Below are 72089 nucleotides of genomic sequence, written 5' to 3' on the forward strand. Positions count from 1 at the left end.
TTGTTAAGTAGGTTGTATAAAATTATTCAATATCATTTCGCATATTATTATTGTTATGTTCGCTAGAATGTTTGCCGAGCTATAGCGATTCCTTCCGAGTAAGGTACTGCCTGGTCTGGAGAGCTATACGTTGGCTTGGCTTGAACATCGCGTCAGAAATACCTGCAAAAGATACTCTGACGCTTAAGTTAGTAGGAAACCTAGAAGTGTTTAACAAATATTCAAAAATAAGCTTAGAGTGGAACCTGTCTTTGCAAAGGTTAAATCCTCATTTATATAGATGAATATTTTACCAGTCTACGAGTCTGGTTTGGTCTGAGATTCTTGGTTAGGTGATGAGTGCCATTTTTTGAGGAGAACGGCACAGTGATGAGTGTTGATTGGTTTGTGCTTCGTAACCGATCTTTCTGTTTGTTCCGAGTTATGAGGGCTATTGTTATTTGCTTGTTGGGCCGAGGTATAGGGTACGTATCATAGCCCTCAAGCTTGCCTTGTTAAAGAGAAATAAAGGCGAGCTTAAATTTCGCATATACCTCGGTTATAGATTTTGTGTTGCTTTAGTATGTCTCAGCCCCTAAGCTCGGCTTGTAACACCCTACCATACAGAGTCTTATGCTTAAGTCATAATTCAGAGATGGCAAGGTATTACGACCTCTAAAATAAAATTTAGTACGTATAGTAGTATGAATGATTGATTATAACTAGGAGCCTTTGTAGAAAAAGGGGTAAACAAAAATCGCAACTCAAAGCGCAACACTCCGATCGATAACGTAACGAACAAGGATAGCCAACGCGTGATTATATATATACAAAGGAGTGTCAAAAACAGGAATATCAAGACTCAAGTTCCGGCTGTGAAGATAACCAGTCCGAGCATAGCAATATATACATATGATAAAAATAAGGAAAACCCCAAAGGAAACCCAAAGGGACACAAATACATAAAACCTATTCTCCAAAATCTCCCATAAAAGGAGTCATCACAGTTTGTATTATTTAATGGAGATAAAAGTATCTAAGCAAAACATATAAACCAAAACATAGCCCTGAGAACAAAGGATCTTCACAAATATGTAAGTCTCCAGCATGCCTCAGCGGGAAACCTCACGTCCTGCATCTGAAAACCACAAAATCTGCATGGGTGAGAACCAGAGGTCCCCAGCATGGTAACAGCTTCCATATATATAATACATAATAATAGAGGAAAGCCAAAGGCAATCCTAGAACTTCCTCCAAATAATATCAAAGCTTATAAACAAGCTAAACCATATAAGGGTATCTGACTAAAGATACTTCAGTCTAACTAATACTTCCCTTTCCAATTCCTTCAGACCTCCCAACCACCAGCAGGAGTATAATGTAGCAAACACAGTTATATCAAACAAGAAATATACAAGTAGGAACAATTAAGGCATTTAGACAATTAGCAAATAATATGCAGTCAAGTAGGCAATCTCAAACAATTCATATAGTATGCATATGATGAATGCCTGTCCCTAGTGGCTGATGATATCATCTTGTCGGTTATAGAGCCAACCCGACAAGTCCTGGTCGCTAACCATTGGACTGTCCCTCTGTCACGCATCCCCAACTCGAGTTATACTCATTATAAACTTGATCATAATCATGATCTATATCCATCACCCTCACTGGTGAATATTTACGGGGGCGAGCTCATCCGGGTCTTTCACAGTGCCCGGCCACACTTACGACATAGGGTCAACAGAGTATCAAGTCTCAACCTGGAGTACGTGGTGGCTAGCCACTGCTACTACCCAGGAAAACTCGTATCTCAGATAGTGGAAGTGCAAATCACAATTATCAATAATTCAGCATAAACATGCATGAATTCTCATCCATGGATCAACATCCATATTAGCCATCCGGCTCACGGTTCAGTCCAGAACCAGCCAATATTCATATCATACACAGTCATTCCGGCTCACGGTTAAATCCATAACCAGCCAATATTCATAGCATACACAGCTATTCCGGCTCACGGTTCAATCAAGAACCAGCCAATTATATCAACAAATACGGCCCTTCGGCCAATGGCATAACAAGCACTTCTACCACCATCATCCGCATCTCACATAATCATCTTTGATCCTCATTGATCATTCATTTTTCCCTTGCTTCACTCGCAAGTTACCTCATTCACTAGCCCCGTTTTAATAGCTAGGCATGTCATAATGATTTAAGACATAAATGGTGAGATCGGAGGCTTAGAAGTATGAGATTTGGCTTTTAAAACTCAAAAATCAACTTTGGGATGAAAACAGGGCCACGCGTACGCGAACTTCACGCGCACGCGTGGATGGCCTCAAAAACTCATCGACGCGTAAGCGTCATGCACGCTAACGCGTGGGTTAAAAATTTGCCAATCGACGCGTACGCGTCAACTACGTGTACGCGTGGGTGTTCTCGTGCCCCAGGCACAACACTGGCACAGTTCTGGCATAACTCTCTGGAAAATGGCTGGGCATTGGGTGCAGCACCATCGGCGTGTCCGCGCACATCACGCGCACGCGTGGATGGCACTTTCTGGAAGAACGGCGCGTACGCGCCAAGTGCGCCTACGCGCCAAGTGCGCCTACGCGCGAGGGGTCGTTCTGCTAAAAATTTTCTAAAATGGCTGGGCATTGGGTGCAGCACCATCGGCGCGTCCGCGCACATCACACGCACGCGTGGATGGCGCTTTCTGGAAGAACGGCGCGTACGCGCCAAGTGCGCCTACGCGCGAGGGGTCGTTCTGCTAAAAATTTTCTAAGTTAAAAGCTGCAGAATTCACAAATTTAAACCCCAATCTTCCAACGGACATAACTTCCTCATTTTAAATCGTTTTTCACCCGTTCTTCGAACGGCATGGACTTCCTGGATCCAATTTCATTTCTAAACAGATTTGGCACAAAACAGAGATCCGTAGTCCAAGTTATGTCCCGTCAAAGTATGCCCAAAAACCATGTTTTTCATAAAAACCACAAAGTGCCATTTTCAAACATGCAATTTTCAACTCTTTTCAAAACCAATCAAAACATGCCAATTTCATCCCTTTTCTTTGAAATCAATCAATATATATCAAATTCAACATCAAGCCTCCTCAACTCATACATTGACACATTACCACAATTTACAAAATCACTATCTCATCATTTTAACCCACTTTACCCAAGTGGCTCAAACTCAAATATATTGACATATCATATACTCTTCCTCATGCCAATTCTCAACAACATCAATTCCACTAAATCATCATTGTACACAATCAATATCATACTCACCATCAACATGGTTCAACCCACAATTCAACCATAACCAATCATCAAGCATATATCACAACATGCATATTTCTCATACATCATACCACCAAGGCATCAATAGTCATCATCACATATATGACCACATCATATATATCAACAATTCAACAACATCAACAATTCAATGCCTATCTTAGGGCCTCTAGCCTAAGTATTTCCTACCACATTACATATTAGATACGGGAAACCGAAACCATACCTTAGCCAATTTCCCAAGCTCAACCGGAGCACTTCCAAATCACTTATCCACAAGCTCTCAAGGCCTCAAAACCTCCAAGAACAGATTTTTCACCACCAAACCCTTTCCAAGCTTTTCAAAATCACCACTCAAGCTCCAATATTCACATATACACAACCTAAGCCACAATCATCATACCCATACACAACATCTCAATACCCAAACATCATAGAACAAAAAAATTACACTAGGGTTGAGAATCTTACCACACCCAAGGTCCAAGGAGACAAGATTAACCTTCTCCTTCAAGAGAGTTGGGTCCTATAACATCAAAGAGCCCGAAGTCTCAACATTTTTGCTCATAAAACTCGAAAACAAGGCTGGAATTTCGAAGAGCAAAACGTGGCTTACCTCAAGATTAATTGTATGGGTTTTGTAGAGCTCTCCGTGGTGAACGCGTGGCCGCAAACGGAGCGGCAATCAGAGCTCTAGATCAAAAGTTATGGTGGTTTGAAGATCAAGTGAGAGATAGAAGTTTGAGAGAGTGTTCTTCCCCCATTCCCTCTACTTTCAGCGTATTTTTGAGTGTTGTGAGGAGAGAGAGAGTGCTGAAAACTAGGGTTTTGGTCTAGTTATGTTGGGCCAAGTGCCCACTTTGGGTCCGGTTGGCCCGGTTTGGCCCGTTTGGTCCAATCTTGGTCCGAATTCTATAAACTTGGTACCAAAATTCTCGTCTCAATCTCCTCTATCATATTTAGCCACAAAAATCACATTTTGGGCTTTCTAGAATAAATTCTCATTTATGGGTTAATTAGCCGTTAATTAACTGGGTTTTACACGGCTTGGTTTTGTAAGGAATTTGAAATGATCTGCAATTAATGTGTGTCTTGCTTTTCGTGCCTAGTGAACTGATTGAAGTGAAAACGTGGTTGGTGCACGGAATTACACTTCGCACAACTGAACCAGCAAGTGCACTGGGTTGTCCAAGTAATACTTGAGCGAGTCAGGGTCGATCTCATGAGGATTGTGATTTGAAGCAAGCTATGGTTATCTTGTAGATCTTAGTCAGGCGGATAGAGAAGTTGTTTGTTTATTTAAAGCGCATAAAAGGAAAATAAAGAAAACATTACTCAATTGATGGTGAAAGCAATGATTAGAAGATGGTTAAGACTTCAGAGATGTTTTGCTCTTCTGAATCAATTCGGTCTTACTGTGTACTCCAACTGCGAATGACTTCTTCTATGGCAGGCTGTATGTGATCAATGCCTTTCTTGAGAGGTCGCCAATGCTCCTCTAAATTTGAACCCCAGGGTTAGTGCGGATCCAGTCTGATTGAGGGTGAAGCTCCTGCAGTCCATTCTCCTTAGTGATCCTACTCAAAACGCCACAGACAAGGTCGAATCTTTCAAATCAGAGAATGATGTGCCTTTGGTTCTAGCCTCTATCACAAAGACTCTAATCTCCCCATACCTCGGCTGAACTGGTGTCTCGAGAAGTCCCAAACGAAGTCGTGGATTAGCTGTCTAAGAGATGTATAATCAAGCTAGTGGTTCATCATTTTCCGATGAAAGACTCACTCTGAACCCATGTAGAATGATATAACATTGTGCCGGTTCAACGCATTCATATTGATGAAGAACGAAGATACATTTTAGAATAGAGAATCAAACACGGATTGAAGATAGAACAGTAATACTTTATTAATTCATAAAACTCAACAGAGTTCCTCCCCTCAACTTAGGAGGTTTAGAGACTCATACTGATAGAAAATACAATGTGTAATTAGAAAATATGCTGCGTTTCTCCTTAGAATGTAAAAGTTCTCAAATAAATACTAAACTAATGACTAAAGATTACATAGGAAGGATAAAATAGTCTTTTAGTGCTAAAATCCACTTCTGGGGCATACTTGGTGCGTGTTTAGGCTAAGCTTGATTGAGATCCACGTGCTAGGAGGCTTCTAGGGTATTGAACGTTGGCTAGGGGGTCCTTTTTAGACGTTGGACGCTGGTCTCTTCTCCTTTGGGCATTGGACACCAAAATAGTGCAGGAAGCTGGCGTTGAACGCCAGTTTTGGGCTTTTAATTCTGAATTATCCATTGCTGGAAAGCTCTAGATGTTAGCTTTCTATAGTCATTGAGAACGCTCCATTTGGATGTCTGTAGCTCCAGGAAAGCTCTTTCGAGTGCAATGAGGTCAGATCCTAACAGCATCTGCAGTGCTTTCTCTGCCTCTAAATCAGACTTTTGTTCCAACTCCTTAATTTCAGCTAGAAAATACCTGAAATTGCATAAAAATGCACAAACTCAAAGTAGAATCCAAAATGTGAATTTTGCACTAAAACCTATGAAAATATAATAAAACTTAAACAAAACATACTAAAAACTATATAAAATGATGGCGTTCAGCGACAGTTCCCTTGCCAAGATGGGCGTTGAACGCTCAGGAGGGATCTCCTTCCTGGCGTTAAACGCCAGCTTAAGTGCCATTTTGGGCATTGAATGCCCAGCGAGGGCTTTCTCACTGGCGTTCAACGCCAGCTTTGATGCCTGTTTGGACGTTAAACGCCCAGTGAGGTGTTCCTCACTAGCGTTCAACACCAGCTTTTGTGCCAGCTTAGGCGTTGAACGCCTAGTGAGGTCTTCCTCACTGGCGTTCAATACCCTCTGTCCAGATTCGTCCTCATCCTTAGTAGTGATGGCCTTGCACTCTTCTCTTGGGTTTACTTCAGTGTTACTAGGAAGAGTGTCAGGAGGAGTCTCAGGGATTCTCTTGCTCAGTTAACCAACTTGTACCTCCAAATTTCTGATGGAGGACCTTGTTTCAGTAATGAAACTGTAAGTGGTCTTAGAGAGGCTGTAGACTATATTGACTAAGTTAGAAAGGTTCTGCTTAGGGGTCTCCACATGTTCTTGAGAAGATGGAAATGGTGGTCTGTTGTTGAACCTATTCTAGGTTCTTCCACCGTGATTATTGTTGAAGCCTTGTTGAGGCTTCTGTTGATCCTTCCACGAAAGGTTAGGATGATTCCTCCATGAGAGATTGTAGGTGTTTTCATAGGGTTCTCCCATGTAATTCACCTCCTACATGGTTGGTGGATCAGGACCATAAGCTTCTACTTCAAAGGAAGCTTCTTGAGTGTTGCCAGCTGCAGCTTGCATTCCAGTCAAATACTGAGAGATCATATTGACCTGTTGGTCAAGATCTTGTTCTGAGCCAATATGACATTCAGAGTGTCAACTTTAAGAACTCCTTTCTTCTGAGGGATCCTGTTGTTCACAGGATTTCTCTCAGAGGTGTACATGAATTGGTTGTTTGCATTCATCTCAATGAGCTCTCTTGCTTCTACAGGAGTTTTCTTCAAGTGGAGTGATCCACCTGCAGAGCTGTCCAATGATATTTTGGACATCTCAGACAGACCATCATAGAAGATACCTAGGATAGACCATTCTGAGAGCATGTCAGGAGGACACCTCCTGATCAGTTGCTTGTATCTTTTCCAAACTTCATAGAGGGATTCACCTTTTCTTTGTCTGAAGGTTTGAACTTCTACTATGATTTTGCTCATCCTTTGATGAGGAAAGAATGTGGCCAAGAAAGCATTGATCAGTTTCTCCCATGAGTCTATGCTTTTTTTTAGGTTGAGAGTCCAATCATATCTTAGCTCTGTCTCTAACAGCAAAGGAAAAAATATAAGTCTGTAAACCTCATGATTCACTCCATTAGTCTTAACAGTGTCACAGATCTACAAGAATTTCGACAAGAATTAGTGTGGATCTTCCAATGGAAGTCCATGGAACTTCAATTCTGTTGCAGAAGAGAAACTAACTGAGGTTTAAGCTCAAATTTGTTAGCTCCAATGGTAGGTACGGAGATACTTCTTGCATAGAAATCAGAAATTCGTATGGTGTAGTCACCAAGTATCTTTCTTGCATCTCCTCCATTATTAGCATTATCTGCCATGTCTTCAGCTTCTTGTTCAAAATTTTCTAAGAGGTTTCTTCCGGAGTATTGTGGTTTAGCTTGTTGCAACCGCTTCCTTAAAGTTTTCTCAGGTTCAAGATCAGGATTAAAGAGAGGCTCTTTGTCTTTGTTCCTGGTCATAAATAAGAAGAAAGAATGCAAGAAGAGAAGAAGAAAATGATTCTCTATGTCAGAGTATAGAGGTCCTTTGTTAGAAGGAGATAGCTCAAGAAGAGAAGAAAAGAATATATCCTTTAATAAAGGTAATTTCCGAAAATTAATAGAGAAAGAGGGTGAGATATTTTCCAAAATAGAGAAGGAAAAATAGAAGAAGTTTTCGAAAAAGAAGAGAGAGAAAGTAGTTAGGAGATTTTGAAAATGAAGGAAGAAAAGAGAAAATAGGAAGAGAATAAGATAAAACATGCAACTAATTAATAATAAAAGAGAGATGAGAATTAAAATATTTTTATCTTTGTTTTATTTATTAATTTTATTTTATTTATTAATTAAATTCAAAATTAAAAGAGGAGAGAGGAATTAGTTAGGAAATTTTAAAAAAAAGAGAGAAAAATAAGTAACTAATTAAGAAAGATTTGAAAATAAGATACGATAGAAGATTAGAAAATATTTGAATTTAAAAATTTGAATTTAGAAAAGATAAGATAGAAGTTGAAAAGATTTGAAAGAGATTTGATTTAAAATTTAAAATTAGAAAAGGTAAGATAAGAATTTGAAAAAGATTTGAAAGAGATAAGATTTGAAATTTGATTTTTGAAAAAGATTTGATTTTAAATTTTGAAATTTGAAATTAAAATTTTTGAATTTTGAAATTGAATTTTAAAATTTGAATTTGAAATAAGATAAGATAAGATTTTTGAATTTTAAAGAAAAATAAAAAGATAAGATAGTAATTTGAAAAAGAAATAATTTTTGAAATGATTTGATTTTGAAATGATTTGAATTTGAAATTTTAAACTAAGATAAGATAAGATAATGATTTTGAAATTAAAATTTGAAAATTTTTGTTATATTTTCGAAAATTAAAATAAAAAGATAGAAAAGATATGTTTTTTGATTTTTTGAATTTAATGAAAAAAGAGAAAAACAACAAAAAGACACCATACTACTTAAAATTTTTAGATTTAAAACACCTAGAATTCGAAAATTGTAAAAAAAAAATACAAAAGACACCAAACTTAAAAATTTTAAGATCAAAACAAGAAGAAAAACAAGAATATTTTGAAGATCAATAACAACACAAAGAATAAAACTCAAAGAATTCAAAGAAAATAAGAACACACAAAAGACACCAAACTTAAAAGTTTTGAAAATCAAAGATACAAATTTCGAAAATTTTAAAAGAAAAGACACAAGAAGACACAAAACTTATAAATACTATAATTTTTAAAATATCATCTTTTAAAAATTAACTTTTATAAACTATTTTTGAAAAGTAAAAAACTTTTATAAGATTTAGTTTTGTAAAGCTTTTACTTTTCAAAAAATAGCTTATAAAAGTTAACTTTTAAAAGAAGATGGCTTTTTAAAAGTTATAGCATTTATATTTAGTAAATCAAATTAAAAATAACTTTTAATAAACACAAATAACATTAATTGTATTTGGTGAAATACCTTTTAAAATTTAAAAATATTATAATAAATATAGATATAAGCATTAAATTTAAAAATTAGTTAATATATAAAGTTATATTAGACTTTTAAATTTTTAAAAGCATAAACCAACCTTAAAAAATTTTATTGTAGATAGTTTTAAAAGTACTCAATTTTTGAAAAGCTACAAATACGAGCTCATAATTTTTTTAAAAATTTTTATTGTAGATAGTTTTAAAAGTACTCAATTTTTCAAAAGCTACAAATACGAGCTCATAATTTTTTTAATTACTAAACACAAAATGAAGTTTGAGCTTTTTAAAAATACAAACCCCTCTTCCAACAATTTTACCAAACCAAAAACTTTGTCAAACCAAGCCTAAGCCGTACTCAAGCTAGCTTCGTTCTTCCACGCCAGACGTAAAAGCTAAAAGCCGTAATCCCAGTGTACACCTCTCGCTTTCTCTCAGACTCTCGGTCGCATGCTCACATCTGTTATTGAAACAGTTATTTTATTTCCCCTTAGTTTTGAATCTTTCTTCTTTTATACTCTCAGCTTGAGTTCGTTGTGCCTGCTAGCTACGCTTCCACAGGAAGCTACATTTCTCCATTGTTTTGTGGCTTTTCCAACTTCGATGGCTTCTGCAATGCGATTCATCTAGAATTCCTACGAGTACAATTTCGAATTCATTATAATTCATGCTCTTCTCTTCGCACTCATTTTTGTGTAGTTCTGTATTCGAATTTTATTGAAGGATGTGACAATTATGCAAAAAGGTTCTCGCAATGAAAATGTTTTATTTATTTATTTAGTGACTAAGAAAAAGAGAAAATAAAATAGAAGGTTGAATGTTCTTAATTCTGCATTCAGTTTCTGATCTTTCCGAAGTAAATTATTTGCTTCTTTTTTTGTCTTGTTTATGCAGCTGTCGAGTGATAGATACACTTTCTTAGTTGAACATAAGCATTTGATTAAGATTTTACCCACTCTTTGCATATTTAGGGTTTTGAAATCTTAGTAGACTCGTGGGGTTTTTCTCTGCCTGTTTTGATTGTGTAGTTTCGTTTTGTTCAGGCGTTAGCCCCTTTTTATACAAAAAGAGAAGCAGATATGGACAATTCCCAAGGCCAGCCGCTCCCTCCAGGGGTTCATTCTTGGCCTAACTATTCATCGAACGTGCCTCAAAAAGTTATTTCGCAACCTGTTCCAGGAACTCAGTACCATTCAAGCTATTCTGGACCACAGTATCAGTTTCCTCTCAATGTTCCAGTTACATCTGATAATAACTTCCAACAAGGATCCCTCCCCCAATATGGTGTTGTCACCGGTCAAGCCCTTACCTCAGAGGTCCCTCCTTTGGCCAAACAAAATAAGTTTTCAAACCCTGTTGCTGGAGGATATCAGATTGTTGAGATTGCTCCTTCATTAGCATCACAAGAATCTGGGTTTGCACAGAAAGTTAGTGACGTCATGGTAGATGTCTCTAATGTGTCTGCCACATGCTCCAATGTACAAATACAATTAAGCAGTGCCAGTGACATAGATGCTACTGCTCAGGATGCTATCTTACGGGAACAAGTATGTCTCTCGACTCTTGTATTCAATTTTTCTTGTATTCTTCACATTTTTATTTAGTTGTTCTGAGTATTTTGGATTTTATCTTTGCTGTTAGGAAATTGCAACCCAAAATATCATAAGGAGCCAAAGGTATGGACTGTTTTCTCTTGAGTGTTGAGTGATATACTTTCTTGATTCTGAAATATGTATTACCTGTTAAATACTCTGTTCTGTTCAAAATAAATGTTTTAAAACAAAAAACACACAGACTGACTAAGGAAAACAAACAAAAAAAATCTTGGTAATAATAGAAAATTATGTGACTATATGAAATTGCTCTTATAGAACAGAACAAACTTCAATCAATAGAGTTAATTGTTACTTGTCTCTTTATTAAAGTTACATTATTATTAGAGGTAAAAATGGGATGAATATTTTGATACAATAAAAACTGCAAATAGAATACTTATTCTAAAAGAGAGAAAGAGTATTTGAGGAATCTAGAATCACAAAGTTAAATATATTTATATGTTGATGTAGAGAGGGAAAAAATGAGACTTCACCTGCCAAAGATAATTTGGACATATTCTCAGAACGCCGTGATCCCAATGCTTTGAAGGTGCGTGATAAACACATGATTTGGAATAATTTTATCCGTTTCAATATAATGAAATGAGTTCCATTTTTCGATTCATTAATTTTGTACTTTCCTTTTTACTAAACAGGAACATCTACTGAAGATGGCCACAGAGCACAGGGCTGAAATAGCTGTTAAGCGTGGAAAAGCTTCACGTCCAGAAGAAGGTCTGTAGTTTAGTTACTTTAACCAAATATCATCTTATAACCTTTTCTTGTCTTGTATCATTTTCTCATGCTCAATGATATATGTTGTTACGTTAATGGTTGATGTCGTTGGTGGAGTGATTATATTACTCTATTCTTACCTTTTCCATTCTCTTTAACTTGCTTTCTTTGTATATTGCTGTCTATTGTTGATTTGTTTCAGCATTTGTGACTGATGATACTGAAGGTTATGAGACTTTTATTTTCTCTTGTGGTGATTTTTGGATATGTTTACTCGCTATGGATGCCTTTTCGTTTGCAGTTTATTTACTGACTCTGCCATTTTGAATAGTCATATGATTTTAATATACTTGTCTATCAAATAAAGATGACAGTAAGGCTTTCTTGATACATATGTTGCAAAATCCGAGAAGGCTGTTTGGAGCGCTTTCACTTGTATACTTCTGTATTATTGGTGTAGTTTGGAGACAATTATGTAGTTTATTGTTGCTTGTTGGCTTCGTCCTTGTGGTATTAGTTGTTTACTGTATGTAGAGTCTAGAGAGGTTTTGTTTCCGAGAAATACTGATTCTTGTGAACTTCTTACTTCAGGCAAAAGGAAAACAAAGATTGCTAGTTAATGGATAAAAAATATGTTCTGATGAGAGAAAAAGGGCAAACAAAAGCCCAATTGAAAGAACTTTATGAGAAAGTTGCTTGGGTACTTTACACCTAGTGGCGGTATATATACGGGGAATAAATACATGTCATATTCTCATAACAGTTTCTATTCCCTAATTGTCTAATGTTGCCAATGGCACACATATTTATCATATAACAGTTAGGCCTAGTTTGGGTAAACAACTTAATTAAGTTACTTTTGAAAAAATAGCTTAAACAATAAATTATTATATTAAAAGTAGCTGATAAATAAGTTATTTTGTATTTGGGATTTTAGTTCTAAAAGTATTTATTTTATAGAAATGTGATAAAAAGTAGTAGCATTATGAGAGAAGTCATTTTTTTAACTTATCTATAAGCTCCTAAATAGCTTCTTAGAAAGTTGCAATTTGGTTTTGAAAATTGCACCAGACATTAATATTACTACTTTCATAAGTCAAAAACTCAAAAAAGCTACTTTTGAAGCTTCCCAAACGGGCCCTTAGTTACTCAAATCGTATTTACCAGTTTCTCTCAAGATGAAGTTTACTAAGCGTTAAGCTTGTTATAAGCAAGCACTTAATAAGAAAAAGATGGAAAGAAATCTGCAAAAAAGATGGCTTGCAATAAAACTCATGGATGTTGGGCTGCGTTTGTTTCTGAGAACAAGACAGGACAATACACTGAGAACAAGACATAAGGGACAGGGACACAATTTTTTCTTGTATTCTGTTTGGTGATAAACTAGAACAAATTATGAAAATCTAATTTATTCTTATTTTTTTTCATTCAAAAAATTCGAGATGAAAGATATAATCATGAAAAAATATAATTATGAAAAATTAACAAGAATAATGAAAGAAAAAATGAAAAATAAGTTGTGTCATTTGTTAGTGTCCCCGTGTCCTTCCTGTCAGGATTGACACAAAATACACTAATTTAGTGTCTTTGGACACATTGTTTCTGTTCATGTCTCCTCCATCAAACACGATTTTGTCTCTGTGTCCTTGTCTCAGTGTCCTGTCTCTGTAAACAAACACAGCCTTGGAGATGTCAGATTGGATACATCATAGAATTGAATTGCTTAATAACAAGCACAAACTAGGTGAAGCAACTATGTATGACAGTGGCAGCATTGCTTGTATACTTGTATAGGCATCCAGTTGCACTAAATATATTTATTAGGTATTAGACACATGTTTTCAGGAAAAAGGTAATTAAGAACTAGCTGTTGATTCTAATGTTCACCATGCTACATGTACTAGTGGCATGGTAGTTATACAATAGTCACAGGCATTATTTCATAAATGGTCCGCAATGGGTTTGTCCGTTTGTCTAACCAATTAATCCGTCTGTCCTTGATCCTTGATTAGTCATGGGTTTGATTCTTTGATTTTCCTACTTATTTGTATGTGCTTGTTGATTCATGGGGCTTGCCCTGATCTTGGATTGGAGTGACTTTTTCTTGTCATCCTCTTTTTTATTAACATTTACCGATGATCCAAAATATCCTAACACTACACCGCAACTGTTCTAAAATTTTATTATATCTATGACGAACCCATATGCTTTTGTTGAAATCAATTTGGCTTTACTTTTATCAGGTAATTCAGAAATAGGTAATGGATATGGTGTACCTGGTGGAGGTGCCTATTATGATGCTGCCAAGCTTAATGCAACTGCAGGTATCATACATTTAATTTCAGAATTAGTTGAGTCATGCTGCATCACCCATTCACCCTTAGTTGGTTCTTGAATTCTGGAGCAGGTTATTCTGAATTAAAAGCTGATGGAGGTTCTGAGCAGAAACATGCAGCTAGAGAATTGCCTGAATACCTCAAGCAGAAGTTGAGAGCTAGGGGTATTCTTAAAGATGATACACATACTGAAGATAATGTAAGAATATTGATTTCATTTTATCTTTGTTACGATGAAACATTGCCCCTTCTCTTTTTTTAACTTGTTTCCATGGATTTCTGTTTTTGTTTTTTGTTTTGTTTCTTTTTGTTTCTCTCTTTTTTTTGTTTTTGTTTGGGGCCATTATAGTAAAGTTTATTCTGCTGCAATCGTAATTTAGAATTCAATTTTCACTAATGTTCTTGGGTATTTTATGGTACATTATTTTCTGTCTGTTACTCTGTTCTGACAGACTGCCTGTTCTCAAATTTCAGAAAGTTACATCAGCTAAACCCATGGAGAATGAAAAGTTGCCCCCTGGATGGGTATGTATCATGCATAATTTACTATAAATGTATACCTTTCATATAAATTTCTGCATATGATTTTTAACGTGGTTGCTTCAAATCTCCTTATTTTCATGGGACTTCCATAAATGAGATCCGGGATTTGATATTAGAAGAAAAAATTGGAATGATTCTTAGGTAATCATATCTAATGCATATTAGTAATCACTATAAGTTATATGTTTAGAAAATATTAGAAGAGTTAGCAATTCATAATGGCTGCAAAAATCCTGGTACTTAGTATATGAAAATGAATTACAGAACAATATAGCCAATATACCTATCTTATGTTTGAAAGATGGCTAGTTAGATGCCTTTCACTCTGATAATGTAATAACCTTTGTTTATAGATAGAGAAGTTCATGACTAGGTGTCTGGGTCTAAAGATATATAATTAATCACTTTCATTCTAAGCTCAAATGATTAGCAGACTTCCATCACTTATTTTCATTTAGGTATATATTTTCCATCGATTTCTAACTATTATTTAATACTACATTTTCCTTGTAGGCGGAGGCAAAAGATCCAGGAAGTGGCGCATGTTATTATTATAATGAAACCACTGGGAAGAGTCAATGGGAAAAACCCCATGAAGCAGCCTTAAGTTTGCAATCATCATCATCTTTATGTCTTCCAGAGAATTGGATAGAGGCATTGGATGAAACATCAGGTTCAGCAAAAGATCACTTATTTGTGTTTGATCTTTCTATGGTTTTTACTATTATGTATTTCTAACTTCAAAAGGAGTTTGTGCCATGTAGTTGTTGGCAAGGAAGAAGTCTGACAAATGTTATATTTTTTTAGTAGTTTTGTTAGAGTTCATGCCTCCAAGATTTGTCAAAGCTTTCGGTTGCTTTTTTATTTTTATTTTTATTTTTTATTTTATCAAATATAGGACATTCTACAATAGTTATCATTATAAATCTCTGCTCCAGATTTGAGTGCCAATGCATTAATGTTGCAATTGCCTATGCCACTGTGAGCTGTTTGGTGAAGGACACAACAACTGCAAATAAATACCATGCTTTAGCAACTTTTACTCCTTAGCACTTTAAAAACATCAAAAGTTAGTTAGGAAAAGATGCATGACAGATGTAGCATCCTTTCAATTCCTAATGCATTCTTGCTAGAATAGAATCTCATTCTTCCTTGATAGTTGATAAACCTTTTGGCAGTATATGTTCTGTCTAAGGTTAAGTGCTTTATTTGGACAGCGGTACTTGACAATATTAAGACCAATGATATATTTCCTAGCCACATAAGGCTTGATTTAGTTGTCTTATTCACCATTCATCATTAGAAGCCATTTAAAAAGTCATGTGTGTGTTATTTATGTTTGGTCCCATTTTATGAATATAAAAGTCATTACATTTAATTCCTCCTTTATGTTGAAGGCCATAGGTATTACTACAATACAAAAACTCATGTCTCACAATGGGAGCGTCCTAATTCAAAACTGGAAGCTATGTCATATCACTCAGACTTGCATGCTGATGGCGGGGATGGCCAATCATCTAATTTTCCAAAATGCATGGCATGCGGTGGTTGGGGAGTTGGCCTTGTGCAGTCATGGGGTTACTGCAAACACTGCACTAGGTATAGCAATTACTCTTGCTTGTTTACGGCTTTATTTTTGGGATTTCTTCAAAGAATGCTTTTGCTGTTGAAATGTATACCTTATTACCTTGTTATGGCTTAATGATTTCGTTTTTAACTTTGTTTATTCTGAATATACATAGATTTACATTAGCCATTGTATCTCAAACAAGTAGAATGTGATATCACACATTTATATCAATATTGTGACCCGGTTTTGTATGGGGTCTCAACTTCTTATCTTGCAACGGGGTTATTCAGTGATAGCAATAAATGATTTTTCTCTAATGCTTTCTTGTTTTGGCCTTTTCTTGAAATGAACAAATGCAGAGTTCTGAATCTTCCACAATGTCAATATCTGAATAATCAGCAAAGTAGTGCTGCGCACCCCAGTGAAACTTCTGATCATAAGGCTAGCAAACAGAGGTATATTTTATCTTTATAAACATCCATAGTGCTGCCTCTCACAACTGACTTTGTTGTTTCTGTACCTGTTACATGATCTCACTCAGATTATCTCTTTGTCGACGTTGTAGTCTCTATTGAAAATTTTATGTGCTTGGATTTTAATCTGGTGTGAGAAGTATACGTTTTATTCTATAGTTCTCTTATGTCTGGGAAAATAGTTGTAGAATAACAATTGTGGAATCTGCATTCCTGTTGAAAAGAGTTGGTGAAGATGAAGAAGCAGTTATCTTTTGAAGAGAAGCGCATAATGTCTGTTAAGTTCTCATCAGAGACAGAGGATAATGCAGATAACCAACTGCACTCTGTGAAATGAAAATTGGACTACAGTTACTCTGTATCTAAGTAATTTGAACTATTGGATGAACTGCTATGCCACAAAATGATGAAAATCGAGTTATTTATTATTTCTTTATTTTTGTTTTAAGATATGGCTTTGGATTTTATTATGGGTTTTCACAAAGCCATAATGGATATATCAATCTCAATTTCCCTCCAGGTCCAGTTGGAAACCTCCTTTTGATAAAGGAGGTAAAAAAGGGGGCAAGAAGCGTGCCTATGCAGAGGATGATGAGTTAGATCCCATGGATCCAAGCTCCTATTCGGATGCTCCTCGTGGTGGATGGTATGCTTTCCTTTTGAAAAAAAAAAAAATTAATCCCTTTTAAAATCCTGTTGCTGTTTGAATGGTTGTTTTATTGTTTATAAAATTTGTTTTTAGTTAGAAAAGCAGGATTGATGAATTTGATTTTAATTTATGATCAATTTCAGGGTTGTTGGTTTGAAAGGTGTGCAGCCACGAGCAGCTGACACAACAGCAACTGTATGTACCTTCTTATTTGCTTCCTTTTCCTCCAAGCTCTTTTGCTCCTTGCTTCTTCTTTAGTTGCTTTTCTTATCTGTTCATTTGATATCTATTCAATTTTATGCATTTTCAATAAAAAAGGTTTTCTTGAACCTGGTATCCTTGGATGTCTTAATACTCTAAACACCATTTTGTTTATTGGTCTGTTATTTTAAAGCTGGCCAAACTTATGCATTGTGGGTAAAATATTATGCCTAGAATTGGTGGATGAGGTGGTTGCATTTGATAAACAAAACTACCTCAAGTGTTGATATCAAGTGGAAGTGTTGCTCAGTGATGCCTGCATGAAGGAACAGAGGAAATGCATAGTGAAAGATACATACCAATCATAATTGTGATTGTAATTATAGGTTCAGCTTCCAAGACGCAAATTCAATTACAAATGTCTTTCGTGGTTTATTTCAGGGTCCTCTCTTTCAACAACGACCTTATCCATCTCCTGGAGCTGTTTTACGGAAGAATGCTGAAATTGCTTCCCAGAAAAAGAAACCAGCTTCTCATTTTACTCCCATATCCAAGAGGGGTGATGGGAGTGATGGGCTTGGTGATGCAGACTAAGACTATCTTATCGACATTTGCTTTGTGCCAAGTGTATCAGCATCAGATCTGTTTCTCTAACAACTGAATTATCGAATGATGCCTTTCATACCAGCTGTGTTTCCGTGCTATGCGCTTTTATTGCATATATCAAGGAAACTGGCATCAATGCTTTTGGCAAATGACTGCAGAAGCTATCTTGACAGTGCAAAATTGGAGCCAATATACTTGAAGTAGTATGACAAGTGAAGGTGAAACTTGCAGTTGAGCTTGACAGCACTTGCCGGCAGAAACTACAGAACCTTAAATGATTTTTGCATCAAGGAAAGTTTCCGCAGAACCTGAGGATTAGAAAAGAACGGAAGTTCTGTCCGTTCCTGCATTTTGTACGCTTGTTTTTCCATGCCCGCATAGAGCTTTTACAGTTGGGCCACTGTGCAATAACTGTAATTAATTTTAATTGTGGATTTGGAGGATTTTATTATGTCAGAAGAGTTTGTTTCTTTTTGGCATTTTTGAAATATATGTATACCCATGTATATGGATTTTTGTTGTAATTATTTGGTGTAGTGGTTTGTCTTGCTTTAGTTTTCTATTCTAGGAGCAAAATCTCCCACATCACAATACGAAAAAGCATGTTATAAACTCTCCCTAGCTGCTGCTCCCTGTTATATCCGTTCCAGATTATTCCTCAAGCAACGTTAAAAATATACACGAAATGTCCCCACAGTACCGTATTATTAATCTGGTATTCCAAAGATGTTAATGATTGAGTATAGGGGACATTTGAGGGAGAAATATTTATGGAGTAAAAGTTAATCAGGTTAAAACTTATCCACTGTTGTTGAATTACTGTTAAACTCTAAGAAATAAAATTTAGGAAGAGGTTTTGGTATGGCACTGTACGGAGCGAAACGTGATGTTCTAGTTCGTTTTGATCATGAAGATATAAATTAAAATATATAAATGGTGCAGATTGATGTAATGTTGGTTTGAGTGGACACCAAGGGATAAGATTTACGAAAGACCTGCAACCGATTGAGAAGTTGCCATGTATAATAGGTTAGTAGATGTCTTTTGTGTCCAGCTTGGACCAAAGGTGGGTCTCCGCAGGCGTAAAATTTAGTTTAGCTGAGATGAAGGCGAGCCAAACTGATCTATTCCTAGGCTTTTTTCTGTTTTTTCTTTTTGGTTATCATTTCTTGGCTTAGTTTGATTGTTCTATAAAAAAAGGATCCAAATTAGGCTGACGAAAATTGTTTTTATTAAGTTGCCTAATTTATTAGAATGAGTTTAAATAATAATTCCTATCAAAAAGAAATAGTAATAATTTGTTATGTGAAATTATTATATATTTTATGATAAATTAACAGTAATGAATCTAAAAATTTTAAATTGTGAGAGTAAATATGTAGTATATAAAAATAATAAAAAAATTGTATAAATATATTAAAATATATAAAAATAAATAACATGGAAATATTAAATATTAAATAATTATTTATTTATTTATTATCAATATTGATATATTAATAAGTAATAACGTAGTTATTAAGTTAACTTTTTATAAATTAAATATATAATAATAATAATAATAATAATAATAATAATAATAATAATAATAATAATAATAATAATAATAATAATAATAAAGTTGAGTAAAAAAAAACTCAAGGATATATATAAACTTTAACTAAATAAATTCATTAATTTATAATGCTATAGTAATGTTTTGTTTTTTATTAAATCGATTTAATATTTATTTTTATCTTATACTTTTAGATATAAATTAGAGTTTAATTTTGATGTATTGACGGTAAAATATTTTATACAATTATTCAATTGTCGGTTCGTTTGGATGATCATTCATATGATCAATGTAAAAGATAGTTATTTTTTATGATATGATATTACGTAATTAGATACACATGTAAATTTATTTGTATCAAAATTTAATTTTAAAAATTAATATATATATATATATATATAAAATAAAAAAATTAACTAACTTGTACTTTAAGAAAATATGTTAAGAGAATAATAATAAAATATTTTTAAAATTTTTAATATATTTAATATATTAAAAATATAAAAAAAATCTTTCAATAATTTTTTGTCAAACCTTCCTTTTTTGGTATTTTTAAAAGTATCCTTATGGCATAGGTTAGCAAAATTTTTAAAATATTTTGAGAAAAATTAATAAATAACTTTTTAATATGAAAATAAATATAATTTTTCAATGAGTAGGAGCACATACCTCAGTCTTTAAGGTAAATTCGTCATGTGAATTAAGTTAATAATATTAGTTAAAACTATGTAAAATAAGCCTTTCTAGAATGAAAAATGTTGAGTGTTATATTACTTTAGCTTATGGGAGCATAAAACTTAAGAAATAAAAATCCACAAAATAACAAAGTTTGAGGAAATTAAATAAAGGATGAATATTATAATATATATAATAGAATTTATATTAACATAGTTTATTTCAATTTCGAAATACACAATACCATAATATTGGTTATAGAGAAAAAGAAAGGATTATTTTTTCGTTATAAATTATTAAAAATATTTATTTTTACAGAACACAATTTTCATCTTTATTTATAGGAATGTACGTTTTTTTAATAATTAGGGCAAGTTCGTCGTACCCCCGGCGAACTCTATATATTTTATGGAGTTTGCCGCACCCCCGACGAACCCTATGCAAAGTTTTTCCCATAAATGGCCCTAACACAACAAAGTTGAGCACCGAACTTTGTTCTCGACAATCATTTTGGTCGTTGATTATCTCATTTTTTTACAATGGCGAGAAATCCACTGTTATCCATTCATTACGATGGAGAAATGGTGTATGATGAGGAATGTTCTATTGTTTTTAGATCGAACCAACCAATATTTACCCATCTGACAGTAGAAATCAATTGTTTAGAGCTGTTAAAGAATCTGGTATTACTTTCTGTGGAGATGCAAGAGACAAAGAAGGTGAAAAAATCTACTACAGATATCCAACCGAAATAGATGGTACTTTAATTTATAAAAGGTATGTCACAACTGTGTTGTTTCTGCTGGTGGTATATTTATGTGAACACGCTTGTGATAAAAACGTTATGGCATTTTGAATCAGGTATCGTCTGCGCGACGACGAGGACGTACATCTTATATGGTCTTGGCACAACCGCTGGGTAAACGCTCATCTGTTGGAGTTAGCTGTGTTCCTTGTCGATTTGGGTTGCTGAGAATCGTTTGCGGATACTGTCGACGATAGTCTGTTGAGTGGGCCTGTTAGACAAAATATCAGGCAGACAATGGTGGATCTGAATATGACTCCTGAAGGTAGTCAAGAAGGGTCTAATGTTGAAAGTCACGTTGGTTCCACTGTTAGGGATCCGATGATGGATCAGTTTGAAGTTAACCCCAATGATGGAGACGATGCCGAAGAAGAACTTGCCGAAATTCTTGATGATGGTGACGATGAAGAAGAGATAAACTATTACGGTGACACACCAATTTTCCTGACACAGCCCGTTATTTCCCAACCGTATGATCGCCCGGACCACTTCTCTAGGTTGAATCTCGAGGCAATGACGTCCGATTAGTTCTTTACCCAGGGAGGCCTTGAAGATGATCCAAGGAATGAGTTTGAGATTGGACAACATTTTCAAAACAAGGAAGAAGTCATGTTGGCTGTTAAGACGTACAGCATAAGGAGGGCTGTGGAGTGCAAAATAGTAAACTGTGACCAGTGGAGGTATAATGCACAATGTATCCAGTTCGGACCGGGTTGTAATTGGAGCATACACATATCATATCGCCGTAAGGTAGAAAAGTGGGAGGTGAGGAGTTACACAGGTCCTCACAAATGCATGCAAACTTCGATGGGGTAAGACCATTGATAAACCACTATTTTATGATTTATCTTGTGCTCAATTGAATGATTTTATCAATTCTTCACCCACTTATTCAGATGAATTCGCATGGTTTTACAATTCCTTCCTTATGATATGACATATGTGAAAACATGTTTCCTATGCTTTAGAAATATTAAATTTAATTATCTTTTACTACCATTCGATACCGTGATCTGTGTGTTGAGTACTTTCAGGCTTTATAGGACAGGAATGACTTAAAGGATGGAAAGGAAACATACAAAAATGGAAGGAAAGCACAAAATGGAGTTTTTGAAGAAACTGGCAGCGACGCGAACGCGTGGATGACGCGGATGCGTGCTTTGCGTAAACTGGAATCTGCGCGAACGCGTGCATGACCCGAACGCGTGCATGACGCGAACGCGTGACTCGCCCGAAACACAATTGACGCGGACGCGTGACTGACGCGGCCGCGTGTAAAAGCAACACTCCAGATGACGCGACCGCGTGAGCCACGCAGACGCGTGACGTGCGCGATCTGCAGAATTTACAGAAGTCGCCTCAGCGATTTCTGGACCCTTTTCGGTCCAAATCCAAGCCCAGAAAACACAGATTAAAGGCTATAAAGTGGGGGAATGCATCCATACTGAGGACAAGCTGATAATTGATCATTTTAGTTTTTAGATGTAGTTTTAGAGAGAGAGAGAGAGGTTCTCTCCTCTCTCTTAGGATTAGGATTTAGGATTTCTATTATGTTTCAGCTATGACCTCTTCAATTACAGGTTCAATGTTACTTAATTTATGTTTCTCTTCCATTCTTAGATACTCTAATGCTTTTATTTGATTTATGTTGCCAAATTGGCTTATGAACTTTTCATGTTAGGATTTTCTTAATTAATGCAATTTGAGGTAATTTCAGATATATGATTTTTATTTAGCTTTCTACATTCTTGGCTTTGGTTGATTAATTGGTAACTCTTGAGTTGTCAAATTCATTATGATTGATAATTGATATCTTTGCTGATTGATTTAGATTCCTATAACTCTAGTCTTTCCTTAGGAGTTGACTAGGACTTTAGGTGTTAATTTAATTTAACCACTTGACTTAGTGGGAGCAAAAATATAATTCTCCTCACCATTGATAAGGATAACTAGGATAGGAATTCTAATTCTCATACCTCGCCAAGAATTTTCTTAATTATTAATTTATTTTTCTTGTAATTTAAATTACTTGTTCAACCCTTTTAAAAATCCCAAAATATACCTTTGTATAACCAATAATAAATCATACTTCCCTGCAATTCCTTGAGAAGACGACCCGAGGTTTGAATACTTCGGTTATTTATTTTTATTGGGTTTGCTTAAGTGACAAACAAAACTTTTGTACGAAAGGATTCTCTGTTGGTTTCGAAACTATACTTACAACGCGATTATATATTTGTGAATTTCTTTACCGATAGAAATTCGATCGTCAAAATGGCACTGTTGCCGGGGAATTGCAAACGTGTGCCTTAATATTGGTTATTGTAAATATTTCTCTTTTACTTGTTTATTTGTTTTTGTTTTCCCTTTTTATTTCTATTAGCTACTATGAGTTTGATAAACCCCGTTTTTAGAGTTTATCTTGTGTTGAATTTAGAGTATTTTGCTAACCTTTTCTCACATTTAGCCAATGAATTAGCATGATTTTGTGATCTCTCCCGTATTTGTGCTTGAATGTAAAAACATGCTTTTTAAGCCTTTAATTTGGTAATTTTAATTCATCATTGATTCCATAAGATGCCTTGATGTGGTTGCTAGTAATCTCAGGTTAAAATAGGCTAGGCATGGATCAAAGGAGCAAGGAAGGAAGCATGCAAATGGAGAGAAGCACAAAAAGCCAAAGAACTGATCTCGGCCAAGGACGCGCACGCGCACAAGGCGCTCGCGCGCACCTCGCAAAATCGGCCAGGGATGCGTACGCGTACCGTGCGCGTCCGCGCCGAAGGCCGCACGTGATTTTTAAATAGAAAACGTACCTAGTGATTTCTGGGAAGCTGTGGGGCCCAGTTACAACCAATTTTGGCGCCAAAATGCTTTAAAGGACCAAGGATTGAAGGGGGAGGAATCATTCCATCAATCAATCTTTCATTCATTCACATTAGGATTAGTTTAGAGATAGTTTCTAGAGAGAGAAGCTCTCACTTCTCTCTAGAATTAGGATTAGGTTTAGGTTAATCTCTCCTCTTAGATTTAGGTTTAATTCATGCTTTGATTTACTATTTCTTTATCAATTCTTACTCCTCTCTTCTCCTTCTTTCTAGTTTTGTACTTTAATTCTTGTAATTCTTCACTTTGTTGTGGATCTATTTTTGTTCTTTTGTTTTCTTTCAATAATGCAATTTGAGGTAATTCATGATAATTGTGATTTTCTTGATTGTTGTTGTTAATTCTTTGCATTCAATTGTTGTTAGAATTAATTCTTGTTGTGATTTACTATACTTTTCTTTTGTACCTTCCAAGTGTTTGATGAAATGCTTGGAAGGATGTTAGAGTAGAATTTTATGCTCTTGGCTTGGGAAGGTAACTTAGGATTCCTTGAGTTGCTAATATCCAAGTGATTGATAGTTGATAGCCATTGACTCTAGCCTTCATTAATTCAATTAGTGAAAAGCTAGGATTTATGGACTTGGATTGATATAACTCACTTGACTTTCCTTTGCTACTTGTTAGAGGATGACTTAGTGAGATCGATCCTTGCAACTATCATAATTGTGGCTACTGATAATGATAGAGGTCCTTGATCATCAAACCTTGCCAAGACCGTTTTGTTAATAAAATTTCATTACCATTTACTTTTCATGCTTTGATTTACTATTTCTTTATTAGTTCTTACTCCTCTCTTCTCCTTCTTTCTAGTTTTGTACTTTAATTCTTGTAATTCTTCACTTTGTTGTGGATCTATTTTTGTTCTTTTATTTTCTTTCAATAATGCAATTTGAGGCAATTCATGATAATTGTGATTTTCTTGATTGTTGTTGTTAATTCTTTGCATTCAATTGTTGTTAGAATTAATTCTTGTTGTGATTTACTATACTTTTCTTTTGTACCTTCCAAGTGTTTGATGAAATGCTTGGAAGGATGTTCGAGTAGAATTTTATGCTCTTGGCTTGGGAAGGTAACTTAGGATTCCTTGAGTTTCTAATATCCAAGTGATTAATAGTTGATAGCCATTGACTCTAGCCTTCATTAATTCAATTAGTGGAAAGCTAGGATTTATGGACTTGGATTGAATAACTCACTTGACTTTCCTTTGCTACTTGTTAGAGGATGACTTAGTGAGATTGATTCTTGCAACTATCATAATTGTGGCTAGTGATAATGATAGAGGTCCTAGATCATCAAACCTTGCCAAGACCGTTTTGTTAATAAAATTTCATTACCATTTACTTTTCATGTTTCCCATCTAAAACCCCAAAATAAACAAGTCCATAACCAATAACAAGAATACTACCCTACAAGTCCTTTGAGAGACGACCCGAGGTTTAAATACTTCGGTTTATAGATTTTAGGGGTTTGTACTTGTGACAAACAATTTTTTGTATGAAAGGATTATTGTTGGTTTAGAGACTATACTTTACAAAGAGACTTCATTGGTGAAATTCTAAACCGTCAAAAATCAAATCATCAAAATGGCTCCGTTGTCGTGGATTTGCAATGGTGTTATATTATTGGTTATTGTATATATGTGAATATTGTAAATAGCTTGTCTTTTGTTTGATTACTAGATTTTGTTAGTTTCACTTTGTTTTTCCATAATGAATTCTCACTTTGGCTATGAGTTTGGTCCTAATTGTGTTGAAGGAAATGTGAACTTCAATGATAACATGTACCAAGGATGGAACACTCCAAGATGGGAGGAGCCTCATGGAATTGATACTCCTATTGGCAATAACCTCCGGACACTTATAGGTATAATTTCCATCCTAATGCATGCCAATTCAATGGTTATGGTGACTCCTTTTGTGATAATCAACCACCACCATATGCCTATGAATCTTATCCTCAACATGATGCTCAACTATACTCACAAGCCCCTTTCCACCAAGTACCTCCCTATAATCCACATCCATCATATGACCAATCACCCGTACCGCATCCTTGTGATCATTATGAGCATGAACCTCTAGAACCACCACAACCCTATCAAGATTACTACCAAGAACTACCTCAATGCACATCTTCTCCACAATTTTACCAAGAGGAACCAACTTCCTACCATGAACCCTCTCTCCAAAATAATGAACCTTCCTATTCACCCCAAGCCCCAATAGATGATCCTCTCACTTTGTTACTCCAAGGACAAGAGGCCATGAAGCGGGATACACTTGAGTTTGTGACCAACTTGACCAAGATGGTGCACACTTTAGCCCACCAATGTTTGAATACTCAAGTTATTTCCGTAGCCCCATGTGAAAAGCCAAAGGAAGAGCAAAGCATGGAGAAGATATCGGAAAATCCGGTGAAAAAGGAAGAATCGGTAGTAGTAGTGGAGCAATTGGAGAAGCCTACGGTTATTGAAACAAAGGAGGAAGTGGTCCAAGATTTAAGAGATGTGGAACCGCCATGTGAATCTCAACAACCTCTGGAGCTTATCAAGATTGAAGAATATGAGGAGGTTAATCAAGAGATAGATTCAATCATGGAGGAATTTCTATCTACAATTGAATCTCTTCCTAGTAGACATGAAGTTGAAACCGTAGAAGAGTGTGCACAACCTCCCATACCCTTGGTGAACAATGAAGAAGAGAATGAATCGAAAGAGAGCTACCAAAGAGAAAAAGTTGACATGTTGTATATTGAAATTGAAGAATATGAAGAGGTTGATCAAGAGATGAATTCATTCATCAATGAATTCCTATCCAAAATTGAATCACCTCCGATTGTGCAAGAAATTGAAATTCTCGAAGACAACACCAAGCCAAGAGATAAAAGGGAAAAGGTTGAAGAAATTTGTCAAGAGGTGGAAGCAACAAAAGAAGAGCATAGGAAAATAGATCTTGCATTGTCAAAGTATGGGAAAGCTCTCCTTCCCAAGTCACCATCCTACACAACATTCAAGTGGGTAAAATTCTTATCTTCAACCTTCACTTTCTCACTTGAATATGGTTTGATTGAAACGGATAGACAACTTAAAGCTCTTTGTGGAATTAAAAGTAGGAAGGAGTTGTGTAGTGGTTGGAAGTTAGAAATTAGGCTCATTAAGGTCAAAGCTTCAAGGTATAGGAACCATGATTGGAAGAACGCCACTTTATATGGGTCTAGAAGGAAAGCTTGGTATGCTACAGAGAATTCCATGTGTCAACCACCCGAAAAGAAAAGGTATGAAGATCAAATTGAAGACGGGTGCGAAAATAAGATATGGGATCCCGGATCGAAGAATGAAGACCAACTATGGGAACTCATATCTTGGGTTGAACTTTGCCTAAGCTTGGTGAAGATGGTTGGAAATTCTATCAACCAATTGAGAAGCAAAGATCCTTGGAGATTCAAGGACGAGTATAAGCATAAGCTGCCATGACAATGAGCTTCCCAAATGTCCAACTTAAAGACTTAAACTAAAAGTGCTAGGTGGGAGACACCCCACCATGGTATACTCTTTCTACTCTCTTGTAGATTTCATTAATAAGTGATTTGAGTTACCATTGTAGATAGTTACCCATTTCATTTTAGTTGCCTTAATAAATTGATTGTTAGCATAATAACATGTATGTTGTGCTTATTAGTAGATGAATAAATCAAATTGCATTTTGTGAATTGTATGATTTTTGATTGAATAAAGAGTTGTAGGCATTATAGGGAGCTCTTGGGCAATTTTTCTCCTTAAAAAAAAAACAAAAAAAGGGGGGAGGGGATGACGCGCGCCCACGCCATACATGCCTCCCGAGAGTAAGGCGAGCGCTGGGCCAGCACTAAGCCTCTGGCCCAACCTCCATCGCGCGGAAGCGCACTGTGCGCCTGTGCACCCATGAGTTTATAAGAGAATGCGCACGCTCGCGCACATGCCGCGGACGCACCGATTCGCTGCTGCGACTTCCAGGCCAAAATCTAGAGAGTTATGCCAACTCTGGGCTCGCATTAAGCCTCCAGGCCAACTCCTAGCACGCGTGCACGCACCATACGCGCATGCACCCTTACCAATTCTCACCACCCACGCGTAAGCGCGCAAGGCGCACACGCGTCCATCCCTAAATCCATCAAAGCACGCGGACACGCGCGGTGCGCGCCTACGTCGATTCGAAAATAGGGATAATCCTAAGGCGCAACAGAAACTCGCACAGACACACCATCTTCTCCACTCTCTCATCTTCTTCAACTCCCAACCACCATCGTCGCTGGCATCCGCCCACCGGAGCCGCCGCCTCACCCTCTCTCTCTCTCTCACCATACTCACCTTATCGCTCTCACCCCTACTCTCTCCCTCTTTGCCCATTCACCCATCCCCCCTCTCTCTCACTGCCACCACCCAGCGCCGCTGAGTGCTGCCGCAGCCACCGGTGAACCCAGCCCTCCTCATTTCTTTCATTCTTCTCCCACCTACAACACCCCTCAACCCCAACTCTTCACTACCCCGGTCTTAACCCCTACTGCCCACCCAATTCCAATCCCCATCTCTGCTCTGCTTCCAGGTTACCTGCCTTTGCCACAACTCTGTTTTCTTGATTCTTATTTTTATTCTTAGTTACTGTTAGCTTAGTTAGTTGATTGCTAGGTTAGATAGAAATAACTGCTGTTAGGTAGCTAGGTTCTGGATAGAGGATTCTAGGCCTGATAAGTGCGCCGTATTTGCTTACCTAGTTCTGTACATATTGCTTGCTGCTGATTGGTTTGACTATGTTTTGCTGCGATGTACTCTTATTCTGCTGCCATGCTTGCTTGATTCTGTGATTAATTCTTGACTGGTGTTTTGGAATCATTTCTTGTTCATTTGGCTATCCGGGAACGTCCATATTATAGCCGGAATGCTGCCCGATTTTTTCCAAACTATTTTAACACTATTTCCTGCTCAAGGAATTGAACTTGGTACTCACAGCTCAACCTTTTCCTAACTCACTCCAAGTTCAATGCCCAGGGTTTTTGGGCCAGCATTTCCACTCTTATTTTTTTGGTTCCCGTGATCATTACATAATGCTCATTCTTTTACAATAGTTGGTATGCTTTGATTGTGCATCTTCCTTTTAACTCAACTTAGTTTTCAACCTTTCATAGTTGCACAATTGCATTTTATTGCTTGTAACACCAACTATTGCGAGTTCATTTTCATGCATTTTTGAGAATTCCATACTCTTATCCTGGTGAACATAATTGTTGTGCACAATTTGCAAATTTATTTTCATTAGGCAATTCTCCACTATACCAATAATCCTCAAACTTCATTTTCCTAACTCACTAATTTCTCTAACTTACTAACTTCACTTTTAATTACACTTAACCCTTTAACCATTCTTTTAGGGTATGAGAATATGCCTAATCTTTGAGACTTGTGCCACATTGTTTGAAACATTGAATTCTTAGATTATGCTTCCATTTTCTTAACTTACTTGCTATCCAAGTTTTCTATTTTAGTTCACCACATGACTATTTGCCATCCATCTTACATCTTGAACATGCTTTTACTTGCTATTTGCCTACTTTCTTAATTACTTATTCTAATTTTTAGGATGTCAGACAAAGAAAAGAGGAAAGCATCATCCTCCAGAAAGAGGAAGAAAACACCAGATCCTACTCTCTCCTCACTTCAAGCTTATGCTCAAAACCCTCTAAATGACATAGAAAAGGCAAACCAACTACTACCGGCTCAGGATTTGGCAAGTTCCCAAATCTTTATTGCGAACTCAGATTCCCAACCTACAATTGAAAGAATCTGAATATTGAGAAGAAGCTAGTTATCCCATCAGATTTGACCGACATCATCCACCAACGCATTGACCGGATGGGTTTAGCTTTTGTGGATAGAGAGTTGAGCCGGATGAACCGGTCTTGGGTGCAAGAATTTTACTACAACTTTTTCTGCCACACCCTTGACTCGGTACTTGTTAGAGGGATTGAGATACCTATCACAGAGCAGGCCATTGAGGATGCCCTTACTTGCCGGTCTAAGACCGGTGACACTGATGCCTTCCTACAGGCTGAGATAGAGCTTCACTGCATGACCTTCGATTTTGATGTACTGAGAGCAGTGGTAGCTACTCCGGAGGCCCCTTGGGTTATGGATGCTGAGAAGAAGGCACCCAAGGGTATGCACTTCAGTTATCTGAGCCGAGAGGCCAAAACTTGGCAGTAGATCTTCTCTCACTACCTCATGCCTACTACTCATTTTACAGAGATCCCGGTTGCTATGCTGATCATAATCAGCTGTGTGCTAGAGGGGAAGGAGGTTTATTACCCCCAGTTGATCAGACAATTTATGTGGAGGGCCCATATCAGAGGCACCTTTCCTTTCCCGGTTATGATCACTCAGATGATTTAGAGGGCCGGAGTTCCATGGCACCAAGATGATGTATCACCACCCCCACCGCTCCCTGTGAAGGAGCCAGTTACTATTCCATTGGGATCCTGGGTGCATGAGAAGCCTGCTTTCCAACGCCAATCTCGGGCTAGAGCAGAAGTTGAGGGAGCTGGACCCTCTTCATCATCATCCCCAGCAGGAGCATCTACATCAGCAACTGTAGCAGCACTTCCTTTACCACCACCACCAGCACCTCAGCTGACTTACTTACTGGTTCAACATCTTTTTCGGTTCATGGAGCGCAGCAAGCGCCAGCTCATGCGTCGCCTGGATCAGATTGATCAGATGTTTGTGGCCCAGGGCCTTGAGTTGCCCCCTCTTCCAGAGTCCTCCGGATCAGATGAGGAGACCCACGAGGAGGAGCATGCCGATTTATACGATGAGGGTACTCATGAGGAGGAGCCGATTCACGTGGAGATAGCACCATAGACCCAGGCTACCCAGGAGACACCTCAGCCACAGCCCCAGCCAATACCAGAGCCTACCGGTGTACCTCTCCCTGATCCTCAAGATTAGCATCGGGGACGATGCTTGATCTTAAGTGTGGGGAGGTTGCCGTTAGCACCATTAGAGGACTGGTGAACATTTTGACATATTTTATAGTTATATTTCCTAGTTATGCTACCTTGTTCTATTTTATTTTACGCACTTTTGTGTATATTTGTCATTTTGGATATTTTGGATACTTTTGCCTTAGTTGTTGCATACCTTGTCATTTTGGATGTTAGATATTTTGGATGCTAGATTTCATACTTTTAGTTGGATTTTTCTTTATATAGCTATCTTTTTGAACTCACCTGAGGACTTTACATGCCTTGTTTGGGACCCCAGAGGCTGTTGGCATTCCAAACATTAGTGGAGATTTTTGGATGAATACAAGCACAAGCCACCATCACAGGATGCTTTTCAAATGTCCAACTTAAGGACTTTAACCAAAAGTGCTAGGTGGAAGACAACCCACTATGGTATGATCGTTCCTTTTTCAGTTTAGTTTGTTTTTGAATTTTATTTGAACCTGGAATTGTGCATAACATTCATTGCATTCTGCATACTGCATGAAAAAAATCACCCCACGCGAGCGTGCAGGCCATGCGTGGGTGTCGAATGGAAATCGGCGTAAAGATCCAACGCCCAGAAAGTTGGGCTGGAATCGTGCGGCTGGTGTGCGTTTAGCACAACACGGCCCACGCATTCACGTTTCTGACGCGAATGCATCACTTGCACAACACTCATCCCACGCGAAGGCGTGAGCGACACGTCCACGTCGCGTGGATATTATGGCCCCCCAAATGGAAACAGAGAGTTGCACCAAAACGATGCTGGAACTGTGCGTCTAGCACAATTCACAGCGACGCGTTCGCGTGCTTTATGAGTCCGCGTCACTTATCCTCTACCCAACTAACGCGATCGCGTCAACCCCCTTTCGCCCAATCACGCGATCGCGTTCCTCATGCGTTCGCGTGGATTTGAAATCATTAAACCCAAATCACGCGAACCCTAACCCCATCGCGTCCTAAACCCCCTTCCTTTCTCCTCTGCACCCCCTGCAACCAACCACCACCTATTAGCCACCAGCCCGTCGCGCCACCCTATCTTGCTACCACTGCGACACCCCCTCTATCTCATTTCTTCTCTTCTTCTCCCCTCACCTCCTTTCTTTCCCTTCCACCCCCTCCGCCACTGCCCCTACCCGAACCGCCCCTACCCGAGCCACCACTATCCGAGCCACCTCCCATCACCGTCGGTCACCCATAATCCACCACCCCTAACCCGTCACCCCCTTCTTTTCCCTTCCAAACCTCCCTTGACCCTAAACCAACCACCAAACTACTCCTACCTCCACCGTGGACCGCCGCCACACTGCCTACCTCTGCCGCCATGACGCCGCCACCACCACCACACTCCCCCCATCTCTCTGATCCATACCTCTATTCATACACATACCAGGTTCCGCTGAACACCGATTCCTCTATCATTAGTTAGTTAGTTGTATATTTTTCAGATTCTATTCAAATTAGGATAGTTAGAGATGCATGATTGTAGTGGATTCTAGGTGGTTAAGCACCTAGGATATGGTTAGTGGATGTAGGCCTGATAATTCCGCCGTTCTTGTTACATGTTTTATCTATTTCGTAATTCTGAATTTGCTGTAATGATGATGCTGTTCATATGCTGTTCTTTCATATTTCATGCTACTGTTCTTTAATGTTCTTACTGTCTGTGACTCTTTGCAGCACTTTTTAATCTCATATGAACTAATTTTTCCTGTTGTTTCTTTCCCAGAAACATCCAATTTTAGCCGGAATGCTGCCCAATTTTCTGTAAATTGTTTCATTTCTACCCTATTCATGTATTGGTTATGGCGATTTAGATTTTGCACTACTTAGCTATAACCAAACCAATTCATGAATGCATGGGCTAAACATTCTTATTTCTTTCTGGTTCCCTGGTTAATAGAATGCATTATTGATGATTTTATTTTAATTTGCAACTCTTGTATCTATATGGATTATCATCAATAAACTGAAATCTTTGCTTGAATATGAGTTGATTATTCTTTAAATTTGTGAATCTCTTGTTACTTAGGAAACCCATTATCATGCCACTTACTTTAACTTTCTTTTTACTAACTTACTGCTTAAACTTTCTAACTTCCTTTTCACCTATTAACCATTTCAACTTTCTGATTTCTCTTTTTACCTGACTACTTTAATTTTCTAACTCGGGGCATGATCATTATTTTTCCTAATTAACTTGAATTCCGCTTATCATATATTTTGGATTGTACCTTTTCTTTTCAAACTTTTTCACTCGAATACAATCCAAAATGCACATATATTTATCTCATTTCATGCTTCTCTTGCTCTTTTGCCACTCTATGCTTATACTGCTATTATTCTATTTGCCTACTTATTTTCCTGCTTTTGTTCTTCAATTATATCCTGGAATTTCTGCTTTTCAGGATGTCTGACCCTCAAAGCAAAGGAAAAGGCAAAGCAACCACTGGCAAAAGGAAAAGAGGCAAATCCTCTATGACCATTCTTGACATTTTGCATGATGATTCCTGGCGGGAGAAGAACTTTACCCCACAGGAAAAGGCTGATCAGTTGGTACCTGCGGCTGACCCGGTAAAATTTGCAAATAAATATTGTGAGTTGAATTACCCAGTTTTTGCCACATCCAGGAACCTATACCTGGAAAGGACACTCAAAATTCCAAAAGAACTCAAGCAATACACTTCAGACCAAATTAAACAGAGAGGCTGGTTCTTCCTGGAGAGAAACTTGACTAAAATTAACTCATCCTGGGTCAGAGAATTTTACTGTAACTACTTTAAAACATCACTGGATGCAGTGTAGCTCAGAGGCAAACAAATTCTGGTTACTGAGAAAGCCATAGAAGACATCCTCCAGCTCCCACCTAAATCCGATCAGCTAGACGGTTACCAAAGGGTTGAAGAGGATATGAGATTCATGAGATTTGACTGGGATGTAGTAAAATGGACTATAGCTCTTGATCCTACTGTCCCATGGGTCATGGAAAAGAGCACAGTGGTACCCAAGGGAATCAGTCTGATGTATCTAAATGATGAGGCTCAACTTTGGCAACAGGTTCTGAGTAACTACGTAATGCCGAGCACTCATGAGACAGAGGTGCCAGCCGCTATGATTACCCTCATCTGGTTTGTGATGGAGGGTAAGGACCTATATCTTCCCCGCTTTATCTGGTATTACATGGCCAGGGTCCATGTCAGAGGCACCCTCCCGTTTCCATTCCTGATTACTCAGTTGGGTCGCCGAGCTAAGGTACCTTGGGAAATTGCTGATGAAAAGCCATCCGCCGCGGACTGCAGGAAGATCATCCCTCACAGTAGGAAGTTTCAGGCAATCGTCTACCGACCTCCTTTTCTCACTGACTCTGCTGAGGCAACTACGTCCTCCGCTGCCCCTTCAGCATCCACTGCTCTAGCTCCATCCACTGCACCTCCACCTGCTCCTGAGCCCGTTTATCTTCTGGTGCACTGACTCTTTAACCGCTTAGACCAGATGGAGCACCACCACCAGCAGCAATTTGAGAGGTCTGAGCGTCGCAACAGGCGACGTTATGAGAGGTCTGAACGTCACCACAAGCGACGCTATGAGCACCTCAAATTGATGACCCGATCCGGTGGTGACATCCCATCCGAGCCCGACACACCATCAGAGACATCTGAGGATAAGGCAAGCGATCATGAGGAGGAGGCACCTACCTAGGCTGAACAGGGAGGACCTGAGCACACTGCACCACACCATGAGGAGCACCACCAACTACAGGCTGCAGATCCAGAGATTCCTCTACAGACAGAGCCTCCGCTTCAGCAGGCCGCTCCTCCTACACTCACAGAGACTGCAGACCGTCAGCCTATCACTGAGACACCAGCAGCCCATCCTTCCGGAGATGACACTTCTTCACACCCAGCTTGAGTGAGCATCGGGGACAATGTTATATTTTAAGTGTGGGGAGGCCGCCATCTCTGGCATATATTTTTTGGTGAACTACTATAAGACTCTTCTATCTTATTTTGTTCATTTTCTATTTTATCTTTTAGCACTTGCACATTTTTATTTTTCTTTTGCTATATTTTTATTTTATTTTTGCATTTTTCACTTTGGGCTGTAAATATCTTAGATATTTAGCTTAATTTGCACTTTTAACTTACTAGTTATATATTAAGTGGATTAATTAGTATAGTTTGCCCTTTTAGCATATGATAAGTTGGTTTAATTGAAAATAAAAGAGTAAACTAGAAACTTTAGTGTAATAGAATAAAAACAATCCACACACCTTGTATATATATTACAACAAATGTGAGTTAGTTAACAACATTTCATCAAGAAAGAACACAAAGATTTTAAGGGCCACCTTAAGATTTACATTGAGTTGAATGAAAACTCTTGATTTCTAATTGCATGACATATATAACTGATGTATGATTTCTGAGCTAGAGAACACACAACCTGTGAGTTTTGAGCTTAATCGTATGGTTACATCAAACCATAAATTTCATTCCTGTGTGTTTCGCACTTCTTTTCTATGCTTGCAATCTTTATTTTGTTTTAATCTATATGTCCAATATAGAATATAGATACATACCAAGAGATGATTGAGGCCATTAATTATTTTTGCTTACTTATCCCAAATAGCCTACCCTTTCAATCACCCTTGTTAACCCCCTTGAGATTTTTGACCCCCTCTTCTATTTTATAACCACATTACTCGCCATAAGCAGAAAAACAAGATAAAAATCCAAAATTGAATCCTTGGTTAGCTTAAGATAGATATTGTGTATAATTTAAGTGTGGGAAATTTTGTGGAAACATGGGATGATAAGAGAAAGGGGAATTAAATTGAATAAGTTATTTCAAAAATTTGGGAAGCATGCTCATGTGAAATCAAAACAATTAAAATACCATGTGCATCGATGAAAAAAAATTCTTACTATTTAAATAAGGGGATACAAAAAATTACCCCAATGTAATTATAAAGAATCAATGCACATGAGACAAAAGTCAAAAATAAATTTGGTGCATGAGCATGTAACACAAAAAGTGAAAAAATTTGGGTAACTAGGTGAAGAACTTTGAAATTATATAGAGTATGTATGTTAGGTCAGATCTTAGATTAATCAAGGATTCACTTTGTTAGCTCACTTAGCCTTATATATACACCATTACCCTTACCTCAGCCCCATTACAACCTGGGAAAAGACCTCATGATTTTTGTATGTCTATATTCAATATTTGTTGATTGGTTAGATGAAAAATAAAGTTTTAGAAAGCATGACTAGAAAAGAAGAGAGTGATTAACCCCAACACTGAGTGATTAGAGAGTAAAACACAAAATCCAGTGAGGGTTCAATAGCTCATTCTCATATATCCATGTTTAGTTTATTAATTGTCTTGCAAGGTTGTGACCTATCTTAACCCAACTCAATTGTAACTGTGCTTTAATATGATTTGGCCTTAATTGTACATATATGATTCCTTGAAGATATGAAGCAAATTAACCACATTTAAGCTCTATATATATAGGTGGATAATGACTAGAATTGCATGATTCATGTAGGTAGCTTGCATTTAGAATAGATTGCATTGCATAAGATTCTACCATTTTACCTTTACTCTTTTCTCTTAGATTTAGCATGAGGACATGCTATTGTTTAAGTGTGGGGAGGTTGATAAACCACTATTTTATGATTTATCTTGTGCTCAATTGAATAATTTTATCAATTCTTCACACACTTATTCATATGAATTCGCATGATTTTACAATTCCTTTCTTATGCTATGACATATGTGAAAACATGTTTCCTATGCTTTAGAAATATTAAATTTAATTATCCTTTATTACCATTCGATGCCGTGATCTGTGTGTTGAGTACTTTTAGGCTTTATAAGGCAGGAATGGCTTAAAAGTTGGAAAGAAAACATACAAAAATGGAAGGAAAGCACAAAATGGAGTTTTTGAAGAAACTGGCAGCGACGCGGACGCGTGCTTTGCGTAAACTGGCATATGCGCGAACGCGTGCATGACGCGAACGCGTGACTCGCGCGAAACACAACTGACGCAGATGCGTGACTGATGTGGCCACATGTAAAAGCAACACTCCAAATGACGCGACCGCGTGAGCCACGCAGACGCGTGACGTGCGCGATCTGCAGAATTTACAGAAGTCGCCCAAGTGATTTCTGGACCCTTTTTGGTCCAAATCCAAGCCCAGAAAACACATATTAGAGGCTATAAAGTGGGGGAATGCATCCATACTGAGGACAAGCTGATAATTGATAATTTTAGTTTTTAGATGTAGTTTTAGAGAGAGAGAGAGAGAGGTTCTCTCCTCTCTCTTAGGATTAGGATTTAGGATTTCTATTATGTTTAAGCTATGACCTCTTCAATTACAGGTTCAATGTTACTTTAATTTATGTTTCTCTTCCATTCTTAGATACTCTAATGCTTTTATTTTATTTATGTTGCCAAATTGGCTTATGAACTTTTCATGTTAGGATTTTCTTAATTAATGCAATTTGAGGTAATTTCAGATATGTGATTTTTATTTAGCTTTCTACATTCTTGGCTTTGGTTGATTGATTGGTAACTCTTGAGTTGTTAAACTCATTGTGATTGATAATTGATATCTCTGCTGATTGATTTAGATTCCTATAACTCTAGTCTTTCCTTAGGAGTTGACTAGGACTTTAGGTGTTAATTTAATTTAACCACTTGACTTAGTGGGACCAAAAATATAATTCTCATCACCATTGATAATGATAACTAGGATAGGAATTCTAATTCTCATACCTCGCCAAGAATTTTCTTAATTATTAATTTATTTTTCTTGTCATTTAAATTACTTGTTCAACCCTTTTAAAAACCCCAAAATATACCTTTGCATAACCAATAATAAATCATACTTTCCTGCAATTCCTTGAGAAGACGACCCGAGGTTTGAATACTTCGGTTATTTATTTTTATTGGGTTTGCTTAAGTGACAAACAAAACTTTTGTACGAAAGGATTCTTTGTTGGTTTAGAAACTACATTTACAACGTGATTATATATTTGTGAATTTCTTTACCGATAGAAATCCGATCGTCAACCATCGTCGGTTGGATTCGAAGGTGATACATATTTTCACAATGGTAAAAGCGGATCCAACAATAAGTATCAGGGTTCTGCATGGAGGTGTAGAGAAACACTTCGATTATAAGGCGTCCTACAAAAAGGTTTGGCTCGCAAAATAAAGAGTGATTGCTAGCATATATGGGGATTGGGAGGAGTCATATAACGAGCTTCCTCGTTGGTTGTTCGCTATGCGAATGTACTTGCCTGGTAAGGATTTATTTGTTGTGGTTATATGTTAATAAGACAAGAACGGTATACAATATGCTTATTGAGAATTCATTTGTAGGTACGTGGGTGCAACTTGTCACTCAGCCTTGGCCTGGTTTAGCCGATACCGTCATGTTTCATCGGGTGTTTTGGACGTTTCCACCATGCATTGAGGCTTTCAAGCATTGCAAGCCACTAATTTCCATTGATGGAACACACTTATATGGTAAATACGGTGGGACGCTGTTTATGGCCATAGTTTAGGATGGCAACGCAAATATTCTGCCTATTGCATTTGCGGTGGTCGAGGGTGAGACAAAGGAGGCATGGTCATTCTTTCTGTCCTATTTGCATCATCATGTGACTCCAAAACCTGGTGTCTTAGTGATTTCAGACAGGAACAAATCAATTGATGGTGTACTGAATGCCGATGATAGTTTATGGAAACCACCTCATGCTTTCCAGGAATTTTGTACGAGACACATTGCTTCCAATTTCATGACTCACTTCAAGAACAAGGACTTGAAGAAGGTTCTGATTAATGCAGCATATTCAAAGTCACAGCGGGAGTTCGCTCATTATTTCGGGCGTCTGCGGGGCGAGAATGAGGCGATCACGAAGTGGCTTGACGAGATGCCACGATCACAGTGGGCGCAGTTTACGGATGAGGGTCGTAGATTTGGGCACATGACGACGAATATATCCGAGTGCATAAACACTGTGATGAAAGGTTCTCAAAATTTTCCAATCATGGCTTTTGTTAAGTCAAGTTATTTCCGATTAGGAGAACTTTTTGCTAGGAAGAGTTCCGAGGCCCTTGCCCAACTCTAAGTCGGCGCCGAGTTCTCGTAGACGCTGATGAAGGCCATCGAGTTCAACTCGAAGCACATCAACACCATGAATGTCTACCATTTTGATCGTTCGTGAACTAGCTTCACAGTTGAAGAGTTAGCGGCAGTCCCTGTGTCCAGACAATAAAACTACCAGGTTCTGCTCGACGAAGGCAAGTGTATAGGTTAGAGTTTTGTCCGATTGGACATGAGGATGATTGGCCATCCTATGATGGCCTCGCCATTCGGCCCAACCCTAGGATGATGAGAGTGAAGAAAGGCCAACCAGTCAGCTTTAGAATTCGGAACAACATGGATGATGTCGTGCATACCGGGTAGACACCCACCTGTGCCATAAGCAGGTGGTCAAATATAGCATTGAGCTCGCCGAAGCTGAGGATCCGGGTCAGGCTTATGAGTGCTCATCTGCTCCCTCAGTGCTGCATAATTTGCAGTGAAGGACGACTCGCTGGAGGGATCATTAACATGACGTGGCTGGTATGCTGACTGAGGAGGAGACGTGTGCATCTGCGAGAATGGCTGTGCCTACTGTGAATGTGTCCCGATATCTGCCAACCCGCCATCACCCCCTGCATCAACCCCGTCATCCAATCAGGGACCAGCATCGTCACATCAAGCAAGTCCTGCGTGTCCAATATGGGCTGGTAGTCCGTGTGCTGTCCGAGATCACTAGGGCTGAATGTCAGATGAAACTGGGTACAATGTCCCCATGCACTGCCCGCTGCTCCTGTTGGCTAGTCCCAACCTCCAGTCCCTCAACATGGTGGCTGGAACTGGCGTCAGAGTGATGTGACCCAGGGGGTCTGAGGGATAGGTATCCTCCGGGCAAGGGTCCCAACAGAGTTCCAACAGTTTGGCTACCAGCCTCATGCCCACCAACTCCCTCTGGCCCATAACCTGGGGGGCTGACTGGGTCCCTGTCCTGGTGAAGCTCGTCACCCTGCTCCTTCCCTCCGCCTCCACCATGTCTGCCTCTGCCTCTTACTCTCCCCCATCCCCTACCTCTCCCTCTCCTAGCGGGATGTCGCAGCTCTGGGAGGTGACCATCCTCAGGCTGTTGTAACTCTGGAGTAGGTGGATGGTATAGAGGCAGGTCCTCTGGCACCACCCCCGCCGGTACTAGGTGCTAGTCACCTTGACTAAACAACTCCGTGTGTGCCCACTGAAGGTACCAAGTAATATACGGTAGTAAAGGACTCAGGTCTATATGATGATAGATGTGCAGACAATGGTCGGCTCGATGATCCCATAGCTCATGCCATCTCCAGAGCAAGTGCGGGAACCACTCGCCCCATCCAAATTGACCATCCATCCTGTGCATGCTGTCGATGTCTAATGGCCTGGTCGGGATGTGTTGCAGGCCACCGAACTGCCACACCACTCGGTCTACCTAATGCCACTCAACAATGGTAAAGTAAAGCAACGGGCAAACAACAGTCGTCGTGTGATCAGCCTTAGCAATCGCATGCGAAATTAGACCTTCTAGCTGTGGGTCTGTATACGGTGTCCACTCAACCTCTTTCCAAGACGCAAATTGGTGTTATTATTGAATTTTGATATGCAAAACACATAACATAAAGTAAACTGGGTATGCATAAATATTTATGACTTACGGCGAGCATGCCAATCCCGTTCAGGACACGCCTGTAATGCCTAAAGCGCCCCTCGCCTCTGGCGTTGTCCGGTCGGTACTGAACCTACCTACAATTCCGCGGTAAAGGTAAGATCACAACTCAGTTAAATTAAACACTTAATATAGTAAATAAACAAAGGACTATTGCAGAAAATAAAAAAATATACCTCTCAACAAGAGAAAACCGACGGGTATCAAATCCATCCGGACGTAGCAGGGGAATACGGTGGTAGGCCCAAGACAATAGCAGGCTGACGCAACCACCCAGGTTGCACGCACCATGCTTCATGGCGTGGCACATCTGGCAGTACATCTAAGCCAATACAGCCGATCCCCACGACAATCTACCACATGCATAGAGGTCCTCCAGCAGGGAGAGCCACCTGATGTGTACCCGAGGGTCAGATGCATCTGAGAATAGAATACCTCCTATCAGCTACATAATGTAGCCTCTCATGTACCTCAGGAGGCACTCCTCAGTGGCGCCCTACTCCAGCTCTCCGCAGACAGTGTTAAGGAACCATGTCAGTTTGACAGTCCACTTCGTCTGTGACTGTTTGTCATCCGCGCCAGGCACAACACCAGTAACTGCTGACAAAAGTCCTCAATGGTCTGTCCCTGATGGTGCTGCTTGATGCCAAGGCATCTTAGACTAGTTTCACAAGCTTTTTTCATTTGTTTTCATTAATTTTTATGCACTTTCTTGAGCTATAAGCAAGTATTTTGGTGAGATTTTCATACATCCCTTGATTCAATTAAACTTGGTTATTTTATGTGCTTTTTATAAGATTTTATGCAATTTTTACTTGATGATTGAATAATGATGCAAACTTCTTGTGATTATAGCAAACTTTGATGCAATTGTTTGATTGATGATAGATGGAAAAGAAGCCGAGTAAGGGAAAGTAAAAAGCAACAAAAGGTCTATGGAAAGGAGCAAAAGATAGCAACGTTGGTGGCCAAAGTTGGCTCACCAACGTTGCCTCAAACGTTGATGAAGAAAAGGAGAGACCAACGTTGGAGCCAAAGTTGGCCTCCAACGTTGCCTCAAACGATCATGCTCAAAGAGGTGCAAAGTTGGAGCCAAAGTTGGCCTCCAACTTTGCCTCAACCGTTGGCCAAGAAAGGTGCATAGTTGGAGCTAAAGTTGGCCTCCAACTATGCCTCAAACTATTCAATTCAAGAGACCATAGTTGGAGCCATAGTTGGTGGTCCAACTATGCCTCAAACTACTAAGCAAGAAGGCAACATTTGAGCCTAAAGTTGGACCACGAACGCTACCTCAAATGTTGGCCATGAGGAAGGTGTGATAAACCACTATTTTATGGTTTATCTTATGCTCAATTGAGTGGTTTTTATCAAGCCTTTGCACACTTATTCATACTATTTTGCATGGTTTTATAATTCCTTCCCAGAATTTGTTCTATGATTGAAAACTTGCTTCCTAGAGTCTTTAATTTGTGTATTTTAATCATCTCTTATTACCATTTGATGCCTTGATATGTATGTTAAGTGATTTCAGGGATTACAGTGCAGGAATGGCTTAGAGGATGGAAAGGAAGCATGCAAAAGTGGAAAGAATACAAGAACATGAAGAAATTGCTAAGCTGTCCAGCCTAACCTCTTCGCACTCAAACGGTCATAACATGAGTTACAGAGGTCCAAATGACGTGGTTTCAGTTGTGTTGGAAAGCTAACGTCCGAAGCTTCGATTTGATATATAATTTACTATAGTGGCAGTACAGCTAGGTGACTCGAACGCGTGTTCTACGTAGACGCATCGCAGTGACGAAAATCAGCGTGGCAGATTTCGCCCCCAGCGATTTCTGAGCTATTTTCGGCCCAGTTTTAAGCTCAGAAAAGACAAATTTAAGGCTGCAAAGTGGAGGAATGAAAGGGACGACTCATAATTCACTTTTCATAATTTAGATGTAGTTTTTAGAGAGAGAGGCTCTCTCCTCTCTCTTAGGATTTAGGATTAGGATTAGGATTTAGGATTTCTATTAGGATTAGGCTATGATTTCTTCAATCAGGTTCAATGTTCATTTACTTTAATTCCTTTATGCTTTTATTTATTCTAATGCTTTTATTTGTATTTGATTTATGTTGCCAAATTGGTTTATGAACTTTTCATGTTAGGATTTTCTTAATTAATATAATTTAAGGTATTTCAAACTCATGATTGTTTTGCTTTATTTATGATTTATTTTTCCTTTTGGCTTTGGTTAATTAATTGGTAACACTTGAGTTATCAAACTCAGCAGTGGTTGAAATTGGCAATTGCTAATTGATTTGGATCACTCTAAAGTTGACTAAGACTTGAGGATCAATTTAATTACTCTACTTGACTTTCCTTTATTTAATAAGGGATAACTAAGCGGTATTAAAACCCAATTTCATCACACCTGATAAGGATAACTAGGATAGGAATTTCAGTTCTCATACCTTGCCAAGAGCTTTTCTAGTTATTAGTTTATTCCTTTTGCCATTTACTATTCTTGCTTTTATTTTATACATTAAAAAAACCCCAAAAACATACCTTTTTCCATAACCAATAATAAATCATACCTCCCTGCAATTCCTTGAGAAGACGACCCGAGGTTTAAATACTTCGGTTATCAATTTCAAAGGGGTTTGTTACTTGTGACAACCAAAACTTTTGTACGAAAGGATTTTCTGTTGGTTTAGAAACTATACTTACAACGTGATTATATTCTTGTGAATTTCTTTACCAGCAAGAATCTGATCGTCAAAATGGCGCCGTTGCCGGGGAATTACAAATGTGTGCCTTATTATTGGTTATTGTAAATATTTGCTTTTTAATTGATTTTTTTTCAAAAATTAAAAAAAAATTCAGATTTTTATTTTAAAATTTTTTATCTTATCTTTTTTTCAAAAAATCATATCTTTTTCAAAATATTTTCTTATCTTTTTTTTTCAAAAAATCATATCTTTTTAAAATCTTATCTTATCTTTTTTTCAAAAATCATATCTTTTTCAAAATATTTTCTTTTTGTTAGTTTTTGTTTTTATTTTCTCTTACTACTATGAACTCTCAACCCTTTGGCTATGAGTCTGGTTACAATTATGTTGCAGGAAGAGGAGATTATAATGACAACTTGTATTAAGGATGGGACAATCAAAGATGGGAGGAGCCACAAGGACTTGATCAACCCTCATGGCAACAACCACCTCCAATGGACTATCGACAACCATTCTGTGATGCATATCAAGGCAATGGCTATGGTGAGCACTCTTTTGATTATCAACAACCACCACCATATGCCTATGAACCCCCTCCTCAATATAACCTTGGACCACCATACTCACAAGCTCCTTTCCACCATTCACCTTCATATGACCCTAATCCTTATCCACTATACCAACCACCATATGAACCATACCCAGAACCACCAACTCAATATTCACCATCTCCACATCCTTATCAAGAAGAACCACCTTCCTACCATGCACCCTTTCTCCAAAATAATGAACTCTCCTATCCACCCCAAACCTCCATGGAGAACACACTTACTTCTCTCATTAGTTTCATCTCTACACTCTAAAATCTTATATCCCGCATGGACCGACCCTCCACCTTCAACAATCACCCCTCAAGCTATAGTGCACTTCCTTTTCAACCACAGAATGATCTCTCTATTCCATCACCACCATCCATGGAAGAGCACCCACATCCATCAATCCAAGAGCAACATAATCCCAATGATGCTATTGACATGGAACAAGAGAGAAGGGATCATCTTTGCGAATCCATACTTCATAAGGAGCTAGAGGAGGCACTAAAGGTGAAGGTAAAAGAGACCTTTGCAGATGAAGGAGTAGTTGAAGGGAGTTGTCATAGAAAAGAAATCATCAAGGAGGAGTACGATTTTATACTTAAACAACTGGACAAAGTAACAATTATTGAAAAGGAAAAAGTGGTTGAAGACATAGGAGATGCTGAACCTCCATGGGAAAATCCAGTCATAGAGCCTCCTTCTAAGATGCTTGAAATTAATGTTGAGGAGGGTGTACAACCTCCAAGGCATGTCATGGTTGAAGACTTGGAAGAGGTTGATCAAGAGATGTAGATTCAAGAAAAAGAGGCACAACCTCTCATGCCCTTGGTGAGCAATGAAGAAGAGATTAAATTGGAATAAAGCTACCAAGAGGAAGAGGTTGAAATTGAAGAAGCTTGCAAAGAGATGGAAGATGTCAAAGAAAAGCACAAGGGAGTGGAGCTTGCAAGTTCATTAGAGACACCTCTCCCAAGGCCATTACCGTCCAACATAACATTCAAGTGGGTAAAATTCTTATCCTTGACCTTTACTTTCCCACTTTAATATGGGCTACTAGAGACGGATGGTCAACTTAGAGTTCTTTGTGGCATTAAGAGTAAGAGGAAGATGGTCAGTGGTAAGAATTATCATGCAAGGTTCATTATGGTTGGAAGCTTTAAGTTTAAATGCAAAGGTTGGTGTAGAACTCGATTGAATAGGTCTAGGAAGATGTTTGGGTGCCTACGTGAGAATCCTAAAGATGAACCACCCGGCTAGAACAATGATGATCAACTTGAAGATGGGTGTAGAAACAAGATTTGGGATCCAGGAATATATGAGGATCAATTCTGGGAGCTCAAAACTTGTAAAGAACTCCATCAAAGCTTGAGAAATTTACTTAGTATTGATAGAGCTTATTGGAAGTCCAAGCATTGGTGGAAGTTTCAAGATGAGTTCAAGCACAAGCCGCCATGACAAGGAGCTCGCCAAATATCCAACTTAAGGACTGTAACTAAAAGTGCTAGGTGGGAAACAACGCACCATGGCATGATCGTCCCTTTTTCAGTTTTAATTTTTGTAGTCTGTTTTTGAGTTTTGATTGAACCTGGAATCATGCATAACAGTCATATTAGCATTGCATTCTGCATACTGCATTATTAAAAAAATAAAAAATAAAAATAAAAAATGGCATGCGACGCGACAGCGTCGCCAATGCGTTCGCGTCCTCTGTGCCTTAGGAAGAAAAGAGACTTTACAAAAAGTCACACGAGAGCGTGGCTGGAGGCATGCCTTTGGCACAAATTGACCCACGCGACCGCGTCGCTGACGCGTTCGCGTCGTATACGAAATGGCCTCCCCACGCGTTGATGCACGAAAACTTGTCTCTCAGTAAATTTCCCTTCGGCAAGTATACCGAATTGTCGTCAAGTAAAAACTCACAATAGAGTGAGGTCAAATCCCACAGGGATTGATTGGTCAAGCAACTTTAGTTGGAAGAATATGCTAGTTGAGCTAAACAGAGTGTAGTTGATGTTGCAGGAAATTAAATGGCGGGAAAGTAAATTGCAGAAAATAAAGTACAGAATCTTAAATGGGGAATCGGGGAGATGAACATGGAAATAAATGGCAGAAAGTAAAGAGAATGGGTAAGATCAGAAATGGGGAATTCATTGGGCTTAGGAGATGTTGTATTCTCCGGATCAAATTCGTTTTCATCTCTTCCTCAATCAAAGCATCTATTGATCTCCTTGGCAATCTTAAGTGATTGGATTCCAATTCCTTGGCAACCCAATCTCTCTAAGCTTGAACAATTGCCCAATTCCTTGATTTAATTGCTCATGGGAAGAGATGAAGTATGGTCACTGATTATACCACATGTATTTCCAAATCACAGTTTTGGGAGGATTATATGTAACTATATCCGCCTAAACCCCAATTTGGTCCAACATGAGAAAGTATTTCTAGCATGATCTCCTCATCCCTTTTCCAAGGCTCAGAGGAGATCCAATTATGGAGAGTTTCTTTTCCAAGACAACTAACCAATTGAATTAAGATCGAAAGCTTTCTAGTAAATCAAAGTGCCAAGCTTCTCTATAGTTCAAAACTACTCCTATATATACTACTCTTCTTGATCTTCTAGTGAGTTCTTTAAGTCTTGGATGTGGGCCTTAGATCTTGAGTTGAAGCAGTTACAATCTTTAGTGGGCTCAGCTTGCAGAAAAGTGTGAGTTAGGCATGGGCGTTAGTGATGTTAACGTTAAGTGAAATTGTGGGTTCGAGAACGTTAGTGGCAATCACCTTTTTCACTAACGTTCCAACCTCATATAGTCCACGTTAACTTCAACGTTAGTGGCACTAACGTGACCACTAATGTTGCCTTATAATCCTTCGCAAGCGTTATTGGGGATCACCTTTTCTAATAACGTTGCCTTGTGCCCTTCTTTTCCTACGTTAGAGTTCACGTTAGTATAACTAACGTGACTCTTAACGTAGGCATGCCTATCTTCGAGAGCGTTAGTGACATTACCTTTGTCACTAACGCTCCAAACGCCCCTCTTTCCCACGTTAGAGTTTACGTTAACTAGGTTAACGTGGCCACTAACGTGGTAGTGAATGCCATCTCCAACGTTAGTGACAAAGGTGAGTGTCACTAACGTTGGCTCATCAATCTCAGCTCCACGTTAACTTTCACGTTAGTAGTCTTAACGTGACCACTAACGTGGGCAATGCTAGCTTGATCCAACATTAGTGACGAAGGTGAGTGTCACTAACATTGGCATTGTCTTTCCTTCCACGTTAGAGTTCACGTTAAGAAAGTTAACATGACTCTTAACGTGGCCAATTGCCAACTTTTGGAGCGTTAGTGGTGTTCACATTTAACACTAACGCTAGAGCTCTCTTTATCTCCACATTAACTACCACGTTAATGTAGTTAACGTGGCAATTAACGTGGGCTTATGATGGCTTCGCAGGCATTATTGTCGACCACCTTTCTCATTAACGTTGCAAGCTCGTCCCCATTCTACATTAGTGGTCACATTAATTAGATTAACGTGGCTACTAACGTGGTTCTTCCTCGCTTCCTTTGTCCTAAAATCAAGCAAATAAAGTGCATTAAAACTCTAGCCCAAGTCATGAGATTATACATCATCAATTTATCATTCAATCCTTGCAAAATCCTCATGAAATCATGTAAAATTCACAATAGTTGCTTGAATCAAGGTGTAAGTGTATTTTCATCCAAAACTTGCCTTATTCACTAAGAAAATGCATGAAACTACCCTAAAACAGTAAAGAAAAGGTCAGTGAAACTGGCCTAGATGCCCTAGCATCATAACATCAAACTTAAAGCTTGCTTGTCCCTAAGCAAGTACTAAAACATAGGAAGAATGAATGAAAGAAACAAGATGAACAAAATAAAAGTAAAATTCCTGGTCTATGGGATTTCATGCATAGCAACTTAGGTTCATTCCTTTACTGGGTTTCAGGCCTTTATCATGACCTTGAACACTTATTTGATTGCATCCTTTGAGACTTCCTAATTATTGATCCTCCTTTCCCTTCCATGATTTATTGCATTTCTTTTTAGGCTAAGTGCTCTGTAAGAGGGTGACTCTTTAAGATAAGCTTTTAGCCAACACTCTCGAACCAGTTGATTCAAGGTGCTAGGTGTTAAGACACCCCTAAGGACTTACTCCCTCAAGTCTCTTTCCCCCATACATACACACCACAGGCACATGGTTTGTTATTTTTCTTTCTTGAGACCTTGTTGTCCAGCACCTCTTTGGGTTGCTAAGTGCTCTGTAGCAAAGGTTACTCTTAATAGTGGACTTTCAGCTGATAATCCCAGATTAGTTAACCCAAGTTACCAGGTGATAAGGTACCCCTAAGAGCTTATTCATCCAAGCATATCCCTTGCACATGAACACCACAGACACATGCCTCAATATTCAAACCCTTGGTACCTAGCATTATTTCTCATTGTTTTTTCTTTCCTTTTCACTTTTATTGCTCTTTCTCTTTTCTTATTGGGATTTCATTATTTGGTTAGTCTCATAGGATGTGTTTCAAGCATAGGATTCAGGATAGATAGTTGCCTTCCTACCTTGTTGGTGAACCAACTTAGCTAATTAATCACCCTACCACAAACATTCAGGATTCACTTCACAAAATAACTCCACTCTTGTTCTTTTCATAACATTTTCTTTTTGATTGGCTTAAAGGACAAGCATACATATAAGCAAGATGACTATGAACACTAGGGACATTAGACTAGTGAGCATGGACCTAAGCAACAAAATTTTAAAGCATAATTGAAGATTCCTAAGCTAATATGGAAGCATGTTCTATTTCATACATGATTTTCCTTATTTAAAGCTTTGAAAAAGATAAAACAAAGAGGGAACTCCACCACCTTTCACTTATTGATATGCTCATGTTCCTTTGTCTTGAGGTCTTCTTTGATTGCTTGAGTCCCCATTTCCTTTGCGCTTCCCAATCAGCTTTTTCCAGAAACCAGCATCCTCCATCTTCTTCTTTAATGATTCCTTTTGCTGTTTCACCTTTCCCTCTTCTTGTTCTGTTAAGTCCTTGCGAACTGCCTTATAACTTGGAATGACAGGGTGCAAGTTATGCATATGCCCAGTCATATAAGTTAACTTGGACTGAGTGTTTATGCTAAATTCTTCTCGATGCAGTTGCCTTCCTTCGTTGAGCACACTGAATTCGTTGAATGCTTTCATCTAGGCTATCTGGCATTGGTTGAGTTCTTGAAGGCGTTTGTCCTGGCTCTCTTGCCTTTCGGACAATTGATTGATGGCTTGGGTGAGCTGGGAGTAATGCTCCTGTTGCAACTCCATTTGCTGTTTCTGCCACTCTCTTTGTTGATCCATCCAACTAGAGAATAGTTTTTCTTGACGATCCATCCTTTGAGCTTGGACATGTAGTTGTTGTTCTTGTCCCTCCATATAGCTACTTGCCATATACTCAATGGCTTCCTTGATGCGAAACAGATTTATATTGGTTAGGTCATATTGTCCTTCTTGCTAGTACCCTGTCTGTTGGGGTTCTTCTTGGTGAGGTTCTTCTTGGTGGGGCTCTTCTTGTGCAGTTCTTTTCCTTATCTGAGGCCTCCTTTGCTGTTGAGCGGGTGTCACATAGTTTATGCATTGGAGCGTGACTAACCTCCCAGGATTTATCCATTGTGGATTGTTGTCTTCGAATACCACCTTGGCTTTCATGCATAGTCTCAGGATAGTGCTGGGGTACCAAAGTCTAGCACCCGGATCATTCTTTTTGGCTGAATCCTGGATCCCTTCAGCTATAATTTCATGCACATCGATGCTTCCACCCTTTACTAAGCAATGTACCATGGTAGCTCAAGCAATATTAACCTCAGAATTGTTTATGGCTGGAAGGATAGACCTCCTTATGAGCTCAAACCATCCCTTGGCTTCCGGGATGAGGTCTCCTCTCCTAATGAACTGCGGCCTCTTGTCTGAGTACCTTTCCCAATCAGACCTTATAACACACATATAATTCACGATTTCTTCAAGTTCATCTTCGTCTGGGGCATTGCTTATTCTTACTTGATAACTGAGTTCATTGAAATGTGGCGATTTCAGCTGAAGAGTCCTTGTTATAGCATTGGGGTTGAAGTCCACCTCTGTTCCTCTTATGTAACTTTTGAAGGTGGGAGCCCTAGTACTGTCTTCTCTGGCTGCATTTGCATAGAACTCCTTGATGAGGTTTGTATTTATCTTTGTCTCTGGGTTGGTGAGCTTTTCCCAACCCCTCTGTGCAATCTTCTCTCTGATCTTTGGGCACTCATCCTCGTTGAACTAGAATGTCAATTCTGGCAGGATTTTCTTGTTTTTGATCCGTTTATATTGGAGCTCATAGAAGGCGGTCTTGAATCTCTCGGCATTGGAAGGAGGCTGCTCCATAGGCTCCTTCCCTCTTCTCCTTTTAGAGCTAGATGAAGCCATAAGTGATGGTTGGTATGTTTGCGGCTCACAAGATGTGGCTAGGAGGGTGTGTATGGAACTTTTGGTGGAGGATGAAGTGTGTGTGTTCGAGAGAAGGAAGGGAGATGAATGAGAATAACAAGTGTGTACGGAGAGGTTGTAGAATGGGGATCATTTATATAGAGGGATGATGGGTGTTTGAAAGGTGTGGATTTATAGTGTTGTTTTATGATGGACGGTTGGGGCTTGGCATTGGATGAGCACAAGGATCACCTATTTTATGAGGGTCTTGATTTGGTCTCCAAGGCTATCCAACTCCCAATGTTGCATGGCAACACTTCCCAAGATACTCCCCTTGAAGACAAGTGTGTAGTCTCCTTGGTATAGTGGCCGAATCTCCCTTCTTTGATTGTCCTATCAAGTACCACCAATACCCTTCTTTATTTCCTATACAAGACAAAAGGAATGCAAAAATGGTTAATTGAATTTCTGGTGGGAAGAACTAAAGTGTGAAATAGCTACTATTAAAAATCTTTTCTTTTGTTTTTGAAACAACTAAATGCTTTTCATGAATACAAATCAATCGACCACTCAATTTCCTATGCATGCAACATTGGTAACACCAAACTTGTTTGTGATAAAATGGTGTAACAAGACTCAAAAAGAATCTCATACCATTGAGTGTGTTCAAGCCATATTGGTGTGCCTTGAACACCAAACTTATTATGTACTATATGCTGCATGTAGGGATTCTTATATTGTTTGTCGAAGTTGATTTAGAATCCATGAACTTTGCTTTATTACTACTATTAGAGATTAAAGAGAGAGGGTGTAGAACATGGGTTGCCTCCCATGAAGCGCTTCTTTAGCGTCATTAGCTTGACGTTTGGTCCTTGTCAGGGTGGTTGGTAGTGCTTCAAATCTTCCCCCCATGCAGTGAACCTGTTTCCATTGGCCTTGTTGACAAGTTCCACATGTTCTAAGGACAAGATTTTATTGATGGTGTATACTGGAGGCAGCTGAGATGGAATAGTGGGGAGATGAGGTGGTATAGATGGAAAGTAGGCAGAGACCACTTCATCTCTTGGAGAGAAATTTTCTGTAGGGATCTTCTTGTTTCTCCATCCCCTTGGAACTTTTTTTTTCTTGTGTCCCTTGATGTCACTTTGCTACTTGTGGTTTTCTCTTTGAGGAGAGTTTTGTTGTTTGTCTCATATGACTCTGGTGAGTTTGGTTCCTTTTGGATTACACTTGAGTATTGCTCCTTCTGATCACATTGGTTGTCACCAATGGGGATTTTCAGGTGTGGTGCTTGTGCTCCCTTGTTTGGCTCTTTCATCAGCTCTTTCTTGTGCTCTTCCTCTAACTTTTTGTTATCATGATATGCTTTTTGTGAGGATTTGAAAACATTGAAGGTGAGCTGTTCATCATGTATTCTCAATACTAGCTCTCCTCGCTCCACATCTATAAGTGCTCTGGCTGTGGCTAAGAATGGTCTTCCCAGAATGATGGAGTGAATATGATTCTCTTCCATTTCCAGGATAACAAAGTCTATGGGGAGGAAGTAGTTCCCAACCTTCATTAACACGTTCTCAACCACTCCTATTGCCTATTTTTGGATTTTGTCAGCAAGTTTAATGATTACGTATGTGGGTGTTAGCTCATTGATTTGAAGTTTTTTCATGAAGGATAGAGGCATTAAGTTGATGCTTGCTCCCAGATCACAGAGCCCCTTATCAATCATTGTCTCTCTTATAGCACAGGGAATGTGGAAACTCCCTGGATCCTTCTTCTTTATAGGTGGCTCTATTTGAATGAGAGCACTGTACTCCCTGTTCATCTTTATTGTTTGTCCACCCTTCAATGAACTTTTTTTGGTCAGAAGTTCCTTTATGTATTTGATGTAGGAGGGCATTTGCTGAAGGGCTTTAATGAATGGTATATTTACATCAAGAGATGCAAACATGTCAAGGAACCTTGAATACATTCTCCGTGCTACACTACCTTTGAGCCTTTGGGGAAAGGGTGCATATGGGTTCAGGGTCTCCTCTTTCTTTAGCTCTTTCCTATGAGTGGGTTGGGATGCATAGTTTCTTTCTTCATAATTTTCCTTTGGATTGTCTTGGAGGTGTTTTATTTGTGTGACCACTTCCTCCACACTCATCTCATCACTTGTGGTGATCATCTTGTATTCTTTCCACCTTACTTTCTTTGCTTCTCCTCTTAGATTCTTCTTTGTGTTACTGGGAAAATCATCAGTGGGTTTGGGAAACTGTTGAGATAGATATCCTACTTGGGACTCCAGTCTCTTGATGGTTTCCCCTTGGTTTTTGATATTAGCTCGCACTTCATCCTTAAATACCTTGTTGTCTTGGACTTCTTTATATATGTCTTCAAGTAGAGCCTCAATCTTGGAAATTCTATCCTCAGTTAGTGATGGTGGGTTGAGATTAGGTGGTTGTTGATAGGATCTATGTGAGGGATGTTGGTGAGTTGCATTGTTGTTGGAATTGTGGTTGTGGCATCCCTGGTCTTGGCCTTGGTCTTGTTGATTTCTCCACCCAAAGTTAGGGTGATTTCTCCATCCAGAGTTGTAAGTTTTTAAGTATAGATCATGGATTTGTCTATGTGAGTTCCCAATATAATTGGCTTATTCCCAGTCACCTTCTTCTACTATATTCACTCCTTCTTGAGCTGGTAATGAAGTGATGGCTGTTGTAACTTGATTTTCTTCCACCTTCTTGGTAAGATCTGCTAGCTGCTTGGTGATCATCTTGTTTTGAGCCAGCAATGCATCCAATTTGTTAAGCTCTCCTTCGGGAAGGATTCAAGCCACTTGGATGCTTTGTCCCTGAGTGAAAAAGGGAACAAAAGCAGCCTATAGACATCCGAATAGACTCCATTAGACTTCACTGTGTCACATATTCTCAGGAAGGTGGTTAGATGTTGATTGGGGTCTTCTTGGGCACTTCCTCCAAATGAGCAGTTGTTCTGAACAAGGGTGATGAGCTGGGGTTTTAATTCAAAGTTGTTGGAATGTATAGTGGGCTTTTGGATACTAATTCCATAATTTCCTGGGTTTGGATTGATGTAAGAGCCTAGAACTCTCCTCTCTTGCCCAACATGGTTTGCAGGGCCTTCTCTGGCATGGTTGTGAGCTTCTCCTTCATGATTGTTTCCCAAGTTCTCTTTCATGTTTGTTTCAAAGTACTCTTCCTCTTCCTCAGCACCAACAACTCTTTTTCTTCTTGCTTCCCTCCTTGATCTATGGAGGGTCCTCTCAGGTTCTGAATTAAAGAAAGTTGAAGCTCTGCCTCTTCTCCATATCATACAACTAACAGAGCACACAGCAAGAGATAAAATGAAGTGATTATTCTTGTTAGAGTGATTGTTAGTATGAGTTGTGCAATTTATCAAACAGTTAGTGGGTTAATGAGCAGAATTGTAAGTAAATTCAAAGAAAAAAAAGATAACGAGGGGATAGGGGGTGAGGAAGAAACTAAATAAACTGAAGGTAAATGACTGGAAAAAATAAACAAATAAAAGAAAAATGCTCAATCTAGTGAACTTCCAACTTAATCATTGTTGATACAAAATCAATCCCCGGCAACGGTGCCATAAATTCGATGCACGAAAACTTGTCTCTCAATAAATTTCTCTTCGGCAAGTATACCGAATTGTCGTCAAGTAAAAACTCACAATAAAGTGAGGTCGAATCCCACAGAGATTGATTGGTCAAGCAACTTTAGTTGGAAGAATATGCTAGTTGAGCTAAACAGAGTGTAGTTGATGTTGCAGGAAATTAAATGGCGGGAAAGTAAATTGCAGAAAATAAAGTGCAGAATCTTAAATGGGGAATCGGGGAGATGAACATGGAAATAAATGGCAGAAAGTAAAGAGAATGGGTAAGATCAGAAATGGGGAGTTCATTGGGCTTAGGAGATGTTGTATTCTCGGTATCAAATTTGTTTTTATCTCTTTCTCAATCAAAGCATCTATTGATCTCCTTGGCAATCTTAAGTGATTGGATTCTAATTCCTTGGCAACCCAATCTCTCTAAGCTTGAACAATTGCCCAATTCCTTGATTTAATTGCTCATGGAAAGAGATGAAGTATGGTCACTGATTATACCACATGTATTTCCAAATCAAAGTGTTGGGAGGATTATATGTCACTATATCCACCCAGACCCCAATTTGGTCCAGCATGAGAAAGCATTTCTAGCATGATCTCCTCATCCCTTTTCCAAGGCTCAGAGGAGATTCAATTATGGAGAGTTTCTTTTCCAAGACAACTAACCAATTGAATTAAGATCGAAAGCTTTCTAGTAAATCAAAAGAAGAGAAGGAAGAAGAAGAATGAAAACTATAATTGATCCATCAAATTACAACAGAGCTTCCTAACGCAATGAAAGGGGTTTAGTTGTTCATAGCTCTGGAAATGAAAAATGGCAGAAAGGATTAATGCTTAACTAAAAAATGCAGTAAAGTAAATATACAGAGGGTAGTACTCCAAAGTGCCAAGCTTCTCTATAGTTCAAAACTACTCCTATATATACTACTCTTCTTGATCTTCTAGTGAGTTCTTCAAGTCTTGGATGTGGGCCTTAGAAACAATCTTTAGTGGGCTCAGCTTGCAGAAAAGTGTGAGTTAGGCATGGGCGTTAGTGATGTTAACGTTAAGTGAAATTGTGGGTTCGAGAACGTTAGTGGCAATCACCTTTTTCACTAACGTTCCAACCCCATATAGTCCACGTTAACTTCAACGTTAGTGGCACTAACGTGACCACTAACGTTTCCTTATAATCCTTCGCAAGCATTATTGGGGATCACCTTTTCCAATAATGTTGCCTTGTACCCCTCTTTTCCTATGTTAGAGTTCACGTTAGTATAACTAACGTAACTCTTAACGTGGGCATGCCTATCTTCGAGAGCGTTAGTGACACTTACCTTTGTCACTAACGCTCCAAACGCCCCTCTTTCCCACGTTAGAGTTCACGTTAACTAGGTTAACGTGGCCACTAACGTGGTAGTGAATGCCATCTCCAACGTTAGGGACAAAGGTGAGTGTCACTAACGTTGGCTCATCAATCTCAGCTCCACATTAACTTTCACGTTAGTGGTCTTAACGTGACCACTAACGTGGGCAATGCTAGCTTGATCCAACGTTAGTGACAAAGGTGAGTGTCACTAACGTTGGCATTGTCTTCCCTTCCACGTTAGAGTTCATGTTAACTAAGTTAACGTGACTCTTAACGTGGCCAATTGCCAACTTTTGGAGCGTTAGTGGTGTTCACGTTTACCACTAACGCTGGAGCTCTCTTTATCTCCACGTTAACTACCACGTTAATGTAGTTAACGTGGCAATTAACGTGGGCTTATGATGGCTTCGCAGGCGTTATTGTCGACCACCTTCCTCATTAATGTTGCAAGCTCGTCCCCATTCCACGTTAGTGGTCACGTTAATTAGATTAACGTGGCTACTAACGTGTTTCTTCCTCGCTTCCTTTGTCCTGAAATCAAGCAAATAAAGTGCATCAAAACTCTAGCCCAAGTCATAAGATTATGCATCATCAATTTGTCATTCAATCCTTGCAAAATCCTCATGAAATCATGTAAAATTCACAATAGTTGCTTGAATCAAGGTGTAAGTGTATTTTCATCCAAAACTTGCCTTATTCACTAAGAAAATGCATGAAACTACCCTAAAACAGTAAAGAAAAGGTCAGTGAAACTGGCCTAGATGCTCTGGAATCACGTGTCCGCGTCACCCACGTGAACGCGTGGCCCTGTAAAATCGACGTAAACGGGTGTATGGCAGCAAGTTGTGATGGAGTAGGGCTAGACTCGTGCTAGAAGCACAAGCCCCACCATGCGAATGCGTGCCCCATGCGTCCGCACCGTTTTTCAGAAAAAGGCCAACCACGCGATCGTGTCCCCTACGCGACCGCGTCCCCCAAAATTTTGGCAAATTGATTTTTTCACCAGAAAGTTGCGCGACCGCGAGGCTACCTTCGCGCTAATGGCACAAATCATTCCATGTGAACGCGTCCCCTACGCATTTGCGTAATTTCAAAAATGCGCTAACCACGTGAACGCGTACTCCACACGTCCGCGTCACAAGCGGCGCACAGCTTATTGATGAGTGGATAATTTATACGCTTTTTGGCATTGTTTTTAGGTAGTTTTTAGTAAGATCTAGCTACTTTTAGGGATGTTTTTATTAGTTTTTATGCAAAATTCACATTTTTGGACTTTACTATGAGTTTGTGTATTTTTCTATGATTTCAGGTATTTTTTGGCTGAAATTGAGTGACCTGAGCAAAAATCTGATTCAGGCTGGAAAAGGACTGCTGATGCTGTTAGATTCTGACCTCCTTGCACTCGAAATGGATTTTCTGGAGTTACAGAACTCCAAATGATGCACTCTCAATTGCGTTGAAAAGTAGACATCAAGGGCTTTCCATCAATATATAATAGTCCACACTTTATTGAGTTAAGATGACGCAAACTGGCGTTCAACGCCAGATCCATGCTGCATTCTGGAGTAAAACGCCAGAAACACGTCACAAACCAAAGTTAAACGCCAAAAACACGTTACAACTTGGTGTTTAACTCCAAGAGAAGCCTCTGCACGTGTAAAGCTAAAGCTCAACCCAAGCACACACCAAGTGATCCCAGGAAGTGAATTTCTACATCAATTACTTATCTCTGTAACCCTAGTAGCTAGTTTAGTATAAATAGAACTTTTTACTATTGTATTAGACATCGGGGAATTAGTCTTTTGATTAATCTCTTGATCACATTTGGGGGCTGGCCATTTGGCCATGCCTGGACCATCACTTATGTATTTTCAATGGTGGAGTTTCTACACACCATAGATTAAGGGTGTGGAGCTCTACTGTTCCTCGAGTATTAATGCAATTACTATTATTCTTCTATTCAATTCAGCTTATTCTTATTCTAAAATATTCGTTGCACTTCAACATGATGAATGTGATGATCCGTGACACTCATCATCATTCTCACCTATGAACGCGTGCCTGACAACCACTTCCGTTCTACCTTAGATTGAGCGTGTATCTCTTGGATTCCTTCATCAGAGTCTTGGTGGTATAAGCTAGAATCCATTGGCAGCATTCTTGAGAATCCGGAAAGTCTAAACCTTGTCTGTGGTATTCCGAGTAGGATTCAGGGATTGAATGACTGTGACGAGCTTCAAACTCGCGAGTGTTGGGCGTAGTGACAGACGCAAAAGAATCACTGGATTCTATTCCAACATGATCGAGAACCGACAGATGATTAGCCGTGCTGTGACAGAGTATTTAGACCATTTTCACTGAGAGGACGGGAGGTAGCCATTGATAATGGTGAAACCCAACATACAGCTTGCCATGGAAAGGAGTAAGAAGGATTGGATGAAAGCAATAGGAAAGTAGAGATTCAGAAGGAACACAGTGTCTTCATGCGCTTATATGAAATTCCCATCAATGAATTACATAAGTATTTCTATCTTTATTTTATGCTTTATTTATCTTTATATTCGAAAACCATTATAACCATTTGAATCCGCCTAACTGAGATTTACAAGATGACTATAGCTTGCTTCATACCAACAATCTCTGTGGGATCGACCCTTACTCACGTAAGGTATTACTTGGACGACCCAGTGCACTTGCTGGTTAGTTGTGCGAAGTTGTGACAAAGTGTGATTCACGTTTGAGAGCTCCAAGTCTTTGGCGCCATTGTTGATGATCACAATTTCTTGTACCACTTATCAAGATCAGCCAAATATCTTATCTTTTCTTCCCCAAATCCTAATTTTTCTTTCCCTTCTTATTTCTTTCTTCCTCCTTTCTTACTTTCTTTTTCTTTTCCGTTGGTGTTACAATTCTCTTCTTCAACTATTGCATCTTTTCTTGAATTATTCTGGTGCTTCATGACTTGTTTTATTCTGATTGGGTATTATTATTCATAAGTCAATGCTAATTTTTATAATACTGATATTCCTTTTGCATTGATATGCACTTACTCCATCTTGCATTACACACACTCTCTTTTCCATTGTTGCAACTTTTTGCACTATTGATATGCCATGTGCTTTTATTATTTTCTCACTTGCATGTTGTAGCTACCATGTAATTGCGACCTTTATTATTTGGCATTAACCAACCCATATTTTATTTATTTTCTTATCTTTATTTCTGGGTTACTTTTCCTCCTTTTCCTCTTCTTTCATGATGGCCACCGAGAGGAAGGAAAAAGGAAGAACTTCTATATGGGGAGACAAACAAGTCCATCTGCACAATCCTTGGAGAAAAGCATCAGTTGAAGCAACGCGTCCACTTGCACATCTTAGCATGCACTGAGGACGGTGCAATCTTTAAGTGTGGGGAGGTCGATACCGATCTCCACGTGTTAGTTATTTTCCTCTCAACACCAATGTTTTATTTTATTTAGTACATTGTTGCATTTGCATGTATTGTTTGATTTTATGCATTTAGCTATTGCTTGGTTAAAGTAATGAGTTTCTTTTTAAGACCCTATTTTTGAAAATTTTTACTAATTTAAATCAAAACTTTTGTGTTAAACTTGTTTGGAAGTTGTATTTGGAACATAGTTAAAAGCTAGAACACACAACCTGTGAGATTTTGAGCTTATTTACATGGTTACATTATTTAACCATAAAGTTTTATTCTTGTGTGTTTTCTTCTCTATAATTGCAATCTTTGCTTTGTTCCATTCTATATGTCAATTATTTAGTGTATTTACATGCTTGCATATGATTGAGGCCATTACTTGTTTTTGCTCACTTATCCCAAATAAGCCTACCCTTTTATGTCACCCTTGTTAGCCACTTTGAGCCTTTTAACCCCATTTATTCTATATTTTACCACATCACTAGCCTTAAGCGGAAAAATAATTAATTACCCCAATTGAATATTTGGTTAGCTTAAGATAGGTTGTGTATCAACTAATTTTGAAGATTGGGAAGTTTGGGAACCTACTCATGTAAAACAGAAAATCAAAAATTCCATATGCATTGATATATTATTTCAATTTTTATGTCTCAAAAAAAAAAAATAAAATAAAATAAAATAAATAAAAAATAAAAAAATCAATAAATAAATAAATAAATAAGGGGACAAAATTACCCCAATGATAAGCTAATGAAAAATCAATGCATATGTGATAAAATTAAAGAAAAGCTTATGCATGAGTAGGTAATGCAAAATGAAGGATTTTGGGTAGCTAGGCATGATTCTAAAGTTATATAGAGTATATGAAAGCTTAGGTTAATTAAAGATTCAATTTATAAAGCTCACTTGGCCATATATATATATATATCCTTACCTTTACCTCAGCCCCATTACAACCCTGAAAAGACCTCATGATGTTTGCATTGGTATACTAAATATTTGTTGATTGGTTAGATGAAGAATAAAGTTTAGAAAGTATGATTAGAGAAGAGTAGAGTGAATTACCCTATACACTTGAGAGACTATAGTGATATACACTACCAGTAAGGGTTCAATGCTTGATTCTATGTTTTCTGCTTTCATGAGCTATCTTCTTACAAGTTTACTTGTCTTTTATTGTATAATTTGAATTAGTGGAATTTGATTCATATTTGTCTTGAAGAACTTGTTTACTTTTAATCAAGTAGGTAGAAACATTTTGCATGTAGTTACATTCACATAGATAGGTTGCATTGCATACTCTCTATCATTCCTCTTCACTCCTTTATAGCTTCTCTTGAGCTTAGCATGAGGACATGCTAATGTTTAAGTGTGGAGAGGTTGATAAATCACTATTTTATGGTTTATCTTATGCTCAATTGAGTGGTTTTTATCAAGCCTTTGCACACTTATTCATACTATTTGCATGGTTTTACAATTCCTTCCCAGAATTTGTTCTATGATTAAAAACATGCTTCCTAGAGTCTTTAATTTGTGTATTTTAATCATCTCTTATTACCATTTGATGCCTTGATATGTGTGTTAAGTGATTTCAGGGATTACTGGGAAGGAATGGCTTAGAGGATGGAAAGGAAGCATGCAAAAGTGGAAAGAATACAAGAACTTGAAGAAATTGCTAAGCTGTCTAGTCTGACCTTTTCGCACTCAAATGGTCATAACTTGAGGTACAGAGGTCCAAATGATGCGGTTTCATTTGTGTTGGAAAGCTAACGTCCGGAGTTTCGATTTGATATATAATTTGCCATAGTGGCGGTACAGCTAGGCGACTCGAACGCGTGCTCTACGCGGACGCGTCGCAGTGACGAAAATCAGCGTGGCAGATTTCGCCCCAGCGATTTCTGGGCTATTTCCGACCTAGTTTCAAGCCCAGAAAAGACAGATTAAAGGCTGCAAAGTGGAGGAATGAAAGGGGACGACTCATAATTCACTTTTCATAATTTAGATGTAGTTTTTACAGAGAGAGAGGCTTTCTCCTCTTTCTTAGGATTTAGGATTAGGATTAGGGTTTAGGATTTCTATTAGGATTAGGCTATGATTTCTTCATATCAGGTTCAATATTCTTTTACTTTAGTTCCTTTTATGCTTTTATTTATTCTAATGCTTTTATTTGTATTTGATTTATGTTGCCAAATTGGCTTATGAACTTTTCATGTTAGGATTTTCTTAATTAATATAATTTGAGGTATTTCAGACTCATGATTGTTTTGCTCTATTTATGATTTATTTTTCCTTTTGGCTTTGGTTAATTAATTGATAACACTTGAGTTATCAAACTCAGCAGTGGTTGAAATTAGCAATTGCTAATTGATTTGGATCGCTCTAAAGTTGACTAGGACTTGAGGATCAATTTAATTAGTCCACTTGACTTTCCTTTATTTAATAAGGGATAACTAAGCGAGATTAAAACCCAATTTCATCACACCTAATAAGGATAACTAGGATAGGAATTCCAGTTCTCATACCTTGCCAAGAGCTTTTCTAGTTATTAGTTTATTCCTTTTGCCATCTACTATTCTTGCTTTTTATCTTATACATTAAAAAGGCCCAAAAAACATACCTTTTTCCATAACCAATAATAAATCATACCTCCTTGCAATTCCTTGAGAAGACGACCCGAGGTTTAAATACTTCAGTTATCAATTTCAAAGGGGTTTGTTACTTGTGACAACCAAAACTTTTGTACGAAAGAATTTTCTGTTGGTTTAGAAACTATACTTACAACGCGATTATATTCTTGTGAATTTCTTTACCAGCAAGAATCCAATTGTCAAGGTGCATAGTTGGAGCCAAAGTTGGCCTCCAACTATGCCTCAAACTACTCAATCCAAGAGGCCATAGTTGGAGCCATAGTTGGTGGTCCAACTATGCCTCAAACTATTTAGCTCATGGTGCAGTGTTGTAGCCATAGTTGGTGTTCCAATGTTACCTCCAACGTGCTCGATAGTTTTCAAGTTTTGGAGTTGAAAAAATGTGCAGTGACGCGTACGCGTGAGCGACGCATACGCGTGGATGAGCAAACATTGGTGCACCAATGTTGGGTCCAACGTTGAGTCCAACGTTGGGTCAAACTTAATGGCCAACGTCCCAGTATTTTTGCAAAGTTTGACCCACCGTTTGTGCTCAAACGTTGAACCCCCAACGTGAACTCCAACATCAAGTCCAACTTCAATACAAAATGGCATCCATGCAGATTATGAACGTTAATTTGCAAACGTCCTCATCAACGTCACTAAAGGCCACTCTAAACTAGCTTCAGCAAAGGCCAAAGCCCACATCCAAGACTTGAAGACCCAATAAAGAAAGTGTATAAATAACTTAGAGTTTAAGTTAGTAAACACACTGAGACTGGGAGGATTGGAACTCTCTGCACAATTTTACTTTTTCTGCAATTTTAGTTTACTTGCAATGTACTTCTCAATTTCAATTTTCATCCCTAGAGCTATAAACAACTAAACCCCTTTTCATTGGGTTAGGGAGCTCTATTGTATTTCAATAGATCAAATATAGTTTTCATTCTTCTTCTTCTTCTTCTTCTTCTTCTTCTTCTTTTTCTCTTGATCTTGCTAGAAAGCTTTCGATCTTCATCCAATTGGGTTGTTGTCTTGGAAGAGAAGCTATTCATAATTGGATCTCCTCTGAACCTTGGAAGAGGAATGAGGAGATCATGCTAGAAATACTTTCTCATATTGCACCGGATTGGGGTTTGGATGGATATAGTGACATATAATCCTACTAATACTTTGATTTGAAAATACATGTGGTATAATTAGTGACCACACTTCATCTCTTTCCATGAGCAATTAAATCAAGGAATTGGGCAATTGTTCAAGTTTAGAGAGATTGGATTGCCAAGGAATTGTGATTCAATCACCTAAGATTGCCAAAGAGATCAATGAATGCATTGATTGAGGAAGAGATGAAAATAAATTTGATCCGGAGAATGCAACATCTCCTAAGCCCGATGAACTCCCCATCTCTGATCTTCCCATTCTCTTTACTTTCTGTTGTTTACTTTTATGCTTAATCACCCCTTCCCATTTAATTTCTTGCAATTTACTTTCTGCCATTTACATTCTGCCATTTACTTTCCGTCATTTACATTCCTTGCTATTTACTTTTCCCGCCATTTATTTTTCTGCACTTCCAAATTCAAATCTGCTTAGTTCGTTCAACTAGAACACTCCTCTAATTAAAGTTGCTCAACCAATCAATCCATGTGGGATTCGACCTCACTCTATTGTGAGTTTTTATTTGACTAATAACTTAAACCAATTTTTCTTACTAAACTAACTAAGAAATAGACTAATAGATCATACTAATTCACATGTTAAAAATAATCAACAACCACCGAATAACATGAAATAAGTAAACAATAACTCTAATTATAATTAGCATGCAACAACTACCTAAGAAATAATAGGTAACTCTAACTAATCTGAGAAAAATTACTCAAACTAAGATATTAATTACTAACCTCAAACTATTGATGCTGTGAATAATGAATCTCTTGAATGCCAGAATACAGAAAGTTCTAACAGAATAAAATTTGGGAGAAGATTTGGAAAGAAAAGGACAAGGGACAATGGTCCCACTTCGAATTTATAATATGCCAAACTTTGCATAGAGTTTGCCGGGGGTGCGGCGAACTCTATAATATATATAGAGTTCGTCGGGAGTACGGCGAACTCCATAAAATATATGGAGTTCGCCGAGGGTTACTGCGAACTTGTCCTATTTACAAAAAAAAACGTGCATTCCTGTAAATAAAGATCAAAACTGTGTTCCGTGAAAATAAATATTTTTAATAATTTATAACAGAAAAAATTCGAAAAAAAAGGCTTGGAGGTCCTCACCACGCTATTAAATATAAGAATTTGTTTAACATTGATTTGTTTAATATTTCGCAACCAAGGCTAATTTAGTTTTTTCCCCGTCACTAGCGGATAAATTAATATCAGGCTACATGTTCGTACACGAAACACCATATTTTACTGTTTCAAAACAGAATATGTGATAATCTATTAATATATAATAAGAATGTAGTGGTGGTCTTTGCTTGACAAGTGTTTAGTCTTATACAATGACAAATGTATAGGTTAAATGTTTGACAAGTGGTAAAGCAACAAAAATTAATAAAATAATAAAAACTAAAAGTTCTGTAACATAGAAGAGTAATGTGCGGGAGTTTAATGAAATTCAAATTTAAAATCATTTTGTTCCAAACTTGCAGCCGTTTATTACTTCCAAAATCATTCTCTCTCTCATCCTTATATATACGTTTGTTTCTTCACCTTTTTCATTAAAAAATAAAAAATTTAAAAATGAGAATCAGAGACAAAAATTCCGCGAGGTCCTGCTTGAGGGCGACATGGGTAGCAGCGAGGCGCTGGTTGTCAACGAGGAGGGACTGGATCTGACGGTGGCGAGCATTAATACATTCCTCGAGAATGGTGATAGAGATGGCATGTGCAGCGGCGGAGGCGGATGGGTGGGGGAGACGGTGGTTGACGTCGAGGCGAAAGAAAGAACGAAGCAGAAAAGAAAACACGACAGAGAGAGAAGGAGAAGAGGGTGTCGACGAACCCGCGTCCACTGCAAAACCGCGTCACAACCGCTCCTTCGCAGCCGGGCAGCAAGTGCTGCGAATGTGATTATTATGACGTTGTACGTAGGGGATTTGGACCCTGAGGTTGACGAGAGTGGTTTTGATTCCCTTCTTATCTTTTCCCTTTTGGTTTTTTGGAATTTTTGTTTGTGGTACAAAAAGTTTGAAACTTCTTCAATTGTAATTTAAATTATACGTGTGTAATAAATTTTTGTGTAATTTTAGTCTCTCTAGCAAAAAAAAAAAAAACAACATGAGAAAGAATGAATTTGTGTGGTATGAACACCTTCTATGAGGTTGAAGCCTGAGATCAAGATCTCTCTTATTTGTTTCTGAGTTTTTTTTTATTGTCTCTAATTTAGTTCAATAGTTAGTATTATATAGTGTTGTCTTAAAATCTTAAGTTGTGTAGTTGTGTTATCTTAAAATCCTAAGTTGTGTAGTTGTGTTATCTTTAATCTTTGTTAGAGTCTTAATTGCACTATCTTAAAATCCTAAGTTGTGTTATCTTAATTGCTGCTTTGACAATTAAAGCTAAGATTAGAAAGTAATCAATTTTAAAAAGGGCCGAAAAATCTTTGAGGAAAGAGGATTTATAATGTTAGGTATTTCCTTACTTTTTTTTATTATTGTATTTAAGTTTTAGTAAATTTCAATCTAACTTATTCCAACAGTATTTATCTGTTTATGGAAAAGCATTGATTTAGTGTGTGTGTATGTGTATATATGAACTTTTAACAATAAGTACTCAAAGTGCTAAGGAGTAGGTTCTTTCATATGCACTGATGCAGTATGCATTTGTTTGTGTGAGGAAGAATCAGTATATGAACAAAAATTAGCCAATTATATATGCTTAAGTAGTCAATTATATGCTTAAGTAGAATAAAAATGTTGATTATGTTGTATCAACTCTTATGTTAAGTATGCATATCTCAATTGCTGTTTCGTTTTATTGGAATAATTATGCTAATGAAATTATATGACAAATATGTCTAATCTTTTGAGAATAAATTATTAGTTTATGTAATTAGTAATTGAAATTTGTTTATGCCGTATTCGAGTAATTTTTATTGGAATTTATTTATTAAAAAATAAGATTTCAATATAACAAAAGAAATTAATTCCTTAATTTATTTATATACTAAGTAAATTAATCCTTTAAATAAATATATATTAATTTTTTTATAAATGATACATAAATATAATAAAATAAATTAAGTATACCGACTCACGAGTTTTGTCACATCAGTTACAAAGTAAGGAAATAAGTTGCATTTAGAGATCATATGAAAGAAAAAATTGCACACCACATGAAAGGAGTCCGAATTTAAAATTGCATATATCCAAATCGCAGGACAATATAACTAATGTGTGTATATCAGCTGGAAGCTTAGTTGTTCTTCGCAGTCACATATTAGATAAAAGAAGGAAAAATTGCTAAAATATTACTGTAAATGGTGATTTTACACTTAAAATATTTGAAAATAATATTATGACATAGAGTTGGTGATGTAATGATAATCATTATTTTTCCATTATGAGAACGGTGAATACTATGATTCAATTAATATAGTTCATTATGTGTCAATGACATGATCTAAAGATCTTATAATATGCTTATTAGAATTTTACTGCATACTTTAGTTCAGTTCATGGGTATTAAATAACACACATTAATATAATTTTTATATTTATTATTCGATTACTTGATATATAGTACACTTATCATAAACTGAATTATTTATATTCGGATCTAAATATATAGTTGAATGTCACATAGTTAATAACAGTATAATTATAATAAAAATATTTGTATAAATTATTTAATATTTTTTTTATGTATAACAATAATATAGTATTACAATTTTTTAAAATACGAATACATAATAATTTTTTCACATATAAATGAAATCCATTAATTAGAATAAAAAAAGTTTATTTCGGCTATCAAAAGTAAAAAGTGGAACAATATTTTATTCTGTATAATAAATTTTATGTAAGAGAAATTTTTTAAAATAAAAATAATAACTATTAATATAAATGAATATATATTCACTACAAAATAACATAGTTGATATATATGTATTATATCATAAATATATATTAATTTTTTATAAATAAATTATATATAAATATAATAAAATAGATTATATACACAACCTTAACGTAGTTTGAGCTTTACACTAATTTAGATTATATATAAATATAATAAAATAGATTATATACAATAAAATATATTATATATAATGGGATAACGGCCCCTAATTTTAATTTTTTATATGTAAATTACATGTAAATTTCAGTTTAGCCTTTTTTAAAATTTTATTTTTTTATTTTATTATGTAAATATTTTTGGTCCCTCTTTAATATTTTATCTAGTTTTGTTTCTACAAATGAAATATAAATAAAGACATTATATTCAGAGACACTTAATTAATAAACACAGAAACACTAATAAAAAACATAACTTATTTTTTATTTTTTTATTATTTTTATTAATTTTTTATAATTATATTTTTTATTATTATAATTTTTTTTAAATTTTTTAATAAAAAAATAAAAATAAATTTAATTTTTATAATTTATTCTATTTTATCATTAAAAAAAAATAAAAATATTAAATTTTGTGTTTCTGTTATTTATATCTTATGTTTAGTATCTTATTTAGTTCTATTCTAAAAAATAAATACAGTATTGCCTTAATAACAAAAACACACCAAGCATTCCTCTTTTTGTCTTTTTTTTTATGGCCGTATTACCATATTGCCTCAAGCTTATTAAATTTCAGCATTCGACGACACCCATGTTTCATTCCTGATTGCAGGTTGTTCCCATAGTCCTCTTAGTTTTAATTCTCCTTTTTCTTTATGCTCAATACCTATGACATGGAACAGAAATTTTAAGTTATATGTCTTATTACTCAAAAACTTTTGTTCTCCACAAATTTCTTCAACCTCTTTTATCCTTTCCACCATCTTTTATTACTCACAGTTATCTTCAGATCGCCTTCTTTTATACCCATTTCTTCCAGAGGAAATTGAATTGTCGCTTGCACCAATTATTAATGCCTCCCTATTTGTTCCATTTTGTCTCACATTAGACAAACACACACCTCTTCATTCTGTCCGTTAGATATCCACCAGTATAAAATATTTTAGAGAACATAACAAATAAATTTTTAATTTTTTGGTTTATTAACATTTAAGTTTCTGAAAATTTTAAAATATATTTAAATTATTGACCTTTTTAAAATTTAAACACATTAATTTTTTTATTTATTTAAATATATTAGACCTAACGATAAAATCAATTGTGGCTTCTATTATTTTTATTTGGTTGATATATAAATGCACTCAGTAAAAAAATTTTTAAAATAAAATAAATTAGATAAAAAAATTAATATGTCCCAATTTAAAAAAATTAAAAACTTAAATATATTTTCAAATCTTAAAAAACTTAAATTTTTGTTGACTAAAAAATCAAATATTTATTTATCCTTTTCTCAACATTTTAATATCTGGCCTATACAATACTAGCAACCACTGTGTATTGTAACCGGAGTGAACTGTAGTTAAAACGTTTTAATTGAATATACAGTAAAATTATTAAAATTTTAATCCACATTACACATTCAACAGGCTTAATAATCAAATTACACCAAAATGAAACCTCAACCATCAAAAACTACATATTCCACAGAGGTAATCAAATTGAACAAAATTCAGAATAACATAATATCCCAGAATTGAATAAAATCGAACAAACATAATGAACGTCCCTCTTCTCTCTTCAGTCTTTCTCCTTCTCCTCATCGTCACCCTCTTCTCTCCACCTCTTTCTCCTCTGGCACTCACTGACGTGTCCGAGCTACGCCGGTCCGACTCTCCGGTCTCGCTCGCTCACTCACTGTGTCACCGTCGCCCTCCCTGCCATCGTCTTTGCCGGCGTCAAAGGGAACCAGTCAACCAGCGTCTGAGGTCGTGGTCGTCTTCTACTCTTCTTGTTGCCGTCGTCAGTTGGTCAGCTTCTTCCCTGTTCTTTCCGTTTTTCAATTTCATTGATTCATTGCTGTAAATCATCAATTCACTGATTTATTGTTACTGGTGGTTGAATTTGTTGCTCTGTTGCTGTTGCTGTTGCTGAAATAATAACCTCCTCAAATCTTTTGTTGCTGTATACCTATGTTGGCTGATTTGATTCTTACATAGGTGCTATTGATTTGGTATAATTAGTTGAATTTAGTTTTTAACTAGATTTTTTTTTTGTTAAAATTTAAAAAATGTCTTCATCACAAATTCTATCAGAACACCACTTATAATCTTATAATGTATTATTAATATGATTATGAAAATATGTATTTTAATTTTTTTATAATTTTATATTTTTATTTAATTAAAACTGAGTTAATCGGGTGAATTAGTAACCACCGGTTGAATCAGTTGCCGGGTCAGTTCTAATAACTATGTCTGAAGGTTCTTCTGTTCCCTTCTGTGTGGTTAAAGGTTAAACACCATTACACGACGTACGTTGAGATCCGATCATAGAACCTCTCAGTGATTCGCAATGTCTACCGCCGCATCCAGCTCTTGGGGTACTGCGCTCGTTAAGATCTCTCCTTACACCTTCTCCGCCGTCGGCATCGCCGTCTCCATCGGTGTCTCTGTTCTCGGTGCTGCTTGGTACGCCGTTACCCTTTTCCGTTTCAAATTTTCTCAATTTATGCCCGTAACCGTTTCTGATAATCTCTTTTTTTTGGATTTGTGAAGGGGGATTTACATAACTGGTAGCAGCTTGATCGGTGCTGCAATCAAGGCTCCCCGAATCACTTCCAAGAATCTCATTAGGTATGATTACTGATCTGTCCTTTCATCCACTCAAATTTCATAGTCGAATTTGTTTGGTGTTCGGATTTAGTTTTCATTTAGAGTTGTATACATTTAATTGTTGGTGTTTCTCAATTTTTATTTTTATTTTTGATTTTTATCCATTTGAGATATCTAAGTACTTTTAAAGTGGCCAATGTTAGATTTTTATCCAATTGGTTATGTTGATATGTCTAGGTTTCAGCAGTGTTCTATTAGATGTGTTATTGGGTTTTAGATAGTTAACTGTTTTATGATTGTGCTTAGTGCATTTTAATCTTAACTTTGATAGAGAGTTAGAATTTAGAAATGTTTTGCATTTGATGTTGTGAAAAGGAAATGATATTCAGATTCTAGAAATTCAGCTAGTATTGTGGTGGTTTCACACAAAATTAGTGTTAATTTTGATAATTGTGCTAGCTCTCAGCATCATATTCTTTATATTCTCCTGTTATGTTTATAATAAGACCTAACCTATTAAGAAAGAGTTTAATTTCTATAAACTGCCACTGCAATCCAATCATATATTGTCATACAAGCAAAAAATAGCTATATCTCATGTTTCACTATCTTTAAAAGAAACCAATTATCCTTATGCGGCACCTCATGATTGGATGTTAGAGTAAAACTATTAATATTCCCAGAATTATAGGGGCATACAAATTAAACTCATTGATCAACCTACAATGAGTAATGCTACACTACTTGGTCAAAAAAGGGGAAAACTTTAGCCTTAACGTACTAAGATTTGGGGATGGTTGTTGGATAAGTTGAAGTGGTGGCACTCATTTATTCAATCATAAATAACCATGTAGACCTATTGTGGTAAAAGATTTCTGGCTCTTAAGTATTTTCTTCTATTTTTTGTTTAGGACTTTTACCTGATTCTCATGCAAATATTCTGCTTCTTGTGGTGACTGGATGTTCAGACGTTTGAATAGAGACTCAATGATAAAGAGTTATCATTTTAAATGTGTACAACTGATTTTACAATGTATCGGCCATTAGTTTATTCATAATAGTGAATGATATTCTTTCTTGCTCATTGATAAGCATTTATCATGGAGGGTACTAAGTGACTTGCATCTAAATTAAGAAATTTACTCATGTTTCTTTGGTTTATTTATTTATTTAATTTTTTGCTGGTTCGGTATTTGGGATTGATATTGTACCCTCACTTTAAGCATCATCTATGGAAGTTGAGGGATTTATAAGTTAAAATTAAATTATGAAAAAGGACTAAACTCTTTGTTTGAAGTTTATCCATGGTTCAGTTTTATTTCTATTTTTTATTTTGTTTTCCCCTCATTGCATGAGGTTTGAATGCATAGACACATTATGATGGTTGGTTATTTGGAATAATAATGGTACTCTTTTGAAGTTGATGTGGAGTGAGTCTAGCTCTCCAACTATAGTTGAAGCTTCACTAATTACTATTGTTAATGGAGCATGAAAAGCTGCAATTTATAATTAGGAATTGTATTCCAGTTTTCTTCTATGCCAAATAACTTTTACACTGTCTCACTAACTATGGGGTTTGGTATGTTTAGGGAAGGATCCGAACTCTTATAAGTAGGGGGCCAGAAACTAAGGCCTTGTATAATCAAATATTCTATCATATATTTGGTGACATATGTAATCAAAATAAAATATAAAAAATGTGATTGAACAAGATGACTTGGCCCATAAAAATGCAACAGGCACACACTATTAGTGGGACGTAGATAATAAAATTCAAAATCCGCTTCTGGGTAGGGTTCAACCTCCACATGGGAGTACCAGTGCGGCTGATATAGGCTAATTTTAAGCAAGGTCTGCACAGGCGTTGCAGTATCCATCAAGGCCTGTCTATATCACTGAAAATGGGTGAGGTAATTTATAATTTACATAACTGGCAGAGCCGTATGTCCCAACTTAGTTTACCAGTAAAAAGTTACCATAGTCTGGTTGCTTTTAATAAAAATAACATGATGAAAACCATTTGGAGTTAATAGCTCAATCATTATCTATACCTATTTTAATAATCCAAATACACTTTTGTACCTAACTATTTTCAATGGTTTCAATTTTTTCTTCCAATTAAATCCTTTTTTAGCTGTGATTGCAAATTTAAGCTTTTGCTATTGAATATGGTTAACATCGTGAAAATACTCCGGTTCACTTTCCTATATTAGTGCACCCAGGCCAGGATGTAACCATCATTGGTCGAACCACTCTTCATTTATCTGCTATACTAGTCCATGTTTTTATATGTTGTTTTCTTTCCTTTTGCTTTTTCTTTTTTTTTTTTTTCTGAACACATGTTGTCTAAAAAATTTAACGAATTTATTCTATTAAATAGTGTTTTTTTTTTTTAAAATTATCCATACATAATAAATTAATAATTAAACTTAAAAAGCTATAGAAAAATGGCAAGACCTACTAGTGTTAAATATTGTGATTGAGATCTTTACTGCACACTTGGGATATTTAGAGTTTTTAGAATTTATATGACACCTCAAACATCACGGCTGTCAAAATTTTATTTTGCCTTATACTTTATATCACTTTGTGGGAGTTAGATTATGATAGAGCGCACAATGTTTTCTTTTCCCAGGCTTTATGTAATCCTAAACTTAAAAGATTGTAAGGTTTGACTACTCAAACCATTGAAGTTAAATGGTAAATTTTAACTTGTGAAATCCTGTTTTTAATGAAGAATTCAGTATTGTCATTCTGAATTTCTAACCGATAATTGTTTTACATGAATTCTGCCAACATTATTCCTTTCTAAATGTCACTTAATAAAATAGGTTGGTGCAGCTGATTTAGTTCTAACATGGTCATGTCTGCCACTTTACTGATTGTTCCTGATGT

The 72089-nt window shown here is 37.3% G+C and overlaps 2 protein-coding genes across 5 annotated transcripts in view; both read left to right on the forward strand.

Moving 5' to 3' along the window:
* Positions 1–9406: 9406 nt before the first annotated feature.
* LOC112789652 (uncharacterized) lies at positions 9407–18333 on the forward strand. 4 transcript variants are annotated; one of them, XM_072232448.1, is made up of 15 exons: positions 9407–9516; positions 9626–9742; positions 10145–10648; positions 10743–10777; positions 11168–11246; positions 11353–11431; positions 13675–13755; positions 13839–13966; positions 14242–14292; positions 14824–14983; positions 15708–15909; positions 16240–16335; positions 16874–16999; positions 17146–17197; positions 17645–18333. In XM_072232448.1, the coding sequence occupies exons 3-15, from the start codon at positions 10181–10183 to the stop codon at positions 17795–17797; spliced, it is 1710 nt and encodes a 569-aa protein (XP_072088549.1). In that variant the 5' UTR covers positions 9407–9516; positions 9626–9742; positions 10145–10180; the 3' UTR covers positions 17798–18333. The 4 variants fall into 4 exon arrangements, with proteins under 4 accessions (XP_072088549.1, XP_025687414.1, XP_025687412.1 ...); XM_025831629.3 differs by lacking the exon at positions 9407–9516 and having other exon boundaries at positions 9528–9742; positions 17438–18333; XM_025831627.3 differs by lacking the exon at positions 9407–9516 and having other exon boundaries at positions 9528–9742.
* Positions 18334–68043: 49710 nt separating this feature from the next.
* LOC112789653 (V-type proton ATPase subunit c''2) overlaps positions 68044–72089 on the forward strand; it is a 4827-nt gene continuing 781 nt past the window's right edge. The window contains exons 1-3 of the mRNA XM_025831630.3: positions 68044–68390; positions 68874–69050; positions 69138–69215. Coding sequence (XP_025687415.1) covers positions 68935–69050; positions 69138–69215 — 194 coding nt within the window. The 5' untranslated portion in view covers positions 68044–68390; positions 68874–68934. The remainder of the gene's footprint in view (positions 68391–68873; positions 69051–69137; positions 69216–72089) is intronic.

The sequence above is a fragment of the Arachis hypogaea genome, chromosome 3 (genome assembly GCF_003086295.3).
Source record: "Arachis hypogaea cultivar Tifrunner chromosome 3, arahy.Tifrunner.gnm2.J5K5, whole genome shotgun sequence".
NCBI lineage: Eukaryota > Viridiplantae > Streptophyta > Magnoliopsida > Fabales > Fabaceae > Arachis > Arachis hypogaea.

Bases quoted from the DNA above. Each gene is read 5' to 3' on its own strand.
- LOC112789652 (XM_072232448.1), top strand. From the start codon at position 10,181: ATGGACAATTCCCAAGGCCAGCCGCTCCCTCCAGGGGTTCATTCTTGG. The intron at 13,756-13,838 runs GTATCATACATT...ATTCTGGAGCAG, and splicing joins CAAGCTTAATGCAACTGCAG to GTTATTCTGAATTAAAAGCT. The intron at 17,000-17,145 runs GTATGCTTTCCT...GATCAATTTCAG, and splicing joins GATGCTCCTCGTGGTGGATG to GGTTGTTGGTTTGAAAGGTG.